Genomic DNA, 72,089 nt, shown 5'->3' with positions numbered 1-72,089 from the left:
GTCCCGGTCCCTTATTCCAGTCCTTCTCCAAACTAATAAGTTACAAAAAAGGGTTCATGGCCAGTTCACATGACAAATACAACAATATTGTTTTCAGGCATAATACATGTTTTTCCTACAGACAGAATACAATAGTAACAACTTAACTCGGCAATGTTAACCTTTACTTGTGTCTTGAGCTTAATATAAGTCCAGTTTCAAAAACAACCACAAAAGGCACACAGTTTTAGTTGTTCAGCATTCAGTTCCAATGTTTGAATAAGGATGAAGCTATTGGTGCAGACAACACTTGAATTGAGGTTCAATTGGACTCCAAGGTTCCTTTGCACAAGACAAACATTCTGCTCTCAGCAGCCTCAATGTTGACATAGCTCAAAATTCACTTTGCTCTTCTGCAGCCGAAAACACAATTTTACATTTCAGGACAGAAAGCAATGGCAGATGGTTCTAAGATGGTGGCAAATTCAGCTTTACTCAGGTTTATTTCAAATGGGATTTTCAGTAGGATGCGAAATGTGCTTAGGCCAATGTTCATTATTAGGCGGTATTATGCAAAATACAGTTTTACAAATTAGCCAAAATTGGAGCTGTAATGGGGAGTTATTTCCTATTGAACACCTGCTTGGTGAAATCCAGGTAGATGCGATAAAACGCTCCAAGACTCCAAAAGCAGTTGAACAGCCTGCAGCACAATGAAGTTTTGATACTCCAGATCAGGACTTGATTAAAGCGCAAAAGAAAGACCTTATTCTAGGCCTATTTCATAACAATTTGCTAGATGCAGAACAAAATCCTCTGACTGAAGAGGACTGCAAAGGGAAAAAGGAATTGAGAGTGCTATTAAAAAACAAAAAGAGAATTAGATTAAAAGATGGACTGATGATTAGAAAATCTGTGACAGGCCAAATCAAATGGGTAGTGCATTGCTAATTTTGGTGATCAATGTTACATTATGCCCACACTGCCATAATTGCAGGACACAGAGGTTCACACAAAAATGTGGAGATTTTAAAAGAGTATGCTTATTGGCCACACATGTCCCAAGATGTTAAGCTTTACACCAGAGGGTATTTAGTGTGTGCACAGTTTCAACCTGTGTCACTGGCTCATAGAGCACCGTTGATAAAAAGGGGCTTGACACTCCCATGATCTGATTTACAAGTCGACTATGCCTGGCCCATAAAAAGATCAGCAAGGGGAAACAGGTAAATGCTGACAGTAACATGATCCAGACTGCAGTGCGCAAATTGCGGCCACTTAACCTGTAAATCATATGTTTTCAAGATTTGGTTTACCTCAAAGAATAAAGTCATGCCGTGGAAGTCATTTCACTAGTGCATTGATGACAAAAATATGGCAAATCTGGGGTGTGAAGAGAAAGCTACACATTTCTTACGAGCTGAAGCAGGATCTAGTTGGGATTTGCAGCCTCCAAGTCAGGGGGCGTGGAACGGTGTAACAGATTGATAGTTGATATGTTGAAAAAGTTTCTAGATGAAGCATGATCTAGTTGGGATTTGCGGCTTCCTTTGGTACTATCAGGTTGACACTCTCTAAATCAACAAATCTCAGCCCCCATGAAATATTGACAGGAAGGAAAATGGTTCTGCCACAGAATTTACTTTACAAAACAAATGAGCAGGTGCTTATAAATGCATCCACAATTCATGAACATGTGGGAGAATTGAGAAAGCACTTGGAAATGTGCCACAACATTTGGAAAAGGCCACTGATGGTGCAAAGACATATTATGATAGGAAGGCATCTCTGAAAGAATATGAAATAGGAGACCAGGTATGCAAGTTTAATTTTCAGGAAGGGGAAACATAAAAACTCTAAATTCCTTGTAACATGGCAAGGGCAATATAGAATTGTAGATAAGGTTTCACCAGTGGTCTACAGAATTGCCAAAATGGAGGGAGGATTAACAGTGGAACAGTTTGTCCATGTTAATCAAATTAAGCCCTTTCACCCAAAACATGAAGTGAAAAGACTAGAGTGAGTTGAAAGTAGCAGGGAGTAAAAAAATATGCCATAGCAAATGATTAGGTGTAAATAGTGTGAAGATACAAAAGGAGATTGAAAGTGGTAATAAAAAAAATAAAAAATAAATAAATAAATATATATATATATAGATAGATATATATGTATATCTATCTATATATATATATATATATCAAGTTAGTGAACACGAATACAAATAGACAAACAAGAGAAAGGAGTGTTGTGGGTGAGGCTGTTATTTGAAAAATACCATGTGATATACTTCATGTTTTTTTTCAGTAGTCATGCGGAAAAATGTCTTGGCTGCATGGCATGTTATTTCTATAATTTACATGTGTGCGCATAACTAAATTTGATTTCAGATGCTCCTGTGAGAAAGGAAAAGTAAAAGGTTTGATGTGCTTGATACTTAAGTTGTCTTTTCTTTCTAATCTAGAAAAAGAATTGTTTTCCCCACCAGCGCCAGATGCTTGAGACTGTCGTATCCCTGGAGGATACCATTGGATTGGAGTCCCCTGGAAAGCCCCCTGGACCAAAGAAGGGGGTGAAGATGATGACCCTGAAAGATGTGAAGATGATGATCCTGAGAGAAAAGGATAACTGGCTTTTTTGTCTGTGTGGCAAAGCAAAAAAGTAATTATTTTGGCTACTGTTGGTGTTGGTAGCTATGAATGCCCTGTGCGCCATGTTTGTGGAAGCACAAGTTCTGATAGAGCCGGGAACGCCATGAGGAAGTGCAGTAGAAGAAGCACCAGGCTTTATATTGGGGAATAGAAGGTTGTTGTACCAGAACATGTATATTAGCCTAAATCCTGATGTAATGTTTGAAAAGTTCCTTAGTAATCAAATCAGAGCAAGTGACAGAAATGGGTGCAACCTCGTAAAGAAGAAGCTCAGAGGGCAACCAAGAAAATAATGCTACAGTTAAAAAAGACTTTTATGATTCATCTAGCATCAAGAAAAGGAGCAGAAAAAGGATGGCTGGTTTATTAGTGGCATCAATCGTGATTACAATAATTGGCGCTGTGGTGAGCACATCAATATCTACAGCCAATGCTGTATCTGTAGGAACATTGAGTAACAAGGCACATGAATTGAGCTATGATTTAAAAGAGTTACAACAAACGTTAGATGGGCACAGGGGTGGACACAAAGAAGCGCTATGTGAATGAAACAATTCTGGTTCTTAATGAGCAAGCCAAAATATTAGAGCATAGTACCTATGTCTTTGTTAAACATGATAAACTGCTGCATGATATTTTAAATGTGTTAACTCCATTAGAAAGCATTCTGAAAAAGTATTTATGGGAGATTCAAAATGTGGTATCTCAATTGATTCAATGCCATATACCTCTGTATTTTGTTTCATCTGATATCATCCATCAAATGATGACACAGATCATACAAAGGGAGGTGGAGTAATCCCAGAAAGAATTGATTTTGAAATGGGAAGTGCAAACCCATTATAGATTAATATGGAGAGAATGGGAATAGGTTTCCTACTGGGCATTCTGTTTATCACCCCAGAGTTGATCTATCAGACTAAGTTGATACATAATGTAGGTTTTTGGCCAGATGACAAATATATTAAAATTGTAACTCCGGAGATGGTAGCATTTCAAACATGGGAACCTGATGTATATCTGATACCAAAGTTAGATACCTGTATAAAATTGAAGGAACAGAATTATATATGTCCAGGCAAGCCATGTATTCCTGATGCTGCAGATGTTATTTGCGGGCTGAGGTCATACCATAGGGTGTCTAAGGGGTGTGAGGTTATTACAAGTAATACTGAAGTTGAGGAGTTAGCCCATGCTAGATTGATTAAGGATATGTGGTTAGTGAGTACTTCGATGACAAATTACATCATTACTCACCTTAATCATGGATCTTTTATTGTAAAATAGTTGCAGTATAGTGTGTTCTACATATCTATCCCTAAAGATACAGTTGTGTCGGTTTGTTGATTGCCCCTGTTTCATGCTGGTGGCGATTTGTGGGAAGGAAAGGTGGAGAACATAGATTTCTTTTTGAAAAATACATTTCCTGTTGATACAGATATTCAATTAATTTTTTTTGTTGACAATTTTATTTTATTTTGAACTATATACAAAGCACTATGCATTACACAATATAAAATTCTTACTGAAACATAAAAGCGTACACATGATTAGAATGAGTCTGAATAAAGATAAAATTATTGTGAGCAGCTTAGGCCTGACAAAGGCAGATAGTTTCAATTGGGGGACCTGGGTGAAAAGGGGTTTGGCGATTTTGGCAGTTCCAATGGTGATTTTTTTTTTATATGGTTGATTGTATTCACCATTAAGATGAAAATGATGATATTGGTTTTAGTGACGATGTGGAGAGAGTAGATTCAGTTGGGAGAAGCACATGTGTTTTCGAATATCTCTGTTTGTTTTACCTGCTGTGATTTCGGGTTTTAGTGTAGGAGTAGGGGCTCCAAATTTTTAACAGTTATATTCATCATTTCAGCATGCACATGTTAGCATGGGTTTGAACTGCAACTGGGGCCCGGGGTGTGAAACTCATTACTGGACTCAAGAGTGTGAGTCTCAGGCAGAATTACATAGATGCCAATGCACAGAGCACATGATTGAAATTGCACTTTGCTTCAGGATGATATTTCAATGAACTGAGCTGCACTAAATTATAACACTAACATAATCTAACATACTAGTGAACCCAACTCCTCCAACTAACATGTAACTGAATTCCTTAATAAGATTTAGTGCAGCTTAGTCCATGATAAAATAAGCTGGGTGCAGATTTAGAAAAATGCATGATGATTTGAAAATGAGAATTTGAAATGCGCTGGCTGAATCTGCACTGGGTGATAAACTAAATAAAATGTGAAGATCCGTTCTACTGAAAACATGCCATTGTTTTAGAACAGAAAGTGCAAGAGAGATGTATCTTTTTGCTCTTCAGCAATAAAATCAAGTGCCAGTTCAATGGAATTATATGCTCAAGGGGAGGTGTTTTCCTTGACTGACAGGGGGTTTGGTTAAAAAGGGTTTTGGAGAGAGCTGGGAGGCAGTTTCTCTTCAGGCAGTTCCTCTTTGGGCCCTGAGAGACGAAGGAGCAGAGTGCTGGCTGGGCAGACGGTGTTCAGTACTAGCAAGCTGATTGATGGTGAAGCTGTCTCCTGGGCTAACGATCCTTAGGAAAGCTGCAGTCTCGAGGAACCTTATCTGGGTGTCCCTGTGCAAGGCAGGCAGAAAAGCTGGGGAACATTTCCCTGACAAACCGAGTCAGAAATGCCACCAACAAACCTAGCTAAATATGAAGTTAAGTGAGGGGCTGATGATGTGAATGATAACAGATAGTTTAGTTTAAACAGTTCATTTCATGTTAGGTGTTGTATTAGGGATCCTATTTGTAGTGTGCATGTAATGCTGCATTTATATTTCTCAAAGTCTTACTGTTTTTTTAAAGTGTATTTCTCTTGCCAAGTTCCACAATGCCAAGAACAGTTGACAGCGCTTTGCACAGATAAAGCGCTAAGTGTCTACGATTTAAAAAAACAGATTCAAAAGTAACTTAGTCTCATGATATTTATTCTGCATTCGGTCCCTTTTATTTGACATCATAATTAGACAGAGGTGTGGTAAGAAATATCCCAAAGTAAAGTAGCTGCCATGTGCTGTTTATCTAGAGAGATTGAATGAATGTGAAGTATTTCAATTGCATGCTTTACAATTGTTGAAACTCAGCCAAAAGGGTGTAGTGTGGTATTGTACATAGGGTACCACAGGAGGGCATGAGCCATCCGTCCAGAGTGTATCACGTCCAGTATTTTGTGTGTTGTTAGTGACCCTGATAAAAATAATTATTAAGGAGTATTCTGAAATCAGTCTCACCACTATAACAATACCCCAACAGGTTACCACAATATTGAACTTGTCCAAGTTTGAGACAGCCATTTTCAAGCACAGAGGGGAAACTGATAAATGCAATGATATGTGGATATTGTTCCTGGATGTGTATGGCTGATGTGCTTACGGGATGTGTTCTTTGTACTGTTTTCATCGATGTGATTTTGGTTGCCCTGCTGGTTTGTTTGTTTGTTTGTTTGTTTATTTAATATAGCGCAAACCAAAACCCTCGGGTAGCTGGTCGCAAGTATTACAAGAAAACTTAGTTACAGCGGAAGGTGGTACACACATAACATAGGGTGATAAACAGGGTTATAGACAAAGATAACAATGATACTGGCACAGATTTGTAGTGACCAATGATCCCAATGGATATATCCAAGATACAGACAAGTGATAGTAGAGAACATATACAGTTGACAAAGTCCAGCAATGCAATCCTTGAGCAGAGCAGTCATGGGTATGGAGAGTGAAGATCAGTAAGGAGGAAAGGAGGTTAGGTTAGGTGTCATTAGTTCGTAGCCAAGAGAGGACATTTCGTCTAAATCTAAGGTATGGTTTGTCAGTTCTAATCTCTAGCGGGAGACTATTCCAGGATTGAGCAGCTATCACCGGGAAACTAGATTCGCCAGCTGTGATCCGTTTGTATCTGGGGACCTCTAGGGTGAAGGCGTAGGTCCATCTCGTAGGTCGGTCGGTAGTTCTCTTATTTATTCTTTCTACGAGGTATTGTGGCGCTATGTTGTTGAGGCATTTAGACATGAGAGAGTGTGTTTTAAGGGAAATCCTGTCCTTAATCTTAGACCCATGTATAAGGCGTTGTAGTAGTCCAATCTAGATAGTATGAGAGCATTAGCTAGTGTAATGTAGCTGACTTCAGAAAGGAAAGGTCTGCAGGAACGGATCAATTTGCACTTATAGGCTGTAGAAGATGCTAAGGAGTTAACTTGCTTCTTGAGGGTAAGTGCAGAATCAAGATAGAAGCCAAGAGTTTTAACTGCAGGCATCACTTTAATTACATTATTATCGATGTTTAATGAAGCATAACTGGGGTTACATTTTTTAATGGCTGTCTCTGAGCCTAGGATCAGTATCTCTGTTTTCACATCATTCAGGCAGAGGCCGTGGGATGCCATCCATGCCTGAATGAGGAGGTATATTTTGTTTACTAAAGCCGAGTCTTCCAAGAAGTTGCCTGAAAGGGGGATGAGGATCTGAGTGTCATCTGCGTAGTTAGTGTAGGTGACACCCAATCTGTCCAACTTGTCGAACAAGGGCTTAGTAAAGATATTATACATGGTAGGAGATACACATGATCCCTGGGGAACGCCATAGGAGACTTGTATGGGGACGGCAGCTTCTAGAGGGGAGAAGACTCTCATTGTACAGTTCGCGAGGAAGGATTGCACCGAGGCTAGGGCATAGATTGAGAAATGGGCAGCTGACCTAAGAAGGTTGCATAAGACTGCATGATCCACCAAGTTGAAGGCTGCCGATAGGTCAAGGAGAAGTAGCATAGCTGATTTACCATTGTCCTTTAACTCGTCAATTTGGGTCTTGAGGTCAATCAAGGCTGTTTCTGTGCCATTAAGGGGGCGGAAGCCAGACTGGTGTGAGCCTAGTAAGTTATTAGCTTCTAGGTACTCGTGTATCTGTAAGTAGGCTACTCTGTCAATAATTTTAAGTAAGAAAGGGACTGTGGTGATAGGTCTGTAGTTGGTCGGTATCGACGGGTCTAGAGTTTGTTTTTTGAGCAAAGGTAGCACCCAGGATTGTTTAAGATTATTGGGCACAAGGTTCGTCTTAAAGGAGGCGTCAATCAGCTTTGAGATTAACGGGGCTAGGTCTCTAGCTGCATCCTTTATAATTTGGGATGGGCAGTTGTCACATTTGCAATTGGAAGGTTTAAGTGAAAGCATAATTTTTTCTGTTTCGATGGTGGATACTTTCTTGAAGCTGAAGGGTGGGAGTGTGCTAAAATGTGGGTTTAGGTGCTGCTGAGGTGGGGACTCAGCTGGTAAGAGCAGAGCAGCTTTCTTTTTTGCAATTTTAGTTTGCAGGGAGGTAATTTTATCTGACAGGGCATTTTGTATATTGGTACACCACAGTTTATCCTTTGGTGCATTATCAACCTGGGGTATTGGTGATTCCATTTCAAGAAGGATAGAGAATAATTCCTTGGTGTCTGAGTTGGCCTTATATATTCTGTCGTTAAATGTGTTCTTTTTTGTGCTAATTATTTAATTTTTGTACAGTTTAGAGAGGTTGGTTAACTTAAGTTTGTTTTCCTCAGTGGGCGAGTGATGCCAAATTGATTGCAACTTTCTTTTTTGGACCCTTAGTTCTTTCAAATGTGGTGTGAACCAATTATTAAGGTGAGATATCTGTCTAGCTTTGCGGATTTTGAGAGGTGCAATGGTATCTAGTGACTTTGTCATGGCAGTATTGAAGACTTCCACTAGTAGGGTGGGGTCTGTGTTGTTGGCTAGATTGTTGAGCATAGGGTGACGATATGGTAGTAGTTTTTCCACCGTAATGTCTTTTTTACTCCTTGTAGGGAGTGGTGGTGCCATGACTTTCGTTTTAGGGCAGATAAGGTAAAGCAACGCAGAGAAGGTGATTAAATAGTGGTCGGACCACAGTTGAGGAATTATATTAGTGATGGTATTGTTACAGTTCAGGTCGGCAACCCAATCTAAGGTCCTTCCTTTAGTGTGTGTTGGGGTAGTGACTCTTTGAGTCAGACCATAATCCTTCAGTAGTGAGGCTGCGGATAGGGCATGTTTATCATTGCTATCGTTAAAGCCGAGATTAAAGTCTCCCAGCAGCAGGATTTGAGCATGGTCCTTAGTATTGCTGGTCAGGATACAAATTAAGTCATCCTCAAATGAACCTAAGGGTCTGGGTGGTCTGTAGATAACATGGATAGTTAGGGTACGGTTGTTGTAAAGACAAAGTTTAGCAGTGAGAATCTTACAGGATTGGACCGATGGGCTAGTAGTAAGTCTGATAGGTAGGTTAGATTTATGAATAATAGAGAGACCGCCACCTCTGGTGTTTGGTCTGTCAGCTCTCAGTAATTGGTAACCATCTGGTACAGCTAACATAATGGCCGGGCCTGCAGCTTCGTGGAGCCAAGTCTGGGTTATGGTGAGCAGGTCCAAGTTTTTATTAGTTAGGGTGTCCACAATATCAGTAGCATGAGCCACCATAGATCTGGCATTGATAAGCGACCCAGATAGTAGTAACATACTGGTGGGTTTAGTAGTGAGAGGTTGTTTAGTCGTAGGTTGATTATCTCTTTGGGGGTTAGTTAGTGTTGTTGCAGGGCGAACAGGAGTCGGGTAATTATAGTTGTATTGCTGTGTGCGCTTGTTGGATAATACTGAGGGTAGGGCAGTCTTTCGTGAGAAGCCGCTAACATAGTGGTTTGGTGTAGGTTTGTAGAGGCGGGACAGTCTAGATCAGTCTCATATTTCTGTCCTGGGGTGGGCGTGAGACAAGGGAGGCAGTGGCCATAATGGCAAGGGGGCCTAGTACAAGGTAAATTGTCTGGGTTCTTATAGTTTTACTCATGATCATAAGCTAGGCAAGGCAAGTTGTGAAGCTGAGTGCAGCATTCAGGTAACAAGGCAGTGTGGGCTAATGCAGCACACAAGTGGCAAGGTAGGTGTAGGCTAAATGCAACAATCAGATAACAAGGCCAAATGGGCTAATGCAGCACTCAAGTGGCAAGGCGGGTATAGGCTAAATGCAACAATCAGATAACAAGGCCAAATGGGCTAATGCAGCACACGAGGAGCAAGGCAGGAACAGGCTAAATGCCATAGTTATGATTGAGTGAGCAATAGGTTATTTTAACCTTTTCATAAAGTTTATATCCACACACCAAGGTAGGAAGGAGGTGAGGCACTAGGCAGATTACGTATAGTATGCATACTATGGCACGAGTCACAGGCAGGTGGCAGCTCAGGTAGCATCTTAGTAAGATATGAGGCCTATAATGAGGATACAATGCAGGGGGGTTGGCAGTAAAAAGGTCACTAGAGCACTGTCGCTAGTAGTGTTAGTCTCGGCAGTGGTGAGAAGAGAGTGAACGTGGCCTAGTATAGGTAGTGAGTCGCAGGTGCGGTGGTGAGGAGATTTCTGGCGTGAAGATGGTGAACCCACAAGGTGAAAGGACAAAGATTCACTGTCACAGTACCTTAGGCTGGCATCTTCCAGGGGTGGTCAGTCGTAGGGATGCAGAGTTTCTGGCAGGCGACAGGGTCAGGCCGGGACAGGCTAGGACAGGAGGTCTGCCTTTGTGCAGTCCTTCGTGCTGATGCCGGCTTGCGTCTGCCGGCTGGTGATTGGCTCAAATCTGGGCATATGCAGCCAATGGCAAAGGCACTAGCAGCCTGGGTGGACACATGCAGGGGAGGCAATGCCCAGTAGCGGCAGGCGGCCATCTTGGAATGGCGGCCCTGAAATTCCAATAATAGGGTCACAAATATTTTCAGAAGGAACGTTGTAGAGCGTGGGCAAATTCAGGGCAAAGGGTATTTCTTTAGTAAAATGGAGTCAAAGCGCATGCGATATTGTAATATATCATGCTCTATAGATTATAGGCATGCTTTCATGATGTGCATTTCTTTTATGGGTTTTTCTTTTCTTTTTTTGTCATTTTGATATCATGGATATCCCACGTGCTGTAACCTGATTGATCAATTGTTTGTTAACACTGTTTCCCCTGGTTATGTTATTATTGCATTACTTTTGCTACATTTTACCTTTGAGTACTTAAAATAAAAATGTAATAACCAAACCCAGATCACTGTAGTGGGTGCATTAGTCCAGTGGGCACCAGGCACTGCCTCACATGCAGTTTGAGGCAGGACCGCTCGCGTGCATCTCTCATTCAATAGTAAGGAATGAGGCTGCTGGCGCATCCCACATACAGTACACTTCTGGTGTATCTCACTCCTAGTATGAGGCAGTGCTGTGCTGGCCTATGAGTGCTGAGCTGGAGTAACCCACATACACAATAGGGCAGTGCTGTGCTGGTGTATCTCACATGCAGTAGGTGGCAGTGTCGTGCTGATGCTATCTCTTGTCAGTCGGAGACCTGTTTAGTACTGTTCACCCCATGCATCGTTGCCTCGCTTGTCTGCCCACTGAAGTCGTTGGGAATTGAATGCAGATGCTACAGTCCTCCAGGAGCTGAGAGCCAGGCTGGTAGTTGAGTCTATGACCTGCAGGGTTTTATGATCTTGATACTGGTAGAGTTTGAGGGGAAATTAGTGCATTCTATTCCACATGTATTTCACTTGTGTAACATTACAGTAAGATTTCACATTTAATAATTCATTTCAGTTCCTCTCCAGAAGGCCAGGCTCCTGGGAATAGCACCGCAATCGGCGTTTGAAATCTCCGGCCTCCTGCACAGACCCTTGCAAGGCTGCCTGGCTCCGGTTTCCTTCAACCCAAAGCTCCGAAGAAGCCAGGAGCAGCGCATTCATCAGGCAAGCCTGGGCCTGCCCAAGAGCAGCTCTGCCAGGGCCAGGGGAAGACGCACATCTGGGTTTGGGCAGGCAGCCTTGCACTGCAGGCAGTAGACTAAGAGGAACAGCAGGCTGCACGAGCGGGATTCAAGGCCATTTAAGCCACAACCTTTGACAAACCACAGATCGTCAGCTAGCTAAATCAGGAGTCTGCAACCTCTGGCTCACCAAATGCTTTGCACCACAACATCGTTTAGCCCCAGTCAGCACAGTACATGGTGAAGGGTCATGGGAGTTGTCCACAAAATATGGAAAGACACAGGTTGCAGCCCCCTGAGCGAGACAATCTTTTCATGTATCATTTACTACTATAGCTCCCCATTAATGGTGGGCAAAAAGGTTGTGATGACATTTTTGTGGGTGTACAAATCTAGGTGCTGTGCCAAGATGATCCCATCACCTAATTCGTCTTTGGGTATTCAGTGGATAACTTTTTAGACCAGTTGCATTGGTCGAATCTATGGGAAAGACTTGGGAGCCCGAGAACCGTTATTGGGGCGCGAGCCCTAATTACAGTGGACTGTCAGTGAATGTAGCCAAAATAGCATCCTTAGTCGATTTTGGAGCCAATCTGGTCGACATGGTAGCCTTGGTACTTTCCCCGCGTGAGCTAATGATATGACAGGTTATTTATAAAGCACTTAATACCTAGAGGTTTCTAAGCAAGGACCCAGGGATCAAACCTGTGGTGCTCTTGCTTCCAAGGCAAGCACGTTGCCCCTGAGCTATCCTCCCGAGCAACGAGGGATGAGGAATGAGGAGGTAATCCCTGTTATTCACCTAAAGCCCCTGTATTTCCTTTTCTTTGTAAGCAATGAAACTTAGAATAATAAAAAAAGTCTGCCAATAGTTTTGGACAGAACTTCTTGTTGAACTCTTTCATATCTCTTTGGAGCTTCTCTGCATTTTTGCAAATAGAACTCATACATTCCTGCACTTGGCTGTTAATCTTCCAAACCTGTAAGGAGCTGCAGGCCTTCCCTCCAGTCTGAACATCAATGAACCACTGCATGACGGACAAGGAAATGCAAGCCATACTCATGGTCCTAGTTATTATTGCTGTTATTATTAGGCTATTCATTAAGCATGGACCTAGCTTCAGGAAGCAACAGAACACTTTACAAGGCATGGGGGGGGGTGTACACGACAAGGGAGGCAGATTGCAAGGGATTTATACAAGGGCTAACTACGGGGGAAGGGAAACCTGGGCTGTTTGGTAGCAAGGGATCTACAAGAAACCGGAAGAGGAAACAGTCATCGTCTGAAGTTCATTTTCCATTAAAGGAGAAGTCAGCGTTCCACATTTTCAAAACAGGGGTCTTTGTACCATGCACACGACCAGCTAATGACCTCTTGGGATTTTTGCTCAGCATCAACTAACCTCCCACTCACCTCGTGCTCCATTTCTAATGCTCATGCAACCACCAATAGCTACAGAGTTAGCCTCTCACATTACACCACAGCCCCACATATAGCTTCTGCATGTAGCCTATTGATTAAACAATTTGGAAAGTTTAGGATTGTACCTTAATGTTGTAAGTAGTCTATCATTTTGAATGCAATGAAGGTAATATTTCCGACTACAGCCTCTGGAAAACCATTTAGGTGCTGCAGTTCCCTATGGGACTGTTTTTGCTGCTACTTAGGCACACCAGTGGCCGTTTGGCGCTTTACAAATACTGAAATAGCACAAATCAACTTAACTATGCATTTTTTAAAAAATATTTCTCTTGTGCTGACAGCCAACATTCATTTGGGTGTTCATACATACAGTCAAAATGGCGGGAAAAATGGTGGGATAAAATATAATTTCAGATATAGCTCATAGCATTGCAACGCAGAAATTCCCAAGATGCAACAGTACCAGCCCATCCAGCATTTACGGCTGCCCTGGTTTACAGAAAACTCTGGAGATTTAGCAGCACTACAGCATCTTACAGTGGCCAATAGGGATTGGAGAAAAGACAACACAAGTCTAAACGACGGAATGCAATATCTAAACCCTGACACCATGTCACCTCACCTTATATGGCCTAAATACACCTCACGTCATTTCACATTCAACCTGCACTACTCATCGATTTTAATAATGCAAAACTGTGTCAAACTGTGGACCTACTTAACCTTGCTAGCCTTGATAAAGACATGAATGGTCCAAACACGTGTCAGTGCCACCTGTTTAACAATGTGAACTACACCTTGAGATTTTGCTATAGTAAACACAGCAACCTAATAGAAACAATGAACTCTGTGGACTCTAACTACCTACTCACGTGAGTAAGGACAAAGGAAAGAATCCTCTGTATATTAATTCCTGCACAAGTGCCAATTGAGTAGAAACTAAAACCAACTTTTCAGGCAGTGTGTTCTTGTCCGACAGAATTTATCAAAGTGATGCTAACTCAATTAAACAAATTAGATTAATTCCCCCCATTAATTCAAAACACAAAGAGAAATGGATGGATGTCTTTACTTCCTCTGCATTCACTTCGGAATGCATTCACTGAGTCACATTTACTTCTCCATACCTTGACTTCTCTTGTCTATACCTTCCCCTTGCATTCACTTTGTCATTACAGGTGGAGACCCCTGTTCCCTCCATTCATTTTCACCCCATATTCTATCTTACTGGTACCCTTTGACCACAACCCTAACCATTAGCTAACATTAACTATATATCTATGAAGATGCAAAGTAAAGACATGGAGAAGTAAATGGACAACAAAGTACATGTCTGCCAAAGTGAAGGTAGACACCAGAAAACATTAAGTAAGTGTAGAGGAAGTTGTCTAGGCGAAGTAAAGGGGGGGGGTACTTGAAAAGCATTATAAACTCAGTTTGTGTAATTCTGAACTGGGTGGAGCTCTATTGGCACGTTTACCTCTTCCAGCACCTTGTTCTCCCACCGACCTTTGTTGTGATGACCCAAAACAAATACACACATATGATTTGACTCCCACATGGTTGCTCCTTTTTTAAAATGTGTAAATAAGTAACCATTGACTCATGTTAACAGAAACGTAATTGATGCTTTAGTGCAACAATACTTCTTACAGTGGCAATAGAGGATATACAGTTGCACTGTTTGCAAGGATTTGCAAGTAACTTCCTCACTTGGATAAGGGCCAGAAGTGTTCCTCACTTCCTCACCAATGCAGGCTTTTTTTCCATGTGCAAAACACATGATTTTTTTTTTCACCACTCATTTATTTACAGAAAAGTACACCAAATTCGCAAACATTGACTCATTGTATTATTTTGCAAACGGGCAGAGAAAAATGTTTTTCACATCTACGTTAATAAAATTCCCAAAATAATGGGCCAGTCTAAGAGATTCACATTATGATACAAATCATTTTCAAAAGTTTGAAAATAAAATAAACATTTTACAACAAGTTAATACATGCGTTTTGATAGTTTCGGTTCATTCTTTCTATTCTACATAGTGTAGTCTGACCATACCGCAAAACAAAACCTGGTATTTCTATTACACACATAATACAAATGCCACAACTACACAAGTGCTGTCTGAATTTGGAGTCTGTTCCTTCTCTATGACTCGTCTTGTAATTACTATCATAAACATACACTTGACCTTGATACCTTTTACAGTAGAACGGTTGCAAATTACAGCTGAACCGCGCTCAGTGACAGGACATGTACTGTTGATGCCCTAATTAATTTGTAGATGTCAACATCATTTTAGATGGAGCTCATAAAAATTGGAGCATGACTCTGCTCTGCTTCAGGATCTTTAAGACCTGCTGTGAACATATAACAGCTTTCTATTTTTTGTCTGGGGCAGCTGCTTAAAATGTAATTCTCACTCACTTCATTCAGGGCCTATGATTTCCCTTGTTAATACTGTAGATAGCAGCCCATTTTAAATATTGGAATCTGACCGTTATTTCATAATTCACCTTGTAATTTTTGTTGCAAGCAGATTCTTGATTATGGAAGCATGTCTGAGAGAGCGGTTAAAACTTGGGTTTATACACTTCCCATGAAAGCGCCTGTTACATCATCACTCGTCCCCTGTCAATTGTGTGTTGAAATGTGTAGCCGTGATTTGAAAATTCATTGGGTGATCAGTGGTCCTAATAAGGAAATCTTTCACTTTCGAAGGGTGTAGTTAAAATGTATACATGCCAAAATTGCTCGTTCAGGGAAATGTAGATACACTCTCTCAATAATCGAGAGATATTTCTGATTTCACTGAAATATTCTTGTGACAATAAACCAGCGCATTAGTGTCCTACTGCTTTGCAACCTGCTGCTTGTACACTTTGGGGTGCCCCTATTTTTAGTGTCTTACATTTCAGGGCAATTCTATTGTCGACTTACACTTACACCGGTGATGGTAACTGTTGGTGGTGTGACCACGGTGTATATAGACAGTCATATTTCCAAAAATCGATACATCATACAGGGTACAAAGAGACGTATATAAAAAATAAAAAAAAAAATAATAGCTGGGAAAAACAGTTCGGAAGCAGCACTGCTCTTGTGCTGACTGAAAAAAGTTCTCAACTCCGCATCCACTTAGAGCAGGTTTTATAGCCACAAACCACGGAATTAGAATAACCACATGAATTACACGTGACACGGCTTGAACAGTTGATTGATCAGGTACTTATGGATAAAACACATTGTCCTCCTATTATTGGACAAACACATTTCCTAGACTCAAAACGTACACCACCCACTTCTGGCATCATAGTATTGGAATCATGTACTGATCAGCAGAATTAGCTATGTATACAGATTTTAACCGGATCGTATTTGCTTGAAGATAGCGTGAGGCAGTGCAAGGCACTCCATTGTCGGATGAGCTGACAAAATCATACACTTGCACTCTAATTGGCCTTCCTCCCTTCATACCTCTTCCCTCTTCCCTTGCTTTTTGCCAAGTTCAGTTTATATAGAATGTTTACAAGGCACTGCTAAGATCAGTATTTTCGACTGCACCTGATGTTCTGTGTGAAATCCACCCTCCTATGGGAACATGCTTCCCTCGTGTTTCAACCTTGGATTAGGCTTCATGTTAATTTCTGAGCTCTGCACGATCTGTTGTAGAGAAGGAGCCAAGTACCCTCACCTAAAGCTCTGCTCCCTTTTTGCCTATATGTTGGGAGCCAGAGTGTGAGACATGTGCAGTACCAGTGAAAATACCTATACCGCAAAGAATCATGGAAGTAAGGTACCCATTAAGGAAACCATATATGCACTCATGACAATATGATGCCCATTTAAGTGAAAATCCGGAGGAAGTGTGACCATGAGGCAAAAAGGAGATTGGTGACGTCATGCAAAGCAGAGCTGATGCATCCAGAAAAGAGACCAGAGACTGAATACTATAGACATTCTGTTGGATATAAGGAGGAGGTGTTAAAGATTAGCAACATTTTGGGCTCGAGATGAAGATGCTCATGCTACTGAAACGATGACGAAAATGCAAAGTCATTTTACAATTGCACAGATGCAGTAACGCAAGCAGACAAAGTATTCTTAAGGCTGGCTATGTAGTAAATAGATTGTGGCGATGCACCAACGTATATACATAGGAATGTATAGAACATGGATTTTCCACAGCGCACTTTAGCAGAGTTTGGACCCCGTGAACAGAAAGGCTTTTTCAGTGTGGCACAGTTGGAAAACAACTTAATGATGGAGGTAAATTCAAGAAAGACTTGGCTGGCCCAGCATCAAGAAGTCAAGGCCACCGTGAGCCTGGATATTTATGCAGTAGCTACAAAACGTGTGAAAAGAACAAAATCCTGTCTGAGGTGAGGTACAAGAAAATTGAAGATGTCAGAGGTTCATCATTTAATCATATTTTAAATACAACAAAAGCTCTGAAACATGGTCTCCAGTGACATGGTCGGATGGAAATAGATACCGGATTGAGCTGCATCAAAACCAAGAAATAAAAGTGTGCCTGTACTCCCTTTTATTCTCAGACACAAACAACATTTGCAAGGCCATGTTCAAAGTCTGATTGACTGACAGACAGCAAGAATGATGATAGATGGCAGGCTAATTAGGTGGGAAGCTATGGTCAAGACCAGCCCACCAGGACCTGGGTACCAGCCTGCGTGCTGCTAGCGTGTGTGGAATATTACAGAGGGGTACAAGGGTGACTACCAATTATAGAGGGCCACGTAACAGTGAGCCCTGTAGTCTGTAAAACCAATAGGACGTTGTGCATTTGATGACATTCATAGTGACTTGCACTAGAAGAGGGCTTAGTTGCCCACCTGATGTTAGAGACCCAATCACTTTCCGTGACAAGCATGGAACGTATATCTAGATGTTCCCTCTAAGCCTATCACTTTCCCAAGTAGGTTTTTGTAGTTTGCCACATAGACTGACATCAGTGATGACAAGTTTTTACTATATAAGCTGTGTTTTTATGAAACTCGCTGAGTGAGAAGATCATGCGTATGTTCGTTGATGTTCGTTACACTCCCTGTATTAGACAATAGCAAATAAAACTGTCTTACTTTGCTAACTTCCTGAGTCAGTTGGATTATTGATGTTTCAGTATATTCTGCATCCCCATCTATCTCAATGTATAGCTACCTTGCCTTAAAGGGCCTTGTGTTGGGTACACAGGTTCACTGTATTTAATTAATTCAACATTTTCTATTCTACTGGAACTGTAAGCTCTCATGTACTAATACAGCTTATTGTGGCATCCATTTTAACAAAGATGGCTGTCAGCTACTCTGGCATTTCTGTGTGAGTGAGCTATATTTGCATATTGTTAGTGTTGCATTCAGCTTATACATTGCTTATGTTATGTTCTTCATGTTTAACTGTATCACTGACCTTGGGCCTCATTACGACCCAGGCGGTAAGTTACCGCCTGGGTCGTACCTTTACCACCATGGCGTAAACTACGTTTACGCCATGGTGGTTGGCGGACTTACCGCCCCATTCCGAGGTTGGTGGGGCGGTAAGTCCCCATTAACCCATTTACCCTTCCCCATTCCCATTTTTGCCCCATAGGGCTTAATGGGAGTGGGGAAGGCATTAATTACGCCACCGTAAATTACGGTGGCGTAATTAACAACAAGGTCCCCTAGCGCCATGGATTTTAACACCTGCTAAAAGCAGGTGTTAAATCCTCCAGGGTGCTAAGGGACCTCGGAATCAGGCGGTAAGGGTCGGCGCTGTTTACGCCGCCGTAAACCCCTTACCGCCTGGGTCCTAATGAGGCCCCTTGTGTCTGTGTATCCTCATGGTGAGTGCATATGTATGTTTCTATCGCTTGTCTGGTCATTCTCGCCATCTTTAGTTCACATTGTATTTATCATTTACTGCACCTGCTTAGAATATGGGTGATATGGCTGCTTCAGTGAGTAATGTGTGTCACTTTTCAATATTGGACCTGGGGAGAAGCAAGAACTATCAGTGGCATGTTCATCTCTGCATCAACAGGGGGAGGTAGTAGCTGCAGATGACATATTCACATGTCCCTCAACATTGGTGTTCTCACTCCTGGTGATTGTATTTTGCCCTGACATTTCCAGGTGTGATAGTAACTGTTAGTTTCACCATGATGTTCCCACTGCAGGTGATTTTTTTTCTCCCCTACATTTCCAGGGGTGATGGTAACTGTTGGGGCCACTGCACTGTTCTGACTCCTGACCAGCCACTGTGAATGCCCTTTGTAGCCCATTCAGGGTGCTGCCAATTCTACATGTGTATTGATTTCAGACTCTTCATAAACAGTTCTTTTTGGCATATCGTGTCAATAGCAACATTTGTCAGCTGGCTATGATCAGAAAATGTGAAGCATAAATTCCCCTGTATCATGGTGTACATGGGTTATTGAATGACCTTTACAGGTTCTGGTGGTCCTGCTAGTGATGTAGACTTCAGTGGACCTGCTACAATAAATATGGTGATCTCTCTCTCTCTCTGTGACAGTGCACCCATGCATGTTATTATGGTGTAAAGGCTTGTCCTTTGAACTACATCTGGTAGTGTTCTTCGGGAACCTATTGGGGGGATTGAATTGTCCATCCAATTATGCTCTTTCTATGTGCAGTTTGACATTGGGTGTGGGAACAAGCTCAGCCTGTCGGGCATTGCCATCTACCAACTCTCCTTGGAACTCCTGGAACATGGTATGAGTGTGAAAGCCACTCAGACATATTGCTGTTCTTTCCTATAGTTATTCTCCTTGCTAATAGAATAATCCCCAATTCCTGAAGCTTTTCCATGCCTGACCGAGATACTCTGTCATCTCATCTGACCCAAACATTTGAGAAATTACAACTATGTGTCTCAACACAGCCTAATTTTGTACCTCAGCAAATTATTTCAACCCTATCTGTAATCCGACTCTCTAAAGATATCCGTGCATTGGGGTTAAGCATGAGCACAGCCCCAAAGCACAGGCATACCTACCCCGAGACCCAGTTCCTCTTCTAAAAGTCTGTGCAAGGCTCCCCTCAAATGGGAGAGGACCTATTGACCAGAAAATAGAAGGCAGGACAGCCTTGGATGCACATGGCATGATAAATGTTGCAGCCACGTTATCCACACATCCAAAGTCAAAGCTTCTGAATTGTATTGTGCGTTTCATGGTTACAAAGGCTTTAATGTTAGGGTGAGTGCTCTGAAAAACAAAATGAGCACCAAGTCCAGTGTGCATTATGCACTTAGTGATTCAAGAATGTAACCATTTTTATGACAGATGTATTTGTGAAATATAACAATATCTGGTCATTTTTATGTTCCCAAGGTGTTCTTTGATTTTATTCAAAGCAGCCAGGATCCCTCATGGGTGCTGTTTTTGCCTTCTCCTTTCTCACTGGGTTATTTCGAAAGAGTACAACAGGCGTTTACCATACTGTCCATCTTGGAATCATATTGCTCTAGTTGATGGCCATTGTATCAGGGTTTGCTGACGCCACACATCTGTAAAGCCTTTTACAATGCTGCTGAATTATGTCCCAGGAATGAACTATCCGTGCTTTCAGACATTTCTCTGTAGTTGTCTGTTCTATGCTTGATATATATTTCAGTCTGGCCATGCCCCTTTTCAGTCATTTCCATTTGCCCTCATCCAGCATGTTGGTGGCATGCTCTGTCTGTGTTCTTGAAGTAAACATGACCTTATTTCCCCCCAAGACCATTCCATTGCATGGAGGTGCATGTCAAGATGGACGATGAGGCGAGCCAGAAGAAGGACTCGGACTACATTGAGTCATAGTTAAAGATGTTTCTTTAAATAAAAAACAAAACGCCAAACTAGCCTTATCGCAATAAGGGAAGTTCCCTATCAAAACTTAATTTAAAGGGGCACGCCAAGTTCAAAGTAAAAAGTCTTCTGTCTGAATCCTAACCAACTAACTCACCCTGCCGCTTAAGAAAATACCTAACTAAAAGGGAAAAGGGGAGACTTGTACAATAGCCTCAGGGTGGGCTTCTGCCTGGGCTCATTTGTAATTGACTTGCTCTCAGTCTCAAAGCTCCTTTATGATGATATGATATGATAGGTTATTTATAACACAGTTAATACCCAGAGGTTTCTAAGCGCAAACCCGGGGATCGAACCTGTGTTGCTTCGTGACGTCTTGTTTATAAGGCGAGCGCATTGCCGCTGAGCTATCCTCCCAGAACCCAATGGTATAGTCTTCACAATCTTCGTAAAGAGTCCATTGCTAAAAAAGGATTACTCAATAACACACTTCTCTGCCTTCCACATTTGTGGCACTGTGACTCTCCAAAGTCATGCGGCTCTTTCATAGGTGTCTTGTTTCTAACTTACAGTATTTAACACTGGGGGTCTGCTCACTCGGGTATTGCAGGTTCCTGTGGCCTCATGCGCTTTGATAGCCTTTCTTTCTCTCTGTTCCACATAGGATGTATGTTCGTCCATCTTTAGTAGCCTTGTCGGCTATTCCAGACTTGATATACAATGTTCATATCTCTTTCCCTCTGTTTTAGCGGAACCATGTGCCTGTTCCATTCCATCAGTTTCTAGCACCTGCGTCGATTTCGGTACTCCAGGAAACTTACAGTTATAGGCCTCACTAGTATCCACAAGTTGGCAGTGTCTGTTTTCCCGTCGGTACTTCTCTCAATGGAAAAGGTGCTGGCCGGGTGGAGATCAGGACCTGGGATAATTTCCTGTCTCTTCCATGAGTTTTGGCATCAGTTGCTGGGCGTAAAACCACCCCTACTCTTCAGTGGTTGTGCCACCAGAGAAGATGGTCGTCTTCCTGACGTAGCTTGTTCTGTGACCGGAGCCTCTTGCTGTCATATCTTGTTTCGTGACCGGAGCCTCTTGCTCGGTCAAAGCACCTGCCATTCAGCCTCCAACTAGCCGGTCTCACTTCTTTCACACCACCGCTGGCTCCATGGCTCGACGTGACTCTGCCCCCCAGCACATAGTTGCTGCAGAGGCTAGCTTATGCATAGCGGTTGCACTCCTCCTTCTGTAGGAGTCTCTCCTCCATTCAGAGCCTGCTCTCTCCTTATACGCATCATTGGAATAAAAGGAATTGTGTCCACCTTCCTTTATCATGGAATTTGGGCGACGTTCAGCATTACCTGAAGCCAATAGAGTGAAAGAAGGATCTTTATTGATTATGGTTGTAACAGGAATTGTCCAAGTCCTTCCAACATCCATATATGCCGAAAGGGTGGTTTTGACTGGTAGTTCGTTATTAGAATGGGTGTCCTTGTCCCCAAGAAGGGAGTCACTCCCAGTGAGGTCCTGCTTGCCCAGACCCCTAGGGAGAGTCTTGCTTAGCAGGCTCACCTTCCTAGCCCCAAAGGGGGTCGCTCCCCTCTGGGGATAAGGGACAACTTGTCCAGATTCGTCACAACCCCCACGTGCATTTAGGAAAATGGAATCATGCATTTAGGGTGTTTGATCCTGGAATCTAGGGCTTGTAATGAAAATCATGTTATGAGCTTTGCAGTGGTAATTGTGATTAAGAAATGTGTCAGTGATTTGTTACACAATGTCATTCCTTATTGTAGCAGTTATTGTAACAAATGCAGCCAAATGCATTTCCAAAATAATTGCTTGTGGCATTCCTCCCATTGGTTTTGGCCCTTCGCCTTTAATGTTTGTGTCAGTATTCCTGCTGAACATTGTCTTCTATATGCTCTTGTTTTAGGATGCAATAGTGCAAGCACCAAGATCCTATACAAGAGTATTGCTTGTTTGAGCAACTAAAGAAAATCAATGTGTTTTCTGTTTCACACAACTGTATTTGGACCTCATTTTAAAGTTTTATTTTATTGATTACTTTACCGTTATAATCATAATTGCCTGTTTGAAATGTTTAAGCGGCAGACAGTAGTAAATGTGTCTTGTGTAGACTGGTGTGATGTCATTTGGTCTGCCTCCCAAGAACATTTGTGGGACTCCCCAGAGAGTAAAATTGTCATGCTGCAGTTAAGATAATCATTTTTGCATTGACTTCAATAACTCTGGGTGGGATTCCACTGCTCCATTCCACAGAGTAGATGGGCAGAAAACTGGTTCATTCCACCAAGACCATCCACCTTTTGAGAAAAACTGGATAGGATGAGAACATGGTATGATTATATTCCATGTTTTGGCCATTCTTAATGGACAAAATGCTCTATGTTTCAACCAGTAGAACTGTACAAAACGAAGTTTATTGACCAATTAGAAACATATAAGGTCTGACCAATGAGTAAAGAGCCAAGAGGGTGTAGTGCATTTAAACGCAGGAGCCGGGATAAGCACCCTTCAACGCAGGGACACCGAGTATGTGGGTGCTGCGGGGCCTGGGCACCCCCCGGGAAAGGCTATTGCTGTGACAGTCCCAATACTTTTAATGGGACGTTTGTTTTATTTTAATGTCGCCCTCCCTCCCCCGTCCACATGGGAAAACCAAAAGTTCACACCCCTGATTTCACCAAATGGGTGGAACATTCTGGCAAACTACTTGTCCTCCTCCGTGATTGCCCTCAAAGTTAAGATGCTAAAACAAACTGGAATGCTTGGACTACATCACAATCGACCTGTATCTTATGGACAAGTGGAGTTTATGTGACATAACTCTGCCCTGCAATGAACCATGTTGCTAGGCTGCAGGCCACCAAGTCCTGACACAATCAAACACAGATGAAATCAAGTCTTCTTTAGGAGTGTTAGTTACCTTTTAGTTATACAAAGGTAGCGGGCGCCCCTCTCTCGCAAGAACAGACATGATAACCTGTTCAGTGGTTATTAACCACTTGAGAGTTCGCAGCCACTGCTTTTACTCACTGTGCCTTTCACAGATGGGTAATATCCATTTGCATATCAGTCTTTGTCCTGCCCAGGGGCAGTCCAGCACCGAAATACAATGGCAATTCCAATCTGAACGAGAGTACCACCAGCAACCCCATACACGTGTTTCACCCTTGTTGGGGATCGTCAGTGAGGTGAAGCTGATGCCTCTCTAAGCACAGTGAGAGGGAGACCACGTCTGGTTGCCCCCAGGAGACCTAGGGTTACCAATCCCAGGTTCCTTAAAAAATAGTTTTACAAAGGTAGCGGGCGCCCCTCTCTCGCAAGAACAGACATGATAACCTGTTCAGTGGTTATTAACCACTTGAGAGTTCGCAGCCACTGCTTTTACTCACTGTGCCTTTCACAGATGGGAAATATCCATTTGCATATCAGTCTTTGTCCTGCCCAGGGGCAGTCCAGCACCGAAATACAATGGCAACTCCAATCTGAACGAGAGTACCACCAGCAACCCCATACACGTGTTTCACCCTTGTTGGGGATCATCAGTGAGGTGAAGCTGATGCCTCTCTAAGCACAGTGAGAGGGAGACCACGTCTGGTTGCCCCCAGGAGACCTAGGGTTACCAATCCCAGGTTCCTTAAAAAATAGTTATACAAAGGTAGCGGGCGCCCCTCTCTCGCAAGAACAGACATGATAACCTGTTCAGTGGTTATTAACCACTTGAGAGTTCGCAGCCACTGCTTTTACTCACTGTGCCTTTCACAGATGGGAAATATCCATTTGCATATCAGTCTTTGTCCTGCCCAGGGGCAGTCCAGCACCGAAATACAATGGCAACTCCAATCTGAACGAGAGTACCACCAGCAACCCCATACACGTGTTTCACCCTTGTTGGGGATCATCAGTGAGGTGAAGCTGATGCCTCTCTAAGCACAGTGAGAGGGAGACCACGTCTGGTTGCCCCCAGGAGACCTAGGGTTACCAATCCCAGGTTCCTTAAAAAATAGTTATACAAAGGTAGCGGGCGCCCCTCTCTCGCAAGAACAGACATGATAACCTGTTCAGTGGTTATTAACCACTTGAGAGTTCGCAGCCACTGCTTTTACTCACTGTGCCTTTCACAGATGGGAAATATCCATTTGCATATCAGCCTTTGTCCTGCCCAGGGGCAGTCCAGCACCGAAATACAATGGCAACTCCAATCTGAACGAGAGTACCACCAGCAACCCCATACACGTGTTTCACCCTTGTTGGGGATCATCAGTGAGGTGAAGCTGATGCCTCTCTAAGCACAGTGAGAGGGAGACCACGTCTGGTTGCCCCCAGGAGACCTAGGGTTACCAATCCCAGGTTCCTTAAAAAATAGTTATACAAAGGTAGCGGGCGCCCCTCTCTCGCAAGAACAGACATGATAACCTGTTCAGTGGTTATTAACCACTTGAGAGTTCGCAGCCACTGCTTTTACTCACTGTGCCTTTCACAGATGGGAAATATCCATTTGCATATCAGTCTTTGTCCTGCCCAGGGGCAGTCCAGCACCGAAATACAATGGCAACTCCAATCTGAACGAGAGTACCACCAGCAACCCCATACACGTGTTTCACCCTTGTTGGGGATCATCAGTGAGGTGAAGCTGATGCCTCTCTAAGCACAGTGAGAGGGAGACCACGTCTGGTTGCCCCCAGGAGACCTAGGGTTACCAATCCCAGGTTCCTTAAAAAATAGTTATACAAAGGTAGCGGGCGCCCCTCTCTCGCAAGAACAGACATGATAACCTGTTCAGTGGTTATTAACCACTTGAGAGTTCGCAGCCACTGCATATCAGTCTTTGTCCTGCCCAGGGGCAGTCCAGCACCGAAATACAATGGCAACTCATCAGCTTCACCTCACTGATGATCCCCAACAAGGGTGAAACACGTGTATGGGGTTGCTGGTGGTACTCTCGTTCAGATTGGAATTGCCATTGTATTTCGGTGCTGGACTGCCCCTGGGCAGGACAAAGACTGATATGCAAATGGATATTACCCATCTGTGAAAGGCACAGTGAGTAAATGCAGTGGCTGCGAACTCTCAAGTGGTTAATAACCACTGAACAGGTTATCATGTCTGTTCTTGCGAGAGAGGGGTGCCCGCTACCTTTGTAAAACTATTTTTTAAGGAACCTGGGATTGGTAACCCTAGGTCTCCTGGGGGCAACCAGACGTGGTCTCCCTCTCACTGTGCTTAGAGAGGCATCAGCTTCACCTCACTGATGATCCCCAACAAGGGTGAAACACGTGTATGGGGTTGCTGGTGGTACTCTCATTCAGATTGGAATTGCCATTGTATTTCGGTGCTGGACTGCCCCTGGGCAGGACAAAGACTGATATGCAAATGGATATTACCCATCTGTGAAAGGCACAGTGAGTAAAAGCAGTGGCTGCGAACTCTCAAGTGGTTAATAACCACTGAACAGGTTATCATGTCTGTTCTTGCGAGAGAGGGGCGCCCGCTACCTTTGTAAAACTATTTTTTAAGGAACCTGGGATTGGTAACCCTAGGTCTCCTGGGGGCAACCAGACGTGGTCTCCCTCTCACTGTGCTTAGAGAGGCATCAGCTTCACCTCACTGATGATCCCCAACAAGGGTGAAACACGTGTATGGGGTTGCTGGTGGTACTCTCGTTCAGATTGGAATTGCCATTGTATTTCGGTGCTGGACTGCCCCTGGGCAGGACAAAGACTGATATGCAAATGGATATTACCCATCTGTGAAAGGCACAGTGAGTAAAAGCAGTGGCTGCGAACTCTCAAGTGGTTAATAACCACTGAACAGGTTATCATGTCTGTTCTTGCGAGAGAGGGGCGCCCGCTACCTTTGTAAAACTATTTTTTAAGGAACCTGGGATTGGTAACCCTAGGTCTCCTGGGGGCAACCAGACGTGGTCTCCCTCTCACTGTGCTTAGAGAGGCATCAGCTTCACCTCACTGATGATCCCCAACAAGGGTGAAACACGTGTATGGGGTTGCTGGTGGTACTCTCGTTCAGATTGGAATTGCCATTGTATTTCGGTGCTGGACTGCCCCTGGGCAGGACAAAGACTGATATGCAAATGGATATTACCCATCTGTGAAAGGCACAGTGAGTAAAAGCAGTGGCTGCGAACTCTCAAGTGGTTAATAACCACTGAACAGGTTATCATGTCTGTTCTTGCGAGAGAGGGGCGCCCGCTACCTTTGTAAAACTATTTTTTAAGGAACCTGGGATTGGTAACCCTAGGTCTCCTGGGGGCAACCAGACGTGGTCTCCCTCTCACTGTGCTTAGAGAGGCATCAGCTTCACCTCACTGACGATCCCCAACAAGGGTGAAACACGTGTATGGGGTTGCTGGTGGTACTCTCGTTCAGATTGGAATTGCCATTGTATTTCGGTGCTGGACTGCCCCTGGGCAGGACAAAGACTGATATGCAAATGGATATTACCCATCTGTGAAAGGCACAGTGAGTAAAAGCAGTGGCTGCGAACTCTCAAGTGGTTAATAACCACTGAACAGGTTATCATGTCTGTTCTTGCGAGAGAGGGGCGCCCGCTACCTTTGTAAAATTAGTTACCTTTTAGACATTTCTGTTCCCTGATTTTCGGATCCTTCCAGGTTTCACTAAATTCAGAATATTATTAAATCATATTTTTATACTCTTTTTAAATTGGCAGGCTGAGATAATGCCCCATCAACATCGCATATATTTTCATGGGAAGATTGTTTGACATGTTGCATATCACTCAGACAGCTAAGAATCCAATCAATATTTACATACACTCATACACACTGTAATGAAAGCACAGTAGAGCTCAGCAGTGGCCGCCGCCGCCATTTTTTAGGCTCCAAGTTATTATTTAAATATATACCCAGGAGGTGCGCGCGCAGCGAGGTCGGAAACAGATTTCATTCATTTGTTTTCATTTTTCTATGATTCATGTTTACATTGTTTCTCTGTGCTTTGAAGCCCTCCCTGCTGGTCTGGGTGCAGATAAGGCGCCAGAACACAGATTGTTTGTATTAGCAGGAGATGGGAATCTGGCCAAGGCTGGGTTCAACACTTTCAAATATAATATTGAGTGACAGTACGTCATACGCTGCAACCAACACGCAGTTTTTCTAATGCAATATTGCAACACATACATCCTACAACCCACCTTTTTATTTTTACAGTAGAACAGCACTCACACAGCTCTACCAATGCATATACGTCCTGCACCCTTCATGGGCGGTATTACATAAACGTGGCACCCGAGCGTGTGCAATAAGCACTAAGGAACAACTTGCCTTAGGGCAAAACACATTCTTTCAATTTGTCAACCAGTTCAATGCGTTCCCTCGTGCTAGTGTTTTGCCCTGGTGAAAAATGCATTGATAATATGTATTCTTTACACTAGGGAAATGCTAAATACACTTGCATTAGTGCAAGGTTTCTGCAATAGCGCTGCTGGCATACCTGGCCCGTTCTGGAAGCGTTGGCATCTATGGAAACGCCTCCATTGAACTGCACGTCACGTAGTATCCTACGTGCGAGCACGCTCTAGCTCTTCATTCTCATCTGTCATGCTTATCGACAGAGATCACAGAAGCTGCTCCGCGTTTCAACCCTCTAGGTTTCTCCTGTGGGTAAGAGGCTAGTTTTCTCTCTGGCCTTCTTTTGCTTAGTTCCTTCCACCTCGTGTCTATTGTTTTCACTTTAGCTCCCTGCTGCTCCTGTATCCTTCGCTTGACTCCTTCCAACTCTGCTACCTTTTTCCTTGATGCCTCTTGCCTTCCAACAACTTACTATCCAGCCAGTACCATTGATCCATGATATAATCCGGAAGGCTACAACACCTCAAGGTTTTTTTTGCAGCCTTTGGCTTTTCCCCTTATCGGCAGTTGCTGGGAGGTGGGCCTCTTGCCTTGACAGTTCTTGGGCTTTCGGGTTTCCTCTCGCAACCGACCTTTGCTCTAAGAGGGATGACAGTCATCGATAAAGCAACCGCCAAACAGAGCGGGGAAGGTACATCAGACTCTGCATCAGAATCCTCAGGTGAGGAAGACAAGCCAGTTTGTGAGAGCTGCATGTGTGTACTGCACCACAACCATGCAGCACCCCCTACTGGTTCAACTGTAGAGAAGAAGGACATGGAAACTGTCAGAGTTTCTACAATGACAATCATACATAAAACAGTAAGATACAATGAGTCGGTTACCTTAAAAGAATAGACTTCCTAAAAGTACATCCTCTGACTTTGAGAGGCATAGCTTAACAACACAACATTATTCCTGCACAATTCGGTTCTGTATACCCATGTAATGCAGTTTCCACCTGAACAAATTGCTTCATCACATGTAATGAGCCACGATCTGGTGACTGCCAGCCACGTGACTCCTGTTCCTGGTCTACATCTTTGCCAACCAATCGTGGTTCTGCATGGTCTTGCCATATTACATCACTAATAATTGCTGTTGTGCTGTTCTGCTTGCTGCAGCTGCATTATCAGGGCACATGGGAGAACATAGATATACTGTTGGTTTGAACAAGTCCCTCCTTTTTTTCTACAAGCATGTTTTCATATTTTATCTCTCCATTCATCTCTTATTGTTACAGTCCATATTTTTTCAATCCATGAATTTTCTGGGCTCTTAACCTAGACTTTGTTATCTATTCTTGCCTGTACAAAGTTGTTCTAAAGATATTTTATTAGGCAGGTTATTTGAATTTGTTATGTCGTTTTCGCTTGTCTATTTGTAATTCATTATGAATGCTTAATGGATATTGAGGACGAATTATTTAAACCGTTATCTGGTCATCCTCCTCTATTGTAATGTCAATATCCTCTATTGTAATGTCAATACTAGCTATCAGCATCAGCCACAGCCTTTCAGTATGTAGATGGGAATAATAATGATGTTTCTTTCTGCAGCAATCTCAAATGTAGGAAAGGCAATTATGGTGGCTAGAATTATTAGAATGTAAATGGTCCACACATATTGATATGGTTGAATGATGACATAACACAGTATGTATTTAGAAGTTCAGAGAGTAATTGCTCTGTGCAACCGCTTAAATGTTTTTTTCTTCATTTTCAAATGTCACTTTCAAATGTATCTTTCTGAGGTTTATGGTCTTTTCAGCTAAATATTTTCCATCGAAAAATGTTCTATCGAAAATGTTCCATCGAAAATATATGCATCGAAATGCTATCTTTTACATGTAAAAGTACATATTCATCGAAACTTGTCCATCGAATATAGGAATGGACAAGTTTGGAAGAATATGTACTTTTAAAAGTAAAAGATAGCATTTCGATGCATTTATTATTCACTTTAAAACGTTACATGGAGCTGTCCAGTGCTGAAATCTTCAAAGTATTTCGGCACTGGCCAGCTTCATGTAAAGTTTTAGTGTTTTTTTATTTATTGGGGGTTCCCCCAACCCCCAAGGGACCCCCTAACCCTAACCCAACCCTAACTCTAATTTTAAAACTTGCCGTAACCCTAATTGTAACCCTTGTCCTAACCCTAATTGTACCCTTGCCCTTACCCTAATTCTAACCCTTGCCCTAACCCTAACCCTAATTCTAACCCTTGCCCTAACCCTAACCCTAATTCTAACCCTTGCCCTAACCCTAACCATAATTCTAACCCTTGCCCTAACCTTAACCCTAATTCTAACCCTTGCCCTAACCCTAACCCTAATTCTAACCCTTGCCCTAACCTTAACCCTAATTCTAACCCTTGCCCTATCCCTAATTTTAACCCTTGCCCTAACCCTAGCCCTAATTCTATCCCTTGCCCTAACCCTAATTCTAACCCTTGCCCAAACCCTAAAATTCATCGCAATCCATAGAAATTCATTCAATTAGTATGCTTTTCAATGGAAAAGCATTTCAATGAATACATTTCGATGGATATGAATTCGATAGACAGAAATTTGATGGAAACACCAGATACCACTTTCTGACATCTTCAATCTTCTGTGCATGTGTCAGCATTTCTAACAAATTGTCAAAATGGTATGGAATGATGGTTGAGCAATCAAACCCAACTTCATATCTGAGATGTATCTGGACTTTCGACTCTTTGGGCTATTATATACTATATTTCTCTGTCTGTGTAGGCAGCACACAGTTCACATCCTGTCCCATGACACAGCAGATGCAGCTATTATTCACAATGAACAGTTTAGTTGCATTCACCATCACATAGTTTGCTTCATATTCCCAGCAAATGTCTTCTCCATGCGTAATTATCTGCCCATATGCCGCCAGCTTATCCATGCATTGTTTTCTTTCCGTGACAGAGTCCACTCAGTTCCTAGTCGGACCCACACGTCTTATTTTTCTTCTGGAACACTCAGTACATAGTGATTGCATGTTCTGCATATATGAATTTTCTACACATCACAATGGATTACTCTGTCCCATATTCGGTACGTAGGGACCCGCACTCCGTTGACAGGCATGTAGGCATTGAAAGAAAACTGTGCCATCTTGATGTCACACTGTAAGTGCACCAGAGCCACAATACAGCCACTCTTCCTAAAGCTGTATCCAATCCCTAAAGCCCGGACTGCTGAGAGATGCCATCTCGGATTGCTTTCAGCTTCTCATTCAGGTAATCCTGTATTTAGCCAAATGCAATGGACATTCGATATTTTGACCTGCAGAAGTGATGTTGAATATGAAACTCATTATCTCATTCTGTGTGACATTTCTCGAATCTCCAATTATATGGGGCTCTCCCATGTTTGCATCTGTATTTGAGAGCTGTGCCCCCATTAACATCCCGATTGCTTTCTACAACTATTTCAACCTCTCTTCATGCACTTGACCCTTGGAAATATTGAATGTTGACACTGTTAAATTGACCCCATTCCAGATACAACCTCTCAAGTCTCTTTGATACGTGACTTTAACCTTCAGCATGTCCTTCCTCTGCAACAGATGTATTGCAGCTCATCTGCAACAATTGGGAAAATGAGACATCACTTGAAAGTTCAATATAACTAAAAAGAACTGTATCAAACCCAACGTTGCTTTGACCACTGCCAATGTGGCTGGATACGTATCCTTACCAGTGAAATGTATCAGGGTCCTTGCTCCTTTATGAAAATAGAAACTCTCAAATGCTTTCTTTTGTAGGGGCGGTGAATAAAGCAGGTCATCCAAGGGGCAAATGGAATGTGACACCAGTGATCTGACCAAGCAGACCTTTTTCTGTTCACTTATACACACTGTCATCACTGTAATTTCGGAGTGCAATACATTTGTGACCATATAGAACGTTTCATATTCTTTAATGAGCTATTAGTCTGCTATACACACACACACACACACACACACCACCCCCTCACCCCCTTCCTGGAACATGTGCAGTCTAAGCTATGTTACTTATGTGAATGTGACAAAAACATCTCATCCTGATAGAACACCTCCCCAATTACCTTTTCCGTTTTGACTTTTAATGTGCCATTGGTCATCCACTGGATCACTCTGCGGTGTAGCTGTCCTTGTTCTGTGAATTAGAGATTGGTCAACCAATAAGAAGTCAGTTTAGTGTTATGTGTTGGTCTCAGTCACCCAATTTGTTTAATAGAAGGAACATTCATTTTGGGATTACTTTTCCAATGTTTGGAGGCATACTTTTCTTGTCCCATTCTGAGGCGGGCATTGCCTTTAAAAGAGGCACTCCCTCCCATTCATTTAGGGTCCACATTGGGACCTTTTTGCAGCTGCCAGGGGTTCTATGTGTTTTAATTAAATTCTAACTGATCAATAACTTTATTTGAATGTCTTTATTAATTGTTTTACTACAGGTACCTCAGGTGGATAACCCTCCTCCCCCAAAGCCATCCTGACCAACACACTCCACCCCACCCCAACCAATATTGCCTGACCACAAACTATTATATATATTTTGTCAGTACAAAACAAATTGAGAAATAAATGTGAACAATGTGGGGTCAACCGAAACACAGAAACTCTCTGTAGGTACCTGTCTGTAGGTGCATTCGCTTGCAGCAGGGAACACCCCTAAATCATAGGTGATGCCACCCATGAAGCAGTCCTGCAATTCCCCCTTGCCATACTACTACTGCCCTCTTTTGTCAATGGGGCTAATTGATAACCTCCTCTGTGTTCATAAGTCTTACTTTCAGAAACTCGAGTTGGACTCGGCCAGCATGTCTCTGCAGTGGACAGACGTGCTGGTGGTGAGGAGTACTTCAATGGGCTTGTGTCACCTGAGTGTCAATTGTTTATTCAAGTGATGGTTCCTTGCATATACCTGGTCCCCAAGCTTGAACTGATGACACACTATTTCAGGTACCTCTGGCAGTGCTTGCTAAACCTTTGAATAGATAAGCCTGGCAAGTTTAACTAGGTTTTGATAATATTGCAGCACTGTATCATCAAGCAGCTGAACATTTCTCCTGTTTAATAAGACTCGAGGCGACTCTGGTCAATCCATCGCTGTGCCAGCGAAAGTCTTATAAGCGCTTAAAGCCATCTTTCTAATCGCAGTGCCACTTTAGACCAGCTTCAGAACATATCTTTTAGATTATATTTTTATTATTCAGGAACCAATTTTGTTGTTTCACTGCTCCTACAGATTGTGGATGCCTGATATGGATATTGGAGCCTCTGTTGGATCTTCAAACAGGAAAGAGTTACTGCACTGCTTTCCCCTTAAAGTGTGTTACCACAATGACTATTAATAATCACTGGCACTCCAAAGCAGGGCATGAAATCTCTTAACAGTGCCATAACCAATACCTGCATATCAGCTTGGCACATTGGTCCCCCTCGATTCAGTTTAAACATAGGTCTAGTATCATTAGGACAAACCCTCGCTCAGAAACTTTGGGCATTTGAATAAAGTCACATGGCAAATTTGGGAAAGGGGTCTAGGGTGTAGGATGTGCCCCTTTACTTACATTGGTGCTTTTGCTTGAATTCGAGCTCGTGTTCATTGTGGCATAACATACATCTGGCAGTGGTTTCTAAGGCATTGGAAAGTCATGCAAGGCCTAAAAGCGAAGGATATTAGCCTTATGTTTACACAAGGATCCCATTGTGGCACATTATTTCCTTTTTTGAACCTGTGCAGAAAGAAAGTAATGATCTGGAGTGGAAAGATGTGCTAAAGCGTACACTGTATGGCTCTCAAAATGGAGACCCAATGCCCCCTCTTGGGACCATACAGCAGTTAGACCAGAGTAGGGCAAAGCATTGTGGGTTAATATTTGCCCATTGGTCCACCTACAAAAAACAACCAACTCTCTTCCAGTATCCAGTCTTTCCATCGAAAAGGTTTCCAACGAGAGATTTTCCATCGAAACCTATCCATTGAAAAAAGATGCATCAAATGCATATTGGGGTAAAGGGTTGATTTTTGTTGGGGTGCAGTTTTAAGGGTAAAAAACAGGGTGATAGCGGGGGGAACCCACCAAAATAATAATAATACAAAAAATGCATTTGAGGCAAATATTTTTGATGGTTAGGTTTCGATGCAAAAACTTTTGTTGGAAAGTTTTCGATGGAAAGACCATACACCCTCTCAGTCCTGATGTCTACTTCCCTCTGCCTGCAGCATCTGCTGCCCCTTCACCTGACTACAGCTGCACCCTGTCCCTGACCTCTGCTGCCCCTTGTACCCTTGACTTCAGCTGCCGTCTGCAAGTCTAAAACCTCCGGCCCCTTGACTTCCTGACTCCAGCTGTCCCCTACCTCCCTTAATTCCAGATGTCCCCTTTACCCCTTGGTTCTAGTTCCCCCCCCTCCTTTGACTTCTACGGCCCCCTCGGATATATGGCAACCAGAGTTTGATCCCTGAAACCCTTGCTGAACAAGTGATACCCCATGTATGGTCCCTAACACCTCTCTGGAAAGTAGCATCTGCTGTTTGGCCCTTGTAACCTCCCCCTATTCATCTTTGACTGCTTTTCCCCCCTTCGCTGTACACACCCCATCCTCTGCTCTGGGCACCACAATCCACCAACAGTTGCCTCCGAACTCTTTTGCTTACTCCAGAGTTGCTGCATCCACATCATCTGTTTCCTCCTCAAATCCCCAGTCCATTGCTCAATTCCCTGCTCCTGTGCCCACTGCCCAACTTGTTGCCTGACCAACATGTCTCCTTCCTTTCCCCACAACACCAGGCCAACATCTACACCAAGCGCACAGCAATGCTGCGTAAAGTTCTCAGACGAGGTGCTTACAGTCCTGGTGGAGAGAGCTGTTAAGGATGCGACACACCAGCTACGTTTCAACAATAGCCTCATTCTCATGCATCACAGGAAGTTTCATTAAAGGAATTTGCAATATGTAAACCAAGAAACAAATGTTGTGATTTGCATTTGCGTGGCAGATATTATTATAATATATGGAGAAACACTCTAGTATGTTACACTAGGCATTTTCAAAAACCGTACACTGTAAACTGAATGATGTCTATGGACTCACAATTTTGGCAGATGAGGCACAGTAAGAGAAAATGGTTTTCTCCAGGCCACACATTTTACTTAAGTAATGAAGCTGGGACTTGGCCTGAGTCTATCAATTTAGCCACATGACCACATATCTTCTCAGCGCTGGTTGGTAAAATTAAATAATAAATCAACATGAACAATATACAAGTCTTTAAAGAAATATGCTAAGCAAAAATAGAAGGATTTGGCACAATAGAATGAAAATGTGAATCTCCTAAAGAGCAAACAGACAATATGAATAGATTTGACAGTTTAAAAAAGGGGATAGTAATATAACTGTCTAGAGGGAAAACACAGATTTCAGGACCCATCTGGAGCAGTGTGGGCCACCGCATGAACCAAACATTTATGGCCTTTCCGGCCTTCACCACTAATGAAGAGCTACCCATTCAAGTGTGCACGCATGTGTCAAAAAGGTATTTGGGAGTGCATCATCCCAAATCTAGTTGTTGAGCATTTGGTGGATAAAACATTTTCCTAATCATTGAACACAGGCTGCGAGGCCCCAGGACCACAAATCCCTCCGCAGCCACACAGTCATCCCATGCCTTCAGCCAGCCCTTCCAGTAATGGACCCTCACAAAGCTCTACGAAAGCACATTAGTTATTGCCTGCAGCACCTCAAGCAATGTCATTAATTGGGAAACACCTAAGATTAACAGCTGGAGGGTTTCAAATGAATCAGCAACCACTGGAATAGCTCTGAGTAGCCTTCAAAACAGCCACTTTCTAGCATGCCAAGCTGTTACAGAAGGTGATGATCCTATGCAATTCAGGCATATGGCCTCATTACGACCCTGGTGCTAAGGGATTACCGGTACCGGTAAGGGTACCCGTACCGGTAATCCCTTAGCGCCTGATTACGAGTTCCCTTTGCGGGTTGGAGACTTTAACGCCTGCTTTTTGCAGGCGTTAAAAACCAACCCGCAAAGGGACCTTGCTGTTAAGTACGGTGCCGCAATTTGCGGCACCGTACTTAGCGCCTTCCCCATTCCCATTGAGCCCTATGGGACAAAAATGGGAATGGGGAAGGGCCATGGCGGCATGGGGAATTACTGCCCCGCCAACCTCGGAATGGGGCGGTAATTCCCGATTCCGCCATGGCGGAGTCAGTAAGTTACCGGCATGGATGTTGGTGCTATTAGCACCATGGTCCAACGCCAGGGTCGTAATGAGGCCCATAGTGTCTCAGCAAAGGGGCCGTCAACGATAAACTTCAGGCCACGTGCCGTCTGCATGAGCTCATAAGCAACCCCAAACATTTTCCAGCTTTTTGGGCCTCATCAGTGAGGTGTAGCTTTGGTCTCTAGGCATGGCAAGTTCGGACGCCATATCTGTGCATACATGTTCCATTCGGGGTGACTAATACAACACTGGAGATTAATGGCTGGAAGGTTTGAATGATAATAAGTCACTGGAAAAGCTCTGGGCAACCCTCTGAATAACCATTTTCAGCCTATCATTCCATTACAGAATGTGAATGACCATATGCAAATCAGGCATGGTCCCATGTCATAAGAGGCAGTCTATCCAGTGCTAGAAGTGCACCAAAACAAGTAGTGGAGCTGTTGTCTCAGCAGGGTAGAGGGTGGGTGGAAGCATAGTGTAACATGTGGCAAGGTGTTGCAGCTGGGGCAAACCAATAGTTGAAGTGGCTAGTAACTAAGGTTCCTATCACAATTTTACATTTGCTTAATGACATGGATGGACAAATCCTCTATATAGAATGGTGAATATGGCAGTAAAAAGTAGAGGAATGGTAAACAGAAATAAATAAATGTAGTGCAACACTGCTCCCGACCGATCTGCTCACTTCCATCACTGAGTCTAGCCCAAACTGATACGTCACATCCCTTCTGCACAAGGCCACATGTGACTCTAGAATTGTTTCATCTTCATTGTCATTCATCAATGAGGTGTATCTTGGGACTTCATGTACAGCATGTCATGACCCATGCCTGGGAATAGCTGGCCCACAATTTCCCCATCTGTAAATACACAGCAGGAATAAAATGATGATCTCAAGGGATGCTCAGAGCAATGTCAGTAGTTAGGAGTAATTCAAAACTTTCAGTCATCACTCTTCAGTTTTGAAAATGTCACCCTGATTAGGGTGGGTATGCCGAGATATGGGTCCTGAGCATCACCTGCTTAGAGTCCATTGCTACAACTCACTGATGATATCCTATTCTCACCCAGGAAAGACAAATCAACCAATGAAAATCTGTGTTTACTTGGTGCGATTATCTAAACACCACCGCCATTAAAATTGAAAAGGGACTACGTCCCTTTTCGGATGACGGCGGCCATTTTGGAGCATGTTTCTTATGGCTGCCATCAGCCAAAAAGGGACCTAGTCCCTGTACCATTTTATTTATTATTTTTTTTTTTTACTTGTTTTTTATCTAAATTTAGATTTTACAAGATCTGGTGTAAATGTGCTTCTTCTTTAAAACGAAATTGTTGTGGCAGGGCTCCAGAGGCCAGTCTCTCAGCTATCTTCTTTGCATTTTGACAGAGCAATTTGCAGAATCTTAGCTGTGGCTAAGGTCCAAGCAGTCCTTCCTCCCCCAATTAACCGGGGCCACCACTGTTCTTCTTCCGGTTCTGTGAACGGACTCAGTGTGTCGCGTAAGTAGGCTAGGCGTATAGTGGACAAAGCCCGACAGCTAGTAAGTAAGTGTCTTACGTTTTCCATCTGGTCCGGCATCTTGCAGAGTCTGCAGGTGTTGTGTTCTGACTGGCCTCTAATTTGAAGTATTTCATTTGTGGCAAGTAAGTTTAGACTTGCTCTTAGGAATAGTTGGCGGAGTGGTCTACTCGGGAGCCTTCTTAGATATTGAGCTGTTTCGTTCCTCTTTAGTGCATAGTGTGGAAGGTGTTTCAAGAGTTTGTTGTTCAACGCTTTTTCCTCAGTAGCAATCCAGTCAAGGTCTGCCAGTTTCTTCTTGACTTTCTCTGGATTTCCAATTAGATCAGCTTCTGTGCAAGCTACAAGGTCTAAATTTTGCTTTATCTTTGTTGCCCATTTCTTCAGCTCTTTACACTTTTCTCTGCACCCTTCCTCGTTTATCAACTGGTAGAGCGGGAGGCATTGTGAAATGATGGTTTTCTGATAAAGCACCAGATTCTTTGCTTCAACAGATGATTTCAACAATGAAAGTCCCAATTCTCTCCTTATTCCGGCCATTGCAGTTGATTTTGGAAGGTTCAATACAGTCCTCCAGAAATAACCTTCTAGCCTCAGCCAAAGGGTGTCCGGTATCTCAGGCATGGCTTCGGAACCGTATGTAAGAGCCGGAACTGCTTTTGCCTTATAGAATTTGATGGTAGGTATAAGGGAGAATCTTCCATATTTCCTTTCCAGTATTTTGGCTTGGGTTGCCAGTGATCTTACTTTTGCCCATAGATGTTCTTGCATGCCTGTTTCATTGGGCGAGTTGTCAATAATAACTCCCAGAAATTTGAATTGAGTTATTTTCTCAATCGGGACGTTTTCCATGGTCCACTTAAAGGATAGTTCCGGGACTTTTCTTTTATTGTCCCTACGGTTCGGCCATGTGTTTTTAAGCATAAATCGGTAGATCGTAGAAAACTTTCCTATGGACCTTACCCGACTTTTCGTCCATTAACGCACTCGAAATCAGCCGCCATTTTCTGATAATCCTATCATTTCCCCCCATCGCCCTGGCTCACCTGCTTTTGCGGCACTAAATCAAATCCCCCGCCCCTGAAACAGACTTTATCAAAACATTCATATTCCCCGCCTCTATCCGTGACGTGACTGTGCTGCGTAGGCAAACGCGCCCAGGCGTCTTCTACGCGACTCCACACAGAACCCGGAAACCAACACAGATTAGCTCACAACACAGCGCGCCACAATTCGGAATATGAAACTGTACTTTTAAATCAAACCGCAAGATTGTAAATTTGGTAAAGTACATTTATTTGACATCCAATGTTTAGAGAATATTCAGCGATTTGCATTTTTATTTGCTCACGTTCCAAAAAGTTCGTTTTGAGGCACGCGATGTTCCTTTGATGTACACAGGGTCTTAGATCATCTCACAATGCAGCGCCACAATTCGGAATATGAAACTGTGGTTTAAAAGCAAACGGCAAGATTGTACATTTGGCAAAGTACATTTATTGGACATCAAATGTTTCGAGAATATTCAGCGATTTGCATTTTTCTTTGCTCTCGATCCAAAATAGTTCGTCTTGAGGCAAGCGATGTTCGTGTGCAGTACACAGGGTGTTGTTTTACGATAAAATAAGCTCTTCGGTCGCACTGATAATCGCATGGCTGTTCCAACAACGAGGCACTAGGCCACCACAACGGTCTGTATGTTGCATCTAGCCGTTAGTACCGCGTAAGGGCATACTTGTACTTGGCGATCGTCCCATAAAATGGTCAGGGTGGTAACGTTGTTCACGCGGAGAAGCAACTGGCGGTTATAAAAGCCATCCGCCGGTGTCTGGTACTCGTGACACATACAATAATGAGTGATGTACCTGTTTTAAAAACATAAAAAATGAAATTAGTCTCACCATCAGATCTTTATTAAAATTATTCATTTTATATATTAGGTCGGGAAATTATTTCATAGCTAGGACAGTGCAACTGGGTATTATACGTCAATGGGGGGGCTGTAGGGTACTGAGACAGTCCCCCCAGTGCAGGGGTTGACAGGGAGGCAGTGCAGGTGGAGAGTGGAAGAGCCCAGGACCGAGGTCGCAGACAGTGGACCAGTTGTAGCAGGGGAGAGGGAGAGAGAAAGCAGAAGCAAAGAGGAAGGTTTTCAGGTGCTTCCGTAAACGGAGATGGTTCTCCTCAAGATAGTGCGCGGTACAAAACAATATGCCACATAGAACGAACAAGTACAACTTAACCCGTCTTTAAAGCTACTGTATAGTAATTAAATTGCGGTATAAACTCATCTAAAGAGTTACTTACATTATATTTGCATTTTCCATTGTGTCTGTGCGTAGGGCAGCCCCGAAATACCACTCCTTCTATGCCGACGTTATTTCTTCTAATGAACGAACATTAAATGGCTATCGTTTCAGAAATTTTATTCATTATCGTTTCTTACGTTATTGCACCACACCCCCAAAAAGAAGTCTTTCGGGATGGTCCCGGCCTGTCAAGGTCAAATAACAATAGAACCTTATACTGAGTCGTGGGCCTTTCCGGCACCCGAGCAAAAAATCAAAGCAGCTGACCTTCACTTTGAACGAGCACACATTCCTAGTTAGCTACATTCAGTGTAAGGCCATCTCACAGGACTTGAAATTTACACTCCATCTTTGCATTTTGTCTTTGTGCTTTGCAGCCCCAGAGAACCATAAATACGGAGACATTCTATATTTTTTGAAAAATGATTTATATTACTGTTTGGTTTAATTTAATGCGCAAATGAACAAGGTTGGATAGACACATTGCATGTACACTGAGCAATCACTTTTATTTACACAATACATAGCTACACATATTCAATGGGCCTGCGACATGAGGAGACTCGAGAGCAAAGTCACAGGTGACACCTGGGTGGTTCGCACTACTGCACGGTGAAGGGAGGGGCAAGGGTGGAGAGACACATTGCATGTACACTGAGCAATCACTTTTATTTACACAATACATAGCTACACATATTCAATGGGCCTGCGACATGAGGAAACTCGAGAGCAAAGTCACAGGTGACACCCGGGTGGTTCGCACTACTGCACGGTGAAGGGAGGGGCAAGGGTGGAGAGACACATTGCATGTACACTGAGCAATCACTTTTATTTACACAATACATAGCTACACATATTCAATGGGCCTGCGACATGAGGAGACTTGAGAGCAAAGTCACAGGTGACACCCGGGTGGTTCGCACTACTGCACGGTGAAGGGAGGGGCAAGGGTGGAGAGACACATTGCATGTACACTGAGCAATCACTTTTATTTACACATTGCATAGATACACATATTCAATGGGCCTGCAACATGAGGAGACTCGAGAGAACAGACAATCAAATTACAATCATTTAAACCGTGATGTGTATTTCTCAATGAGCTCTGCTTTAGGTGGACATGGAACAGAGGCAATGTTGGGTGGCAATGCAGTTGTCCCCTGCACAGGTTCGTTCACAACTCCATGTATGTGCCTATCTAGGACATCAACAATAAGTCTCTCAATAAACTCATATTGCATATCCTCAAACACTGGTTTGATCACCCATTGTTTACTTCTTTTAGTGAAGGCCTTATTGTAGCGAAGCGTCCCTAAAGTTCTGGTCGTCCTACTTTGTTGACGGCCAACATTATGGTTATGTGCCAAGACCGCTAGAAGAGTCCGATTTATCATGCCCTCCATGCCAAAATGCAATCGTTTTGGCCTGTACTTTAGGCACATATTGTGGAACACCTCCAAATCTCCTGTGTGGCAGAATTCCGTGAGTCCCCTCAAATCTCTTGTTATAGTTTTATCAAATACAATCTTTTCAATGGCTTTGTGAGTGGGTGATGAAGGAATCAACCACTTCTTCTTCCGTGCCTCCTCTGTGGACAAATGGCCATGTTCACAATTGTGGAAATGTTGGTTTGTGGTCCAGCGGTGAACGTTGCTACAGTGTAACATTACTGACCGCCATTTTTCCAGTAGAATTTCCAACGACCCTCCACATGTTTTTGAGCTCCACCAAAGATGGTTGCTGATTGACTTGGACCACTGTGAAATACCTTGCATATCTTTTTTTTTACCTGCAGCCGACATTTTTTTATTGATTGTTTTTGCAAGAGGCCAAACGTCAAATTGGTGATTTATATTTTTGTACTCTTCTCTCATTGTCTTGGCAATTGAAACGTGTCTGTCCGTGGCTATCAGGTCGATCACCATTCCCCGCGATTGTAGTTCTTGCAATGATGCTACAAAGCCAACTTTCTCCATGGCCACTGAGGATGTACTTTGTGACACATGCACGACCACCGAACTCACAATTTTCTTACTTTCCATGTCCTGAAAGTGGTAGGTGCAGTACTTGGCTGAAAATCCTGGGCTGTCGCACTGTCCATCACCGGCTAGCCTGAACCGTTTGCCCGCGAATGTACTTTCAATAGACATTTTTTCCATTCTCCAAGCTTCGCTAATGGCTGGAAATAGATAATCGGTTTGGTATTTGTAGAACTGAGTTTTCGCAATGAAATGGATTCCCACAAACTGAAAGAAAGACTCTAACTTTTTAAAACTTGAACCACTAAAAAGTGCAGCCGCTGCACAAAGTAGATTGCCTGCTTGCAGTTGCCCCAGCATGGGTTGTGCAGACCATGAGAAAGGATGATATTTTGTACAGGTGGCATGTATTTTAAGGTTAGTGCCTCGAATTGCACGAGTCACATTAATCAATGGCTCCCCACATACTTCCCCACCAACCGAATGCCCACATTTCATCCGAATAATAATATCAATCAAACAACTATCGAATACAATGAATTTGGCCTCTTTCCTTATACTGTCACTCTGCATCCCAGCTGGTTCGGCCTGTAACGTTGAGGACATGTCACTCACATGAAAGGTAGAATCTCTGATATCGTCTTCCGCTATGTTCAGTGATATTGATGGTGTTTCATTGTCGTCCACTTCATTCTCTTCCATTGCAACATCTGTTCCTTCTCCGGCGATGGGTGAATAAAACAATTTCTTCAACTTTCTCGCGGTCTTAGTTTTTGCGGGTGTGGATTCTGTGAATTGATCTCCGACTGCATCCGAACTACCAGGAGGACATTCACTATCAATGGATGGATGTGGTATAGCTCCGTTGTCAATCACTTCATATTCTTCCCATTGGCACGATGCATCTCCGGTCTCAAGTCCCTGCCAAAAGGTTTGACAAGCAACATCTCTCGTTCGCTTCACTGTCTGTGTAGATCTAGTTCGTACACCCACTCGCAACTAGAGGACAGATTGGAAAAGGGATGTTCAGTTTAAACACAACTTACAGTATTGAACTATTAACAGTGAAAAACAACATAATATAGTGACCAGGACACTAACCTTCTTTTGCTTTCTTTTCTTTGAAACTTTCTTGCCTCGAACTTCAACATCGGGACGCTGTTGCTCCGACTCGTGTGTGCATGTCTCCACTTCCTCTTGCGCTGCAACGACTATATTTTCATGATAAGCACATCCATCACGCACTGACGCTCCATCGACTGCCTGAAACATAGAACTTTCATTAGTATGTATAATAATATTGAAAACACAAAATGTACTTGGGGACCAATACCCACGTACATCTCAATAGCAAAACACGAACGAACGCTTTGTGTAGAACATTCAAACGACAATTATTCACGCATTCTTGATCTAGTTAGATGGAACTGTCAAGATCCATACCTCGGGCTCCTCATAGACTTCCATTGATGATATTATTGAAGATGATGCTTCAGTAACACCCTGAAACACAGTAATTGCATTAGTATGGTTTTCTATTTTGTTAAAAAGAACATACACTTTGTGCAGGCGTCAACGGCTCATCTAAATAGACCTGCACAAATGATCAGTTAAATAATGGATATCTAAATATGATTCGATTTGCTCGATCGTTGAAAGTGTCACCACCCAGAGATCTGCATCAACTACTAGGGGTGATGTTCTTGTAGAAGAAGCTCCGTCATCTCCCTGAAACATAGTACTTGCGTTAATAAAGAAGGAAGTATAGCGGATGTAATCACGTCATATGATTTCGCTTGATCGAATTGTCAGTATACATACCTCGAAATGCATAAGAACATCAAGGGACGATGTAACTGCGGTGCACACTTCTGCAAGCTGTTGCGCCGACCCGTAACTGCATGCTCCCCCTTCTTCTTGGACTAATGCTCCATCGACTCCCTGAAACATAGGACTTTCATCAGTAATGAACACATTATTGAAAAAAGAAGACACATAGGAGGGCGACGACAGAATGACATATCAATGGCTAAAAACAAAAGAAACATTGTGTGTAACAATCACGCTACAAGAATGCAAGATCTGATGATCTCCATCGATGGAACTGTCCGGAAACGTACCTCAAGCATCTGAGTGACATCAACGGTTGTCGTCAATGCGTTGGACTCCTCAGCATCTCCCTGAAAGACAGTACTTGCATTATTTTGGATAACAATAATTATAACTGAAAGCAAAGACTAGAGGACGAGTACAAGGGTGTACCATTAGGTAAAATAATCACACGATAAATTAAAACTATTGATTTACATGCCTAAAACAAGTCAGTGGCAGAATAGCTAAGTAAGATTACCCGATAGGCGCTTGAAGTGGCTGATGACTGCAATAACGACACGGATGGAGAATCTTCCGCCTTCATATTGAGTGGATACATAAATGGGGAAATTATTGTTAGCTAATGCTACACACTACAGCAAGGCCGAGAGATAAATACGTAAACTTGACTCACCAGTGGAGGGATGTGGATGAATAGAGTGGGAATAGCGGTTGACAGCAATTTTCGCTTCGCTCGCGGTGTGTTCTTCTTTATTAGCAATGATGTGGAGTACATGTCAGAGGTAAAGTGCCTGCTGCAGATGCGGTATCGATCACCCCTCTTGTCCGCAAAGACTTCTAGGACTCTACTTTCAAGCTCAGACGGTGGATATCCGCAATATCGGACCCATTCTCTTATCTGATCTATTGTCTTAGGGAAAACATGCATTATAGTACCTTCAGATTTACTATGAGTCTTCGAAGGGCAACCGCCAATGGAACAGGCAGGCATTGTGGAAAGTTCTGAAAAGTAAAGATCAACAATTCTCTATGAATACCAATGTGTTAAAAAATTAAATGACACATAAAAGGTTCAATGCAAGGTTCTCTTTGGTTCTTGGAACTATACACGTTATTCACATGCGGATAAGTATTTGAATAACTTTAAAAAAATAGAAAAATAATTTCACTAAACTCAGAACATGTGACTAGTTCCTTGCATGTACTGTCTTGAACGAAAAGAAATTGGACGCAAAATGATTATGGTACATGGCCTTACCTTGACGAACAAACAGTTAGATGCAGGGATCAGAGTAGTTTCTTGTCGTAGAACAGGGAGCAGTACACAGGTTGCAAACTGACGAGTTTCCTCGAAGTGGTCACGGAAGTTCACAGAGACGAAGAGCAGATAACCAGCACCTTCACGGGTTGACTAGCAAAGCGCAAAGAAGTTCTCATTAGAAATATGAAGTGGGTTATAAAGAATTCGAAACAGGGGTGTGTTTGTGAATGAATGACGTGTATATGTCGTGGCATTATGTGGATTGCAGGGGGGCGTCCAGCGTGAGGGGGGATGCTTGGCAGGAGACACGGGGTCTGGAGGTAGACATGGGAACAACAACCCATGCTCCATAGACCACTTTGAAGTGTACATGGTCTTCGGCACCTCTTGGCCTTTATCGCTCCCTGACAGCTCCACTTGCCAGCGCAAGTACCCCGGTGCGAACTGCCTTTGATAGGGCGGGGGGTGGATTGGGGCGGTGGTCGTGCAGACAAGACACAGGAAGACTCGTGAATGGAGACACACTTATGTGGATTGCAGGGGGGCGTCCAGCGTGAGGGGGGATGCTTGGCAGGAGACACGGGGTCTGGAGGTAGACATGGGAACAACAACCCATGCTCTATAGACCACTTTGAAGTGTACATGGTCTTTGGCACCTCTTGGCCTTTATCGCTCCCTGACAGCTCCACTTGCCAGCGCAAGTACCCCGGTGCGAACTGCCTTTGATAGGGCGGGGGGTGGATTGGGGCGGTGGTCGTGCAGACAAGACCCATTTGCCGCAGGGGACATGTGGTGTGACAAGACAAGGCACAGGAAGACTATTCAATGGAGACACACTAGATTCATTTAAAAAATCAAAACAACCATTGTTAAAATATATGTTGGGTTTTATTTTAGATCGTAATTTCAATTGAACATAAATAATAAACATTACACATTGTAAAGTTCCGGTTGCAGCACATCCAGGGAAAATCCGCGGTATTGTCCACTGTCGCTGGGGAAATGTTGTCTAATGGCAAGTACCGCACAGGCAGGTATTACTCTCCGAACGCGGTGTCCGAGCCTCCCGTGAAGCCACCAAGTGAAGCAACGATAGGCCACCAGCCTGTACCACCTGTGAAAAAGAAAGATGCAAACTGTATTAAAATGACAAAACTTTCTTATCAATGTCGATTCAGGTGAAAAATGTCATTCTGCTTTGAAAAAAATTCTATCTAGAAAATGCACAATATGGAACCAATTTACATGCGTTCGAATGATATGTAGATGTAATTTTATATGTGGGAGACGACCATGAAATAGTAGTGGCATCACTGACATCACAACCAGAGTATACTTACTCGTTACTCGGATTACGTGGACGAACAGTGCCGCGAAGTTCGTGCATAAGCACCATCATCATCCTCAACACGGTCCTTGAGAGGCAGGCTTCCCTGAACTCTGGCAGCTCGGTGATGCATTGCGGACTTGGCTCGCCTTCCGAAATGTAGGCCAAGCACCCGGAATTTTCACGGCAGCAGCAGTTCTCCTCCTCAGTTGGCATTAGCTCGCACCGATTGCACGTGCACCAGGTGGAGACGCCGTCCATGCGACATGGTCCAGGCTCTTCATCCGTTGACTGGTCCTCCCAACTGCCGTCCGAATCCCCATCGTTTTCGCGTGCTTGCCTTTCCAGTAGTTCCTTCTCGGTGTACTCGGGCTCGTACATATACGGCATTATTGTAGCCATTGTGTGGTAAAGAAAGTAAAATAATTTACAGAGATGGTACAGGTGTTCACAAGGCCTAGAAGCGGCGAAGGTAGCTGACCAGAGCACAGAAACGAGTCACAGAATACTCAAAGTAACACAGAGAGAGTAATGGAATCGAAAATCTGTTGCTGTGTGTTGTGAAACGGTGTGTTTATACTTATTGAGGAAAGAGGCGTCCTGCCATTTCCATGGCGACACTTCATTAGCTGAGGCGCAGCGATTGTTGACACGAAACGTGCTTTGGCGTTGGGAAATGGGCGGTACGCGTCTGCTGATGTCAGGCTCAGGGGTGGGTGATTTGATTTAGTGCCGCAAAAGCAGGTGAGCCAGGGCGATGGGGGGAAATGATAGGATTATCAGAAAATGGCAGCTGATTTCGAGTGCGTTAATGGACGAAAAGTCGGGTAAGGTCCATAGGAAAGTTTTCTACGATCTACCGATTTATGCTTAAAAACACATGGCCGAACCGTAGGGACAATAAAAAAAAAGTCCCGGAACTATCCTTTAAAATGATTATGTTTCTTTGCTGATTTCCCCAAAGTTATGATTTTTGTTTTTCCTTTATTTATCTCCAGGTTTGAGAGCTTGATGTAGTTTGCCAAATTATCTAATTGACGCTGCAACCCTATTTGGGCTAGGTCCATTAGTACTATATCGTCTGCGTATGTTAGACGTGGCATAGATGTGTTTCCAATTTTTGGCGGAAAAGCTCTCACCGAGGCGTAGGAATCTTTGAAATCGCCCATGAATGCGACAAACAGGGCCGGTGCCAGAGGACAGCCTTGTTTCACCCCTCTTCGTACAGGTATTTCTTCCAATAGGTCGCCTTGTGTGTTTAATTTCACTCTGATGGAGGTGTTCGTATGTAACGCTTTGATTGGCGCCAGAATGTCTTGCGGGCAGTTCCAGGAGTACAATTTCTTCCATAGGAGTTCTCTATCCACCCGATCAAAGGCCTGAGACAGGTCTATGAAGGTCACGAACACCTAGGCCCCTTCCTCAGCGACTTTGCTCTTGATTATGGTAAGGAGCATGATGTTTATCGTCGTGGAAGAATTTTTCTTAAAGCCTGCTTGAAAAGGGTTGTTACATGGTGCCTCCGTTGCCCATAGTTGGAATTTCTTTAGGAGCAGCATGCCGAAAACTTTCCCGATCGTGTCGAGCAATGCTATGGGCCGATAGTTGCCCGGATCAGACTTGTCTCCTCTTTTATAAATGGGTACCACGTTAGCTGAGGTCCAGGATTTTGGGATGGCTCTTGATGTTTCACAGTATTTGAGGACTAGGCTGATAAAGGGAATCCATTGTTTTTTAAATGATTTTAAGTCAATGTTGGTGACACCATCTGGCCTCGGTGCTCGAGAGTTTTTTAGTTTGTTGATTATTTCCCTGATGTCCTCTGGGTTTGAAACGTCCACCCACGGGCTGTCTTGTTGGATATCAACTTGGTCTTCATTTTCCGATGGTTTTCGGAACAGAGCTTCGAAGTATAATATCCACTTTTCTTCGCTTATGTGATTTGCTGGCATATTTGTTTTTTGTTCTATACCAGTTTTTAAGAGGTTCCAGAAGCTCCTAGAGTTTTTCCCCGCTCCATTTCTCAGGATCTCTTCTGAATCTTTCTGATATAGATTGATTCTGTGAGTTTTAATCCATGCTTTATAGTTTCTTTCTTCTTGAAATACTTGTGCTACTAGATCCGGTGAGTTGTGTTTTTTGGCTTTTCGCTTTAGTTGTCTCAAGCTAGCCCTTTTTGCCACGACTTGTTTATCGTATAGATGGTTCCCCGTAGGTGGCTTTCCAATTCTATGACAAACGGGGACATTGTACGGGCTCAGAAAAGGGCGATAATCAATGGTTTTTTGCTCAAGTTCCAACGTTTTCGTTGAGGCTTTATATGTTTTGAACAGGTCTTCTATTCTCTCGGCGGTCAACTTTAAGCGGGTTCCCTTTGTGTTACATTCAAGTTCCTAGTTCATTTTTCGGTGGGGAACCTCTGTTGAGATCCATGCTGCTCTTAGCAGGTTGTGGTCACTTGGGATCGTTTGCATCACTTCAAATTCTATGATCACTTCCAGCATGGCCTCTGAAACATATATGTAATCCAATGTGCTGTTTAGGGCGCCCCTCTCCCAGGTTGGCAGTCTGCTGGAGAGTGGAAATGTCTGATCTAGATTGTGGAAACCTCTCGAAGACATCAAATTGTGCCACAACTCCCCTCTAGATTCTAGGGTGGATTTTTTTCGTTCAGTAATGGATGTAGATGTGTTTTTTTGTTTCAGATTTAGATCCCCGCAGATTAGGACATGGGCGATGTTCTTTTCCGCATATAACCTGTCGATTTCTTTTTCCAATATTGTTAGAAATTTCTTATCTGTGATTGCTTGTGGGTTCCAGTAGATGTTGATTATTCCAATTTCTTTAACTGTTCTCTTTTCTGGCTGTTTCTCTGGAATTGTCCATGCCAGTCTAATCACTTGCATGTGGCTTGAGGCTGTGATCGATTCTGTAATGCTTAGCCCGCAGTCCACTCTAATCGCCACAAAAAGCCCGGATGAAGGGCGACCCAGTCTGTTCTTGTTTGCTGGGGCGAAGGCGATCTCGTAACCTTCCAGTGAAGGTTTCTCAGTTAGCCAGTGTTCCTGAAGTTCGATTATTTCAAATTGACCCAGATCCGGACCCCCCCGTCGTAAGATGTTTATATCCACAGGTGTTCCACGAGGCTATCTGGATCTTTTTTTCCCTCACACGTCGAGTTGTTGGAGATGTTCGTTCTGTGGCCCCATCTCCTAGGGCGGATCGTTGCTATTTGGTCAAAGTTGCTGTAAGTGATTTCGGTACCCAAGCCCATAGTGGTTTTGATATGGGCACAGATATAGCCTGAGGGACTTCTTTCAATGATGGAGTCTTCATTTGGGGAGCTGTTTCATACTTCCCCGTTTCAACAGAGGTAGCTCTTTTTCGACTTGTTGAATCCGTTGATAGGGTGGCACCTTTGCTCTTAGCATCTGTTTTATTGTTTGTGGTTGTTTTTGGTTCGGTTCGTCCTTGACTCGGCTTTTCTTTTGAGTGATCGGGTCTTTATCATATTGCAACCGACTGTCTCTGTACAGTTTTTCCGTTCTGGATGTATAATGAGTGTTCTTGTCCTTGTTTATTTTTGGAGACTTGTGCTTGTTTACCATTGTCTTTGGGGTGATCTCGCTTAACGATAGGCCTTTCTTGGCTAGTAGTTCTTGGGCTTCCTTCAGTTGCGCTCCGTAGTTCTTCCCTTTTATATGTAGTTAGCATTTTGCTTTGTTGCCTGAGTGGTATGGTTCTACTAGTATTAGATCCTCGGTCGACAGGCGGTGTACCGACCTTAGATGTTTGAAGATTTTCAAAATTGTGCTTCTATTTAGAATTATGTCCTTTTTGTTTTCTCTCATTTATTCCAATTTCAAAATTATGGACGATTGGTCTGGTTCGGACTCTGGCTTTCTTTTCTGACGGCCTCGGTCTGCCTTGTGTCTCGAATCGTTTTTCTCTTCTGCAGAGTTATGGAAGTACCAGTGTTTTTCCTTCCGTTCCCAAAAGTCTCGTCGATAGTGAGGCGTGGAGTATGAAGGAGGATGTTGAGTCCGTCTCTCTACCTTCTTTTCCTCTTTATATTCCACTCGATTTCTGACAGTGGTTGATTCTGATTGTTCTTTACCTTCCATTCTTGCCCTACTGTCTGGTGGGTCTTGGATAGAGCCTTTCCTTGTCCGCCCCTTATCTTTGGTGTGTTTTTGGGGAAATACCTCCCTTGCGGATTGACGCCTCAATGATTGTTGATGGCACCTCTCCTCTGGCTCTTCATAGACGGATAGGTCCATCCATTCTTTGTCTCTTAGGAAATCATCCGCCGTCATTGGGGAGCTGTTTGACTTCCGAGCCGAGGAACCCCTGGGTAAGTTGTTTTTCTTTTTTGTCACTTCCTGTTCTTTTACAACTGGTCGGTTTAGGCTCTTGCTCTGAGATTGATTTTGAACCTCCACCCCATTTTTCTGGTGTTGCACTGGTCCTTTATTTGATGTTTCCAGCGAATTTATAGAGGTAGTCTGAATTGTCCTTGTGGAAATGCTCCCCTCTTTTTTTGAGTTCTTATTAGCTGGGGATTCTCCTCTTTTTTTTTTTTGTAGACCAGAGGTTGATGGACTGTCCAAGTCAAGTCTGTCATTTTTTGGTTGAAGGTGAAGACCTTATTTTGTAACAACGGGAACGATGGTCCAGTTCCCTGGTTCATATTAAAAATGCTGAAGGCGCCCTGCGTTTGCATTTCGGCGTTTGCCATCTGCTTAGTTAAATCAATGGCGTTTGATGTCCCTGAGGTCTGTGTCGACCCATTTTTAGATAGAGCTTTTTTCTCCTGCTTGGACTTCTCTGTGTGTTCTTTTGCTTCAGACAAGTGGTTTTCCTGACTTTTCTTGTAATTCGCATTTATGAAGTCGTCGATCCGTTTTTCTGAGGCCTTCACGTATCCTTCCAAATATATCAATTTTGTCAAGGTCATGGCCGACACTGTTGTTTGATCTTTCATTGAATCATTTAGTGCTTCATATAATTTGCAAAACGGAGCCAGGGCGGTTGTAATGGCGGACATGATAGTTGCTAAATCCGATTTTTTTGCTGGTGTTTCTTTTAGACCTGGACTGGGACTGTCTTGTTTGGGGCAACCCCCGGAAGGCTGGTTGGAGGCCGGGACAGGTGATTGACGTCTCGAAGGCGGAGACGCCGACCCGAGGCTTCTGTTCGGGCTCCTTTTCTCACTGGAGTATTGGAGCGGAACTTCGGATGGGTTTCAAATCACGTATTTAGTTGTTCTTTCTTCTCTATAATTGTGTTTTGGTCGTGGTGGGGTCTGCAGTTCGAAGAGACCGAGGATCTGCTCTTTTGGCCCTGGCGGGTTTTTTTTCCGTTCCTTATCTCCCGTCTTTACTGGGCTGGTTGTACTTGGGCATGTTTGTTCTTCAGTCCTTTTCAGTGCTTTTTGAGGCGAAGCTACTGGCATAGCGCTTTTTTGTGCCTCAATTTCCCTGCATGTCGGAGAGGTGGCTTCTTTGTCCTTTTTCTCTGCTCTGTTTTCCATACTGCCTTCCTCTTTGTCTTCCACCGAGTACGCCGTAGGTTTTGGGTTGGGATTGTAGTCATCGCTTGAGATGTCTTGATCTACCTCCCTCACGGCTTCCTGAGGTAGGCACAATTTGAGGTTTTTCAATTGGACTCACAACAGGTGGCGTCATTTTGCGTGTTTTTGGTGGTGGTGAGATTTCCGTGATTGCTGTCAGGATTTCCGCGTCCGATAGTTCTAATATGTCGTACTTCCTTTTCCCTTGGTTTTTAAAGAAATCCAACAGTGAGTTTAGTTGTCCTTTTTTCAGGGGCGTCTTGCATGGCTGTGTCTTTTTCTTATTGGCCTTGTTAGGCCCTTTATTTTTGTTATTAGCTTTGGGTCCTTTCGTTTGGTGGTCATTTGTTTTTTGTACTTCATGCAAGGGAGAACTAGTTGTTTTGTCGTCGATCTCTATCCACATCTCATTTGGAGATGATTTGTTGATTAGAGGATTTTTCTCCCTCTGTGTCGAGTGTATGGATTTCCTTTTTGTTGTTTCCGTTATGTTCTTTTTTTTGTTAATTTGGTTCTTTTGAGCTTGAGAGGAAGCGGATATAGTCTCGTTTTCCACAGTGATTTCGTCTATGTTGATTATTTGGGTCACATCTTTTGCCTTTTTATTAAAGGACTGTATCCCCGCAGCTACGTCCTTTTGATGTTGTGCTTCTGCACCCACCGACTGTGGGTTCCCTAGGACCTAGTCTTTTGTGGGTCGTGTGGCCGCCTCAGGCTGAGCCTGGTGAACCTGGGCTATAATACTTCTCAGTTCCGCTTGGGGCACCTCCTTCACAGTATCTGCCTGTTCCTGTATCTCATTGTTCTCCGGTAGGCTTTCATCTGGATTTGTCCAATGGACCCGCACTGCGGCTACGGCTCCGCACGGCGTCACGGGACCCTTCCCACTCCTAACGGCGGGAGAGAGACCCGGAGCTGCCTTCTCTCCGGACCGCCGGGGATCTCTGGCGCAGTTCTCTGTCGTCCATACTTTGGGTGCCTTTCTCGGAGGCCCTGTGAGTTCACCCGCCTTCCTCTCTGCGAGGCCCGCCCCCGTCTGCCCTCTGGCAGCCGATGGGTGACCTACGAGTTCCGAGTCGGGCGGGGAGTTCACCGTTCCCCCTGGAATGATATCTGTTGGTTCCCTTCGTCCCATATACTGCCTCGCTGCCCCAGGCGAAGTCAGGTCTTTGCCCCTGTTAGGAAGGGCGTTGTTTTGTTGTGTGCATGATGTTGATTTGACATCACACATGCTTTCACAGGTGTCAATGTCTGCACGTGTTTTATGCAGGGAAGTGTCAATGGAGGCTGCTCCGAACCTTTGCAGAGGGCGCGTTGTACGTGTTGGTCTTTTGCTCTGTCTGCATGGACATGATGGATTGCTTTGCTGTTGTTTTGATTCTTAAGGTGTAAACGGTGCACAGACCACTTACCGCCCCATGTGGATTCGCTTTTGTGGCTCGTGGCTTGGCGGCTGTCTACAAAGTCTTGAAAGCCGGCATCAGAGAGTAATGTTTGCCAGCTGCCAGCGTGCAGCAAAGCAGCAAACAGTGAAACAGTCACAGCAGGATACTCGCGCCCTTGACTAGCGCGGGCTTAACGCCGCAAGGGCGTCCCTCACGGCCTTTTGAGCTTCGCTTCCTGGATGGACGGAGCTACGAGACTCTGGTCTCTTAAGGCAACAGTGTCTTTTTGACGCTCGCTCGCTCAGGAATTGGCTCCTTCTACAAAGGGATTCCGGTACAATGCACGCAGCCACAGTGAAACAGTCACAGCAGGATACTCGCGCCCTTGACTAGCGCGGGCTTAACATTATAAATATAGTATTGCGTTCCTGACCTGCCAATGAAACTAGACAAACTTCTCATATCTCATATTGGCCTCAATCCCCTTACCAAGTCATGTCTTGGCAGAGCATCTTCATGGCTTAACTCCGGAAACATACATTTATGTTATTTCAAGTTAGGCTATTTGTTACAGAGAATGCCAGGGATCCTTCAGTACCACACCAACTCCATCAACAACCGCTGGCCAAGGAACCTGCAATCCCTGCAGCAGTCTGCACGCAGGTTCAGAGAATATCAAGCCTGAACAGTGCCTTACGGCCACTAACTCTGAACGCGTTAACGGCTTCTGCCGTGTTGTGAAGCTATTTAAATGGTGGCAGCCATTTTATTGTCATTTTTTTTTCAGATGATGGAAGATGGGCTTTGGCTGTGCTGACCTACCGTCAGACAAAAAAAAGAAAACTATCCGCACCCTGGTAAATTCCAGAGTGCGAATAGCTTTCACAATCCGGTGAGGGGTGTGGGTGGACATGGGCTTTAATGGCCCGCACCCGAGCTGAGCCTCTTGCTTTACTCAGGCCTACCAAAGCTTAGAATGGCGGACTGTTAAAGCCCATGCCCGCCCCCCTCTGCCGGGTCATGAAAGCTATATTAGGCTGAAACATGTCCAGGGTTGCTGATGGCCTCATGCAGATGGGATGTGACCTAGCATCTCTAATTTGCATGCAATCGTTCCCCATCTACAATGGTGTGCCAGGCTGAAACACAATGGTCTGGAGAGTTGATCAGAGCAGTAACATTGCTTGTGATTCATTCTAAACGTTTCAGCCATCAGCTCCCAGTTTTGGAAATTACAGTATCACTACCTAGAGAAAGAGTAATAAGCAGGGGAACAGAATGAAAAGGGTTAACCAGAAATCATATCAAGAGCTTGTACACAGGCACAGACTAAAAGGTTATACTTAGGAGCACACCCAGAGGTTATATTTAGGAACTCACCCAAAGACAATAAACAGGATTCCTACACAGAAGGGATATTCAGAAACAGGCTGAGCAGTGACACTATATTCAAAAACAAAATCCAAGAAATAGGCTCTTTGTTGAGATCTGAAATCTAATTTGATCCAGTAAAATCTTTGGCGCTCCTGTCATACCTCAAAGAACCTGGCGGCTGTGGACTAAATGGAAGCTGCGTCCTCCATTACCGGTTCCTTCACGTACAACGAAGCGCAGAGTACGAGTCTAGTCTTTTTTACGCATTCCGACGCCCGTTTATAAGCCACTCACTTCCGGGGTCGGATGCGTTGCAATGAACAGTTTTCCTGATCGCCTGCGCTTCCGTACTCCTTGTACTCGCTCTTCAGAGTTTTGCCCTCTCTTTCTCGCCTCGTTTTCCTCCCGTCCTTACTCTTTGTATTTCCACCATATCTCTTCGCCTCCGTCCCTTTTACCCTTCTCCTTCTACCTTCCGCTCCCTTCTTCCTCCTGTCCCGTCCTCCCGTCTGGTGTTCTTTTACTTCAGCCTTACCTTCTTTCATTTCCTCCTTCCAGTCTTACCTACGAGTTTACTTCCCGTGTATCGACCATTTTCTGTGTAACGGACTGCCTTGCCTTATCCCAGAGACTTTGTTGTTCTTCCTGTGCACCGACTCCTGCTTGCCTACGGACTGCCTGCCTTATCCTGTACATTGTTGTGGCGATCCAAATCTACTACTGGACCTACTCAGGTTAATCTGGATATTCCGAGTTCACTCATCTCTTCAGTTGAAGCATTCCTTTCTGGGGTTTTTTATGCCGCCGGCTTTTTCCCCACAGTATTACGGCTGAGGAGGGTAGCCACAGTTCACCCATTGGGTGTCACTGTGGCATCCTTTCATGGTCGTCCTTCCCTGCAAAAAAAAAAGGGAAAGTATCGAACACAAGACAATCCGAAGCTTGCTTCACATCGAAAGATCAGAGGTGAGGAGGAAGGGGAGGACAGGGGATCAGACTCTTCACAAGCAGAGGAAGATATCTCTGACAGCTCCCTAGATCCACTTTCTGCAGAACTCTTCAAACAACTTGCCTCAGACACATTAATTACTCTCATTATTCAAGAAATGATCAATGCCTCCCTAACTCAGTGCATTGTACTGACTCCTATGAAGCAGTTAGTCTAACCTACCTTTGTTAAAAAACTAGATTACATCCTTTAGATTTGGCAATTGGCCACCCAATCTCCAATCTTCTCAATTTTGATAAACTATTAGAGTCAGTTGCCATAACTTAACTAAATGACTTCATGGAGAAAAGCACCTCACTGGATCTGTGGCAGGAGGGTTTCTAACCAGGCAGAAGTACAGATAGGTTATTGTTGGCTGCCATAGAATAACTTTGTGCCATTTTTAATAAAGATGGTGCTGTTATGCTGTTATTATTAGCTACCTTCCACACCATGGATCACCCCACATAAACCCTAGGCACACTTTCTCAAAAGTAATGCCCTTGGAAATGGAAAGGGCTCACAGATCATTAGGTCAGAAACCTACACTGGGTCAGTGACGAAGACTCTTCATTGTGAAGTTTCTATGATTCTCCATCACAGAGATGATTTTGTGGAACGCACGTGGAATTGCTGACCTCTCTTGGGGAGGGAAATGAAATCATGATTTTTGGATCTCTAAGCAGAGAAGTGTTGGAGAAGAGGAGAGCATTTGATGTGGCAAAGGAAAAAGCAAGAAGGAGCTGAAGTATTACTTGGTCTATGCAGAAATATTTGGTGTTATCCTGGATGGTCAAAGACACTTCTTCACTGACTGCAGGAGTGCTGAAACCTTTTTAACAGACTTTGACATTGAGCCTATGGAGGCTACTTCTAATACCCAAAGGAACACACACTTTAAAAGAAGCGATAAACGGCCATTATTTAATACTGACAGTTGCAATGTGGTGTGTTCATCATGGTTATTCTGGTAGTTTTATGTTGCTGTCACTGCAATTTTCAGGGTTGACCTATGCTTCAAACTCTTAAAATTCAAGGTTTAATTTCATTTGTATTTTTCTCTTTTTGTTAAAGTTGATTTCACTATACTTTGGATAACTGTTACTTTTTGTTGGTTGATTGTGTTTTGGTTCGTAAATTGCCTGGAGTGCGATGCCTTGAGTGCTAGAGGAAAGCAGCTAGTGGCGTAAAGATGCATTGTGCATTGAGACACACGTCACTGCCACCGATACTCCGGATCCAATGAATCCTTCTTCACTCCTGACCATGATTCCGCTTCATTCGGGGAAAAGAAGTCTTTGTATTGGCAGTTCCTAGACTGCATCGGGAGAAGCAGTCGGGTCGCATGAGGATCGGCGAAGCCCGCTGCCAGATAAACGCTGGCACAACTGTCAGATCATAGAGAAGTACTGTGGGGGCGAGCTGAATAGAAGGATTTTATTACATGATTTAAAGATAACTGCTGAGGTTGAATTGAATCGGATGCCTTACAGACTGAGTTTATTGATGGGACTATGTTAACTTGCGCCCTGATGGGAACGAGCCCATGGATATATGTATTATCGTTATATTGGACTGGTTAACATGGTGGAGCTATAATACTGTTTGACGTCATATGAACAAATAATTTATTTCATACATAATTACGAGCACCAACGTTATGTAGTGTGATGAAATCGCTGGGAAAAGAATTGTTTAGTTCTGGCAGCCTTGGGAAACATTGGAAAGTGGGTTGGGGACAGGCCATTTTAGCTCTGCAAACCCTATATGCACAGTTCCACAAGGGTGGCGGGCTTCAGGGAAGTGTAACGATGCAAACTGTACCTAGTTCCCAAAACGATATGTGAACTGCTTTTTCTTTCTTTTCTTATGGCAGGGGGATAGCAATGTAGGCTATTTAAAACATGTTAAAACAAGCCTGATGAGGCTAATTGCAAGAGGGCTGGTTTGAGGTGTGACAAGAATAGTATTACTGAAGATACGGGGCACAGGGTTCTGTGGGTATAGTTCAGATGAGTGAACAGATTGTACATATTTGTATTTTTAATCAGTCCATTATATTATGGATTGGATTTGTTGAAGATGCATATTTGTCTATGTGTTTATGCGTTATTTGTCTATATTTAGCGTGGGAGAGTAAAACTTGCTCTGAATTCATTGCACCTTTTGTCAATATATTACCAGTCATGGGTTCAAAATGTGCACTCAAATGTTCATTAAAGGACGGGGGTAGTAGGAATGAACCCTTTTGAGAAAATGATCATGCAGGTCCTGGCGGTTGGGGGGCTTGATTTTGATAATAGACAAATATTTGTATCCTGTAGAGAGTGGTACCTACTATTTCATGAAAAACATGCTAATCCCTTCATCACACAGGCTCAAAACCCGAAACTGAAATCCTACAAGAGTGTGCTAACAGCCTTTACAGCAATTTCTGATGTTTGATGATGTGTAAGCATGTGATGGTTTGCATGCATGTGTGAATGTATTCAGATAGGGGTTCTTCTTAATGGGTTTGTTGGCACTGGCTACTTGGAATGTTAAGGAGTTGAACTGCCCACGGAAAAGGAGGAGAGTCTCATCGAGAACTTGGATAGTAAGGGCGGATGTGGTATGTTTACAGGAGACACACCTGATAGAAAACTCTAAGGGTCTCTCGAACAATCTAAGATATGCCAAAGTGCTCTTAAACTGTTATTTCTCAAGAGCGGTTGGTATTCTGATTAGAGAAAGAATTGGGGATGGCAATAATAAAGGTCACAGTGGATTATGGGGGCCGAAACATCCTGGTAGATGTACAACATGAGGGGACACTGATGACATTGGGGTCTATTTATGGACCATGTTCTGCAGGAGGGTCTATTTTAGCATTTTAAGATCTTTTTTGAAATATGCATGGAGAATACACTATTCCGGGCAGAGAATTTCTGAATTTTGCTAGTATCAGAATTTTGCTGATGGGTTTGATTTAGTTGACATTTGGAGGGTTTTACATCCCAGGGAAAGAGAATATTCCTTTTACTCTCCAGTTCTTGACTCTTATACAAGAACAGATTATTTTCTGACTTTGGATGCATTGGTTGAGGAAACGGCTAGTGTGAGCATATGGGAGCGTGGACTGTCAGATCATTCTATGGTTAATTTGAAGTTAGACACGGAAGCTCACAGATCTATGTTTTCAGATGTCCCCTCAACATATTCATACTAAATGATGGTGAGGTCTTGAAGATCATGCAGAATTGTATTACTTTCTTTTTTGAGAATAGTGGGTAGGCAGATGCTTAGATTGTATGGGATAGCTTCAAGACTTCTGTTTGCGAGGAGTTGATGAATTGTACATCGCGGGCAAGGAAGTCAGGAATGGAAAACATAAAAGAGATGGAGATGGTGCTTGGAGAATTACAAAAACAATATGTGTTGTCGAGAAACATGGAAGATAAATTGAAAACGGATAGGGCTAAGGAGAAGCTGAAATGTGAGATAGATGTACAGGTGGAAAGGGGACTGTTCTTCATGTAACAAAAATCCTGGGAGGAAGGGGATTGAGGGGGTTGACGCCTGGCGAATAAGTTGAGGTGTCTGGTGGAGAGATCATATATCCATAGAATAGACAACATGAAATGTTTGTTAAAAAAAGGACATTTCTGAATGTTTCCGATCCTTTTAATGCCTCCTTGTATGCAGAAGAACTTTATCCTTCTAAGTCAGATCTAGCGAATTTCTTTGGGAAAATAGACATTGCTTGTCTGTCTAAGGAGGGCAGATATTTGTTGTATGCCCCAGTTAACGTTTCAGAAATCTTGATAGCGACAAACCAACTTAATACTGGGAAATCCTGAGGCATGGACGGATTACCTGTAGAATTTTATAGATTGTTTCGTTCTCAACTGGCACTAGTACTATGTGTATTATATAATCACTTTATGATGGAGGGGGTACTTTGTCTGTCAATAAAGAAGGCAATAAACAACAGTAATTATCGCACAATCTCTTTGCTTAATGTAGATGCTAAAATATTCACTAGGATTCTGACTAATAGGTTGGACAAATATATGGAGGATTTAATGGTTGCCAGACATTTGGTCGAAAAAAATTGGTCGACCAGACAAATGGTCGAACCAATTTGGTCGAAAACCAAATGGTCGAATTTTTTTTTTTTCTATTTTAACCCTTTTTTTTATTTTTTTGGGGGGGTCCCCCCTCAACCCCCTTTTTTTCTCTAAAAACCCCTTTTTTTACTAAACGAAAACCCGAAAAATAAATATATAAATAAAAAAAAAATTCGACCATTTGGTTTTCGACCAAATTGCGTCAATCAAATTGCAGTCGACCAGTTTTTTTTCAACGAATTGACTGGTCACCGGATTTAATAGATCAATCCCAGGTTGTGTTCATGAGACAGAGATATGGGTATGACAACATCAGAACAACTATAGATATTATGGGACTTCCAGAAGCCGAAGTTGAAAATATGTTATTAATTTTTATGGATGCTGAAAAAGCATTTGATCGTGTCAACTAGTCATTTCTGAACTACATGCTGCTTGAAATGTGGTTTGGGCCCTTTTTTAAATGGTGTTGGTGCACTACAATCTAATATTAATGCTAGAATCTGGGTGAATGATGAGCTTTCTGCATCCTTCCTGGTGTTCAGAGGCACTAGGCAGGGCTGCCCATTGTCTCCTTTTCCATTTAATCTAGCATTAGAGCCCTTAGCAGCTGATATCAGACAGGATCCTGGTATTCAGGGCCTGCGAGTAGGGGACAAAAAGGTGAAGGTACTTTCCTATGTGGATGACATGACAGTGATTTTGGCAAACCCAAAAGAGGGGTGGGTGCTTTACTGAAAATTCCATTTGAGGAAGTGGGTCTTCTTTCAGGGTACAATATTTACTGGAGGAAGTCCCTGGTCTTTCCGCTTAAGGAGTCCTCCTCATGTGAAGGGTTATCCGACTAGAATTGTCAGTGGTTGAACTCGAGTGTGAAATATTTAGGGGTCTATCTTATTTGTGATCTGAGGAAGGCTGTAGAGTTTAATGTCAACAAGCTGATAGAGGTGCTTCAGCAGGATGTCCATAAATGGGAACGCAACATCTTGAATATTTTGGCAAGTGTAAATGCTATCAAGATGTTGCTTCTGCCCAAGGCATTATATGTTATTCAGTCACTCCCGCCGAAACTTTCCCAAGAATATGCTTAAGAGTATCAACAATGTTTTTCAGGAATTCCTATGGGGCCCTGGGAAAAGCCAGGAATACCATGATATATCATGGTATATGGTGTAAGGGATGGTGGCTTTGGTTACCCGATCCTCGAAAACTGCCGTAGAGGATTCATGTTGAAAAATCTGCTAATTGTTTTACAGATAATGGAGTGTCTGAGACGCTGTGGGTATCATTTGAGAGGCAGTGAGTGTTGCTATATTGCCTGAGTAGTGTGTACTCACTGGGAAAGATACCTGAGCTACCAGCGAGATTACCGACTACCGCTGTAACCAAAACTGCACTGACATCATGGATTTTGGACTGTGTACAGAATCTGTATATGCATTATGGGGCTTCAATCTGGCATAATCCTGGTTTACAGATTGATAATAAGATGTTGAGTTAGCTGGGTTAATAAAGGGGTTCTAAGTATTGGGGATGTTTGACAAGATGGAAAAATGGTGCCCTTGGTGATCCTTACTCAGAAATATGGCTTAGGCAAAAGAGAGCTCAAGAGATACAAGGATTTCGATTTTCTGCCGATGAAGAGGCAAATTATGCTAAATGCACTGATGGGTGGTGTCGACCTTTCTTAAGATGATACCGATGGAAGGTTCCTTCATGGTTTCTTGGGTAAATTGGAGGCAAGCTTGGATCGATGAGCTGGGTAGAAATATATCAATAATGGAATGGGGGGCTATGGAGGGTGGGCACGAGGGCAAAGATGGATTTAAATGCACGTTATATACATCAGAATACTCTGGCTCGTCTCTAGTGGACTCCGGTACGGATGTATGGGCTAGGTATGCTCGATAATGAGTCATGCTGGGGCTGCAGCCAGAGAAGAGGTACACTTATGCATATGCTGTGGGCCTGTCTGAAGGTTGTTGATTTCTGGAAGGAAGTGCTAGATAGATTAGATATGGTTCTGGGTGTGACATTTCCGAGGTCCTCATCTGCTGTGGTTCTGCTTTCAACTCAAGGAAGATCTGATGTGGCTCGTCATTCATCAGGCTGGATTGATAGGGTACTGGTTGTGGTGACTAAGCAAATCCTGAGAGTGTGGTAAACAAGGAAAGAACCATTGGTGGAAGGCTGGTTGTCAGATTTACAGACTCTTTCCAATTATGAGAAGAATATGATGTTGAAGCAAAATCGAGAGGAGGTTTAATTGGCCGTTTAATTATTTATATGGCTGAGCATGAATTTGGAGCCGTTTGTGAGCTGGAAATGTGAGCTGGAAACCTGCCTGGACACGGAGTCAATTAGCACCAATGAGGATTCCTGGCTGTTTTGCATTACATCAAAGAGCATTTTGGGAACATTCAGGTGACCACCAATCTTGATATTTGACTGGTCGGTCTCTGATAGATTTGTTGTATGCTTGAATCACTGAGTACATGGAGGCAAATGGTCTTGGTGCATATTTCACTTTTCACAACACTCACCTTTACATTAAAGTGTTTGCAAACATGGACCATACATAGAGATTCACACAGCCTTAAAATGACGTGGGATGTTAAATGGCTGAAAATTCACTCTACTAGAGTTCACTCTGTGAAAGAGAGTTCAATGGATCCAAAGTTTTAGAAGAGGGGGGTGATATCCAGGGGGATACACAGGCACCTGCCCAGCGTATCAAGCAGTAACATCATCCTTTGCACTCACAGTGCCTGACTGTGTTATTTCAAAGCAATCTTCTGAGAGATAACGGCTTAACTGGAGGTGTAAACATGCTACTGGTGCAAAAGGATTTTTGCAGAAGAGGAAAGGGGACTCTTAACTGATAACTATATTTTCAAATCTAGACTTTCCACTTTCCCTCCCGCTCTTTTCATGTTCCAATGGTTACCTTATGGTGGTGGTGAACGCATCTAGCGCATGGCTCTGATGCAGCAATGCATTGCCCTTCTTCAGGCTACAAAACCATGACCAAGAAGAAGCTCAGCTAAACACTCTGCAGCAAGGCTTAATAGCTTAATTTGTACATAAAAATAAATAAGCTCCAGGGCCCAGATATTGTCTACACACCTGAGACAAATCAGGCTGGGCAACTCCTTGACACTGTTGTCACCACACGCAGCTGTTCCTCGCAGTGTCAACATATTTGGGGTTAAAGCTGCAACTCACACTGGCTCATTTGAGGGTGATGGGTGCACGGACTATGGCAGATGTGTGATTTACAAATACCCATAAAATAAACTAACATAACAAAGTAGTTTGGTATTGAAATGAGACACATGTTTTAATGCTTCTTTAAACACATAATCACAGGAAAAATGTTGCTGTGATACTATAGGTGAGAAGCTGCACGCATTAACTGTCTATCCACAGAACATCCATGGACAAACTCAGATAAAATGATTACTGAACTGATGAACCTTTTGTGCCACACACCGCATCAAGGGCATCTCATGCAGATTGGCACTCAGGAGAGGCACTCCTCCTGGTCACTGGCCGTTTCCCTGGCGTGGCACCGTTACTGCGTTGCTGGCTGTCATTTTGTTGTCACCCCTCTCAGCTCTGGCACTGCTGCTGTTTAGCAGAGCAGCACCAATGTCATGCGGGATGAGTGGAGCATTGTGTGTACGAATCCGCAGCGTCACCTGTTACTCGGGAAAATGGATGACTAGCACTGCCACAGCAGAGTGGGTCATCGGGTTCAGGAATTACAATGAGCCCAATCAGGGTGCAGAGTCACGTGGCCAGCGAACAATGCTGTTGCTTGTTGTGTGACTACTACTGACTGTTAACTTAATAAAGTTTACAAAACACCACATCATTATCATACTGAATCTGGGAGAATAGGTGATGGGTCTCAGAAATAAATGCCAAGGCTGTGCCCTGGCAAACACCCTACAAATGATGCACTCTGGACCTGCCTCGCCACTGTTTGCAGCTGGCTCCATCAGTTGTAGACGCACTAGTACCTTGCTTTCCAGCCAGGCGGCCTAGCAGAGCTCAAGCTTGCTATTCCTGGGCAGGTCCACCCCTCCCCCCCTCATGGTGCTTCTTGTGGGTTAACCAGGAGAGGAGAACTTTAGCATGTGTTCAATCATGGGATAACGTAAGGTGATTTCTGTCAGCCCTCCTGATGAGCCGCACCCACTGGGAAAAGGCACTACCCAGAATTCCTTGGGAAAAGTGCTTTGTTCTTGTTCTCCGTCACTACTTGGAACTGACAGAATCCCTCCAACGAAGCTGCTTGCCGAGTAATGTCTCCACTAGCATTCCTACTGAGAAAATGTGTAGTGATAGTATGCTCATTCAAAATAAGATATTTATTTTCGGGAACATTCCTTCTTGTCGAATAAAGTAATGTGTACGATAAAGACTCAGCTGGTCCGATAGCACAGCGAGTAGAGCGCTTGCTTTGACATCTGTACAGAGCCTGCTGACACAGCTTCGAATCCCAGTAGGGCCAAACTCAGCCTTTCATCCTTCCTGAGGGTTAGTAGCGCTATATAAATGCTAAATTATTATTATTAGATGTTAGGCATTGGAACTTAACATGTCTCTCCCACTCAGAAGCTGAAAGCTGTTCTAGGTGTGTTGCAGCCATCAAAACCAGGTTGTATTTGGTGCTCGAAAAAGGCTTGTGTCACATTTCGTCTGTCCCCGCTGGGCATCTTATGCATGCAGGGGGACAACCCTGCAACGCCCGAAGCCCATAATACCAAATAAGTCATAGGAATTGACAGACTGTCGGAGGCGGCCTTACAGAGTTGTGCGTGCGTGACGGCTCTTGCGAGGTGCGGCTTGATGGTCTCTCTGGAATCCCAGGTCCCTTACTCTAACCGGAAACTCGACGAGGGAACCAGAGGCGTAACGGCCGCAAGGACGCGAGCGGCTGTAACGGACGGCCAGCACAGCGGGTGGTCTGACCCCCGCGGATCGGGAGTCCCCTTGGATCCCTTCTGACCCAGTAAGTACCTCGGTGCACACTGCTGGGGGGTGGCCAGTAAAGCCTATCCCTTTCTGTTCAGTGTGAGTTTACTGGAAGAGGCCGCTGTAGGTATCCCGCTTTCATTGTAATAGCGAGGTGTGTTTCGAGTTGGGACCCAGATAACTGGATCGGAGTTTAGCTGTAATAATGCAACGAGGGAAAAGAGCTCCCCACTCCATCTACAACCTACGGAAAATTAAGGCAAAACCTGTGAAGGAAAACAAAGAGACCAAAAAGAAAGGAGACAAGTCCAAGAAGAACGATGGGGCTCAAGGAGCGATCACCGATTTCTTTGTAGCAAATCCTCCCCCTGAAATAAATTAAACTATTAACGAGGAAACGGTGGTACCTGTCCCAATTAGTAACATTACCCTAAACTCCACTAACTTTGACGACATAGACAACAACTCGCTGCTTGACCTCTGTCTAGACATACAGAGAGGTATGTTATCTCAGATCCCCCAGAAGATATCTAGCAGTATAACATCCGGCAAGGCTAACCCCAACACACATACAGAGATACAAACACCCGAGGGTAACATCAGTCGTCTGTCCGCTTCTCCAAATCTAGCAATGGCATCTATGGAGGACGGACCTGAAAACGAGGTTGAAGATGATAAAAATCCACATCCAAGCATAACTGCGATAGCCGAGTTGCAATCTTCGGTGGCCTCCCTCCAATTTGCACTTAAAATACTTCTGCAAACGTCAGGACGTATTTTGACAAATGCTAACACAATCACCTGGGCGTTAGAACACAAGGATCCTCTCCACGAAGATGCAGAGAAAAATCTATCTGACGCTGTACATTTTGTGGAAGAGTCTGAAGAGCCGGAAGTCCTGCCTGAGGAAATTGGGGAAGACGATACGCCTTACGGGAATATCCCGCGGGGGAAACACCCTCAGCATCCGCTGAGGAACTGGAGACTACACAAAGCCCCGGGGCTACCTCATTTCCTACTCGGAAACAACGCAGACTGGCTAAGAAGGCACTTAAAAATAAGAAAGCACCAAAGAGTGCCTTTATTCCTATTGTTGAGCCATTGATGGCCCCGGAAACTCGCTCTAAAAAAGCTAGGAAAAGGCAAGCACGAGCAGTAGCCCGAGCGGCAGAAACAAAGGGTCCGCTCTCCGGATGGCTAGTTCCGGGAGAGAAATCCACAGTGGTGGAGCCAGAAGATACCTTTCTGGGGGACCCTGAGCTGGAGCCTGACTCCAGTTCCCACGTATGCCCTGAAGAATTGTTGGAAATAGGAGCAGCAGTAGAACCATCTGAGCCTACACGGCATACCCTAAAAAGTACAGTGGAGGAGAGCAACAAGAACCGCATCTGCTTCATCAAGAATCTGTATCCTAGTGGCAAAAACCCCTGGCTGTCACGCTCAGAGTTCCTAACTAGACTCCATTACATACCTCAACTCAGAGTTTTGAAATCTGATGACTTCTTGTTCATTAAACCATTACAGGTGCCTAACTTACACGTCTCGGCCATACACTGCACCTTTCTGGCCTCTGCGCATCTAATCAGAAACTTTAAGGAAGAATTGAGGGCTGTAGACATTGACATAGATGTGGATCCTCAGGAGAGGGACCCTCATGACAATTCTGAGGTCACGGTTACACCGGCTCCAGCTGCCATCGAAGCCAAGTCTGTAGCAGTAGAAAACTCTGCCTTGGCTGAAATACAGCTTGCACTCCAATCACTTTTGGCATCCCTCCCACGAGTACTTCAGAATCACTGATGTTTTTCTTTAATTTCTTGGAACTGTCGAGGTTTTACGCATCTCCTGAGGCCCGAGGGTTCAGTTGCTTTACTGTCTAAACACAGTTGCATCTGCCTCCAGGAAACTTGGTCTTCAGACCCCCTATTCCTCGACGGTTTTGTTACATATCAGTCATTTGCTAAAAGGGGCGACAAGGGCCGCCCATTTGGGGGTTTACTTACAGGGGTTGTGAATACAGTGACATCACGAAAGATAAAGTGTAAAGCTGAGGACTACCTATTAGCGGTAGAGATTGATTTTGTAAATGAAGGTGATCTGTGTAGATTCTTACTGTTAAATCTCTATAACCCACCAGGTGCCGTGATAAGAGAATCCTTACAAGAAGCAATTCAGGATGTATTGTCTTATTGGGCACTCAGGCCCGGAAATACTGCAGTAGTGGTGATGGGGGATTTCAATTGCCATATGACAGGCGACCTCCTTTTATCCCCAAATCCTGAACTCAGTGAAAGATGTGTGATGATGCATGGAAGAAGGGAGGGGGAAGGTTTAGGCTGGTTGCAACTGTTCGACTCCTGGGACCTCAGCATGATCAATGGTCGCACACTGGGAGACCGGCCCGGGAAACATACTTGGACTAATGGTAAATCGTTCAGTACACTGGACTACATCTTTATGTGTCCTGAGATGCAGTCTAGAGTTGTGGACATGACTGTAACTCATAACATATGGAGCGACCACGCGTTGCTCCTTTGTTCTCTCCGCCTCCCCACTTCCTCTATCCCTCATTCTAATATCGGAAGCATACAAACCAACTGCTCTGGCACCAGAATAATTTGGTCAGAGAAGAACATAACAAAGGCTTCTGAAGCTCTTAAATCAGCTGACGCATGGGATCTTCCTCACTTTGAGCACATGACAGCGAATGACATAGAGGACTGGATTCAGGGTTTTACTGGCCTATATGCCACAACAAAAACTGGGTGCATGTTAAAGCCCAAGGGCAGAATTCCCTATTATAACAAGGGTATCCGGGATGCTAAGAGAGGATATAGAGCGGAAATAAGGGGGCTCAGGAGCATGAACATAGTGGGAGAGGACTATTATGAGAAAGTTAGAAAAGCGAAATGCAGATATAGAGCCTGTGTTAAGAGCATAAAAATGTCAGAATGGAATAATAGACAACAAAGGCTCATACAAACTATCTGTACTAGAAATTCTCGAAATATATGGTCACTCCTAAACGAGAACAGAGAGAAGGTTAAGGGACCACTAGCTAACCCAATAGGCAAAGAAACATGGATAAAATTTTTATTAGGGCGTAACTCGGGAGAGGTTGAGACCACTAGGATAACACAAGAGAAGGTTCCCTTTCCCCCGCCTTTTGATGTCTCTACTGAGGCCATCTATAATAAAATGGTTACCCATAAGGCCTCCAGAGCCCCCGGCCCTAACGGGTTGGCTAATGTAGTTATAAAGAACTACCCTGCATTTTGGGTTTACCTCTTTTACATTCTCTTTAAGAAGATCCTAGCTCAGGGGACTATCCCCCGCTCTTGGCAAACGGCCATTCTGATACCTGTGTTTAAAAAAGGTAGCCGCACAGACCCCAACAACTATAGGCTCCTTTCTATGTTGGACATCACTGGCAAACTTTTTGCGGCAATATTGCTCAATGAGCTGCAGAAATAGGTCGAACAAACTAACATCCTCAGCAGGTTCCAATGTGGCTTCCGGCGAGACTATTCCACCTCCCATAACCTTTGGGTGATGGATATGCTTCGCACACGTGCACTTAGCAAAGGACAGCCCCCGCTATATGCGCTATATATAGATTTTAGGGCTGCTTTTGACACTATACCTAGAGCAAGGTTATGGATGAAGTTGGAAAAAATGGGTTGTCCGCCTGGTCTCTTATATTACCTTAGACAATTACACCACAACACTTCTGCCTGCCTCAGACTAAATCAGGAAGGTAGTATGACTAAACAGGTGACCCAGAATAGGGGGGTAAAGCAGGGATGCGTAACTGCACCCCTCATTTACAATCTATATGTTTACGACATCCCTGCAGCATTGGCTGAGACAAATGATTGCCCTCCAAAAATCGGTGAGGTTCCCTGTAGTGTCTTAGCATACGCTGATGACCTGGTCATATTTGACAATACCATAGCCGGACTGAGGCGTTCGGCGGTCACTTTGTGGGATTATGCTAAGAATAACGGCTTGTCTATAAATTTAGATAAAACAAAGGTACTCAGATTTACCAGGAGAAGAGCTTCCAGAGTGAACCTATGGGTATACAACAAACACATACTCTATGCTCCATCCTATAGATATCTTGGAGTAGATATTGAGCCACTGGGCGACTACTCCTTGTGCAGGCAAGGGCGTATAACCAGGGCTATGCAAGTAATAGCATTAATATCATCTTTCACAAATAAGCAGGGTGGCTTTACCTTGTGGGGGACAAGACATCTATATATACAAGTGTTCGCGCCCATGATTATCTATGGCCTGGAGACTCTTCTCTCTTCTGACCTTGCCTGGCTGCAAGTGATAGAGGGCATATTCTGGCGCCGGATACTCGGTTTACCCCCGAGTGTCCCTATGGCCTTGATTAGGCTTGAACTGGGCCTGCCCTCACTTAAAGCATTAGTACTCAAGAGGAGAGCAGGATTCTATCTTAAAATGAAGGGCGGCACTTCCAACCAATTATTGGTTGTGATCCATCAAAAAGTGAGCAAAAAACATTCCACTTCCCCCCTTCTGAAAGATATGACCAAATTCCTTGCGAACATAGGCTGGACGCTTAGAGGAGAAACAGTCTCTAAGGAGGTGCTATTAGCACTTGGTAAAAAGGTGGATTTGTGGGACTGGCTAGAGAATTTCTCACACTTAAGCAGTGTAAACTTCTACCATTTTATTAAATATAGATTATATACCTTAATGCAACCACAAGCATATCTATATCTCTGCCCCACCAAAAGGCTTAGACGGTTCATTATTTTGTTCCGATTAGAGCAACTACCAACCCTGTACAACACAGGAGTCAGAGAAAAAATTCCTGCTAGTGAGCGAGTTTGCCGTGTATGTAAATACCCTGAATGTGTGGAAACAGCTAAGCATTTGTTAACGGAGTGTATGATGTTGGAAAAGTCAATACTCAAATATCTTAGGGAATTCGTACACGACCCGCTTAACATACGTGGAACCTCTTTCTGGCGCTATTGCACCAATACCAGCAATATGCACCTGTTTATTGCATTGTACAATGTGTGGCAACAGATTGAAAAACACCTGGGACCTTTACTCTGATCTGAATCGTCCGATTACGGTGGGCTAAAGATTGCCGGTGTTGTATGGACTGGTTAGGTATGCCACATTTAAGGCACCCTTATTTTCTGGAATCCTACATTTATGGCACCCTGATTTATGTATTCTGGTTAGGATAGCAGTGGGTGAGAGATGCAATGCTCGTACTTACGGCACTGACTCTGTCAATGTAACGGACAAAGATCTGTTTTAATTGAAGTCTTAATATTTTATTTTACTTTAAAGAAACTCTGTTTGATGTTTTATTATATTTTCACATATATTCTCATACATATTTTCCTATATATGTTGTTAGATTTTTATTTGTATATGATATATGATATATTTTATGATCTGTCTTTTTTTTTTCTTTAACGATTTAATTGTTAATGTATGTAATTTATATTATGTGTAAAGTTTGAATTTATTTTCAAATCTATATCACATTAAAGTTATTATTATAATACCAAACTAGTGGAGCGGGGGCACCCCCACAACCACTGCTCCCCTTGTTCAGTAATTTGGGATTTGATCTTTTATACCAGGCCGAATGCGCACTAAGTTGGCATTCAACCTTTTTTCTCCTCTATTTGGGGCCTTCAGGTCATGATGGTTGCATGAGATTTGGCGTTGAGCCAACATTGAAGGGGCTGCCGGCCCCCTCTGGTTCTGCTCGCCTTCTATGCCATCACCATGACTGGGAATCTCTGCAGGGTTGGGTCCATCATTGGCTGCTCACCGCTCAACCGGAGAATCACTTCTTCACTTGCCCAGTGCTCACTTTCCTGCTTCATCTCCATCCAGCTGCCATCCTGGTGCATTGGTCAGCATTAACCTCCTCCACTGTGCTGTCATGTGTCACTCGGAGCCGCCATAACTTACTATCCCAGCATGTGGCGGCATGGCTGGGATCTACCATCCGTGGCCGGGCACTAGGAGGGGGCATTGTTGTTGGGGGTCAGTGCAGACATGAAAGTTTGGAGTACAGGGGAACACGTAGTAAATATGGGTAAATGCCAACTGATGATGGGGAGGAAAGTTGCCTTTTCTTTGTTTCACGTGGTGTGGGTAGAGGGCTCTGTAGGCTTTTAAAATTATACCAGAGATAGTAATGATAGCCACTGAGCTTGTTTTGCATTGAAAAATGTTCCCATAAGTGTTATAATGGCCTGTTAATGAATGGCTTTCCCACAACTGAACTGTTATAGAAATTGATCAGTCAGGTGTGCAATATACCTGACAGATCTGATGATCAACTGGCGCTTCAAGCCGCACCTGCGCTGAATCGCTCAATAGGAGGAGGGACAGGTGCAGGCCTAATCAGAGTCTAGATGTGCCCCTCTGAGGGCTGCCTTTCCCCTTATCTCAAAGAATCTCTTAAACGAATGAGTGATGATTTCACTATATGGCCCGGCCCTCATACGGGCCAACTGGAGCAGTGTTTTCAATACAGTCATGACTATCTCCACATACTATGGCAAGCATTGCCATGGGCAGGAATGGGCTGGGCCTTTGGCTCCTCCTTGTTCTGGACGGATGAAACGGTGGGAGCCCCCGACAGTTTGAGTATTTCAATGTTCTATTAGATGGTCATTCACAAATTGACAGAACACAGTATGAAATAGCCTGCTCCAGCCGCCGCACCACAGGGGCAGAAGCAGGATGTGATAAGGAGATATACTGACTGGCTCTAACCAGTAAGCTGGCCCAGCCTGCCCCAGATGCGCCAGCACAGGAAGAGATGCAGGACATGACAGGGGGATGCCAACTGGATCAACCAGTGAGCAGTCCCAGGCTTCCCCAGCTGCCAAGCCTGAGCAGAAGAAGTACACCATGCGCAAGTTAAGTAAGGCTGACATTGCTCCAGGAAAGGAGGTTGAGTAAACAGAAGGTGTAACCTCTTTCATTGTTAGGCAGACTCATTTGGAACCTTTGCCATGGAACAGTGTGACCTGGCCCTGCCATTGAGCACAGAAGCAAGGGGGCAGATGCTCATGGGTAGAGGTGTACGAGGATTTAGTGTGATTGCTGACTTTTGTATGA

This window comes from Ambystoma mexicanum, chromosome 8, assembly GCF_040938575.1.
Source record: "Ambystoma mexicanum isolate Mex_15411 chromosome 8, UKY_AmexF1_1, whole genome shotgun sequence".
NCBI classification, from domain to species: Eukaryota; Metazoa; Chordata; class Amphibia; order Caudata; family Ambystomatidae; genus Ambystoma; species Ambystoma mexicanum.
Note: the sequence above shows the minus strand (reverse complement) of the source record.